Below are 72,089 nucleotides of genomic sequence, written 5' to 3' on the forward strand. Positions count from 1 at the left end.
AAAGATTGTTATTGTTTTGGTGACCAGGATTTATTTATTTTTGCCTCTTTTACTTCTTTTATTACTTGTTACACTTACCCTTCTCACACTTATCCCTTTCATGCCTCTCGCTTCTTTCACACACATCTCTCTCACCCATTTCTCATTCCTCTCACATACACCTCTCTCATCCTTCTCCCACCCTTTTCATACCCCTCTCTCACACCTCTCACAGGAGACACAAGAGTATCAGAACAGCCTGGCCTGGCAGCTCTCCACACCCTCCTGATGCGAGAACACAACCGGGTGGTCAGGGAGCTGAAGCAATTCAACCGTCACTGGTCAGACGAACAACTCTTCCAGAATGGCCGTAGGATCGTGACAGCCATCAACCAACACGTCACCTACAACGAGTGGCTGCCCAGAGTCCTCGGCTGGAATGCCGTAAACCTATACGAACTGAATCTCCTGCCAGAGGGATACTTTGAAGGTGAGTGCTTGATTGATTCTATATAGCTACTTGAGGGGAACCAAATGTGTGCAATTCAGGGTTCCAATATGAGATTGTATGAGTGATTAGATTAAGTTGTGTCTGTAACCTTAACACTAACTGGTCCTTCACACAGGTTACGACGCCTACTGTAACCCCACCGTCCTCAACGAGGTTGGGATCGCCTTCAGATTTGGCCACTCTCTGCTGAAGCCGTCACTGGAGAGGATGGACAGCATCTTCGCCAAGAGGGATCCACCCGTCAAGCTTAGTGAGCACTTCTTCAACCCAGACTTGCTCTACCAGCCCGGCATGATAGACGAGATCATCCGTGGCCTCACCACCGTATCTATGGAGACCCTTGACCAGTTCCTGACAGATGAAGTCACCAACCATCTCTTTGAGGACAAGAAGAAGCCTTTCTCTGGACTTGATCTCGCGGCACTCAACATTCAGAGATCAAGAGACCATGGTATCCAGCCCTACAATGAGTACCGCGCTCTCTGTAACCTTACTAAAGCCAGGAACTTCAATGACTTGCACAGAGAAATCGCCGCCCCTGTGATCGAACGCATGAAGCGCACCTACGACCACGTGGACGACATTGACCTGTTCAGTGGAGGACTGGTGGAAACGCCCTTACATGGTGGCCTGGTAGGTCCCACCTTCGGCTGTATCCTCGGCATCCAGTTCCGTAACCTGAGGATGTGTGATCGCTTCTGGTATGAGAATGTTGATCCACTCATGCGCTTCACTGACCCGCAGTTGACAGAGATCCGCAAAGTTACGTTGGCGAAGCTCCTCTGTGATAACTGTGACAGTGTGGAGTCTGAACAGCGCTCAGCCTTCGACCTTCCCGATCCCTTCCTGTGAGTGTCCGACCTTCTGTGTGTGTTCTTAAAGAGATTTTTTTTTCAGGGTTCACATGTGGCACATTACTGTTCTTGTGTGTGTGTGTGTGTGTGTTCCTATTAGTGTTGTTAAGGGGTTTATTGTACTGTTATTAAAACATTACTGTGTTATTAGGGGTCTTTTCAGGGGTTTAACACTGGCAAGATGATGTTCTTAGTGTGTGTGAGTGTGTGTGTGTGTCTGTCTGTCTGTCTGTCTGTCTGTGTTTGTTTGTTTGTCCGTGTATGCGCAAGATAAACCCTAACCAACACCACCTCTCTCCCTTTCCCCAGGAACCCCCGTGTGGCGTGTCGGGACCTGCCTGGGGTCAACCTGGAGCTGTGGAAGGAGCGAGTGTCATGTGGTGTAGGCCAAACCAACATTGACATAGGGGCAGCTGAGAGAATTTCCCCCTGCGTTATGTGTACCTGCACTAAGGAAGGAGTGAGTAGTTGTGGTAGTTGTTTTAGTAGTAACAGTAGTAGTAGTATTTATTGTTGTATTAGTAATTGTTGTAGTAATGGTATAGTAGTAGTAAGGTGTGGCTTTTGGGGGAGGCTGGAGGTCACATTTAAAACAAAAGTAGTAGTACTGTAGTTTTTGTTGTACACCTGTCTCCACCCTCATCCCTTCACTCATACAGCATTTCTCTCTCTCTCTCTCCCTTATCTAATATTCTCTTTCTCCCCTAGCCGGTGTGTCAGAGCCTGAAGATCGACAACTGCTTCCACCTTGCTCAGTCCTACAGCCCTGAAGCAATCCTCAACGACCATGTGTGTAAAGTACAATGTGCCTTCGCTTTTCGCGCCTTCCCCCAGGTGGCAGCACAGGACTCCAACCAACTGGGCTTCTCTAATAGATAAATGCTCAATTCTCTATATGACTAATCTGAGAAATAAACCACATCAAGTAATACTGCAGAATGATACTTTTAAACTCTTTGAGGAATCATATCAGCTGGAAAATAATACTCTCAAATACTTATGAATCATGTCAACCACTATGTCAGTATTTTGAAACTATTATATATCACTGTCGAATACTCAGAAAACCCCATCAGCTACTCAGATATATATTTTGAATGCTTTTAATTAAACCACCTCAACTACTTACTGTACTACTGCAAAACGTTACTACTATTGAATGACTGTGAAACCACGTCAACCTCTACTCAAATATATTTTCAAATGCTCAGAAAATCACATCAATTGTACTAAAAAATATTCTCGAATTCTCGGACACGTGAAAAAAAAACACTCAAAAATACCATGTCATGAATAATTAGTTTTAAAAATACTCAAGGAAATGCCATGACAGATTAGTTAAAAAATACAGAACTGCACTAGAAAAAATGCTATTAATATAAAATACTCATATTTATCGTGAATATATAGTTTTGTATATTTGAAAATACCATGAACAGTTTAGAATTGTAAATGTTATGGAGTAGTCTAATACTAATAATGGTAATTGTGTATGTATGTCATGGTATCAGTGTTATGGAATAGTCTAATAGACATGGTTGTGTACGTGGTCATGGTATAACTATTTCCTGATGAAAAAAAACCCGTAGTAATTGTTTTTGTCATTCATTCACATCATCTCCAAAAAGACTCCAATTCAATAGTTTCTCCAATGGGTTAGTTAGACTGTAGATATTTACTCCAAGAAGCAAAAATAATATTGAGTTTAGTTTTATCTTTACTCAAGTAGGAGGTTCAAGGAGTATGTCTTTACCTCACTCAAGTAGGAAGGTCAAGGATTATCTTTACCTCACTCAAGTAGGAAGGTCAAGGGTTATCTTTATCTCAAGTAGGAGGGTGAAGGAATAACCTCTTCACACTATCGAGAAGGGAGAGTCACATGGCAGTGATAACGCACACTAAAATGAATGAATTATTACGAAGTTCCTCATGCCAAGCACTTATTAAGAATACACCAATCAGTCAGCAAGAACAACACGCATGGTACAATAAATCGTGTTCCGTATAAAGCCAGTTAAGAGACCGGGGAACTCCTCCAGTAATACTCAAGTTAATCAGACTTAGTGGGGGTTTTGTATTACGTGAAGCATCAGTGGCCCTCTAATGCTGTTGTGACGTGGACGGGGAGATCATGGCAGGGTCTTCCTTCTCCTTTATCTTAGATGTAGTGGGAAATATTTAACTTATTTTTTACCTGTTTTGGGGTCTGTTGTTTTTATTTTATTGTCCTCTTGATCCCGCCCGCATCCATCCACGACGCACGACGCTTCTCCTCTGTTTGGTCATCCTGCACTCACGACACAACACGACAGTCTGCTGGTGTTTGAAGACCTACTATGGTTTCCTCTTGCTTCAGCCAATACGCATGGCGCTTATCCTTTGTCTGTCAGTCGCCTTAAAGAGTCTAGATTCGCACCGCCAGGACTCACGACACTTGCCTTTTATTTCGAAGTCCAGCGGTCCTGTAACATGCATAACGCCTCAAATTTGTTCAGTGATGTCCTACGTTTTCATTGACAAATGACGTTATCTCTTTTGTTCAATTTTCTCTCTTGCGCTTGTAAGACAAAATGACTTCCTCCACATCACAAGAGCCACCCCAAAAATCTTACTTTGCTTACATTTGGTTGCATGATGAAAACACGTCATCAGCTGACAGTCACGTTATGTATAATTGATGAACTTATTTACTTCCACGTACATAACTACGTCATAACTTGTTTCATTAGTTAATCAAATGATAATAATTACTCTCATATATGTAATATTATGTATAATGTTTTGTTCACCATGTAACCACCCTGTATTACTTGCTTTATTAGGGATATATCATGTATAAAATATTTTTTCACTTGTTCATAAACTGTCTCCATTGGTCATTGACTCCCATGTATAAATTCTGTCAACTATTCTCTCCATTGGTTCTTGACTGTATATAAATTATTTTTTACACTTTTCCATTGGTCATTGACTATGTGTATAAAATGTTTACATCCTCGACTGTGTATACAACTACCACAGGAGTAGGCAACACGTAGTACACTGAGTTATGTATAGTGCACCTTGCCTGCTTCACCGACACTACACCCTGGCCGCCTCAACGCTGCTCTTGTTAGCTCTCCCAATCCAGTGTCGCCCCAGTACACTCTTAGACACCATCTCTCAATACCCTGGCACCCCAGTACACCCTCTCCCAGTTCCTTGGTACCTCAGTAAATCCTCAGACATCCTCTCCCAGTACCTTGGTGCCCCATTACACCCTCTCCCACTACCTTGGCACCCCAGTACATACCCCAGTCAGCTATTTCAACCATGTATGGCTTCACTACACTTGTTACCCTAAGTTTATACTGCATGTCGTAGTTTTCCACCATAAATTAATGTTCCCTTCAAATGTCATTTTCCTTACACACACACTCAACTGGGAGAGCTTACAGAGAGTCTATAGAACTGGCGCCCAAAATATCAAGATGTCTCATCAACTGCTGCTTACTGACGTCATTAAATATTTGTCAACAAAGGTATATGTAATTACAGAAGGTCTCCTGCCACCCCCCACATACATACATACACACACACACACACTGCTTGTGGCAGTCCTTCCCTTCCATCTCTGTCTCTCTCTCTATCTGTCTACAGTATCTCTTTGTCGCTGTTTCTAAAATGTGATATGTATTATTTTTATTTTTAATAAAAATACAATTTTAAAATTTTCTTTTTTCCCTTCATTGACAACCTTAATTTAGTATTGGTATTTGTTTTATTGTTGCTGTGTTGCAGGTGTCATGTATTCTTCCTCTGTTGTGTTATCAGACAAATTACATAACAATTTAAAACCAATGGCAAATATTTTAAAGTCTTTGTTCAGCATTGAAATCTTGTGCCCAGTTTTAATCGCCCTTTTCCACAAAGAACCCACAGATGAGAATCATTCCCTCCAGCTGTAGTTTTAATCACTAGAACCTCTTCCCCCCCCTGTGTGGAACCATCAAGGGTAAGGTTAGTAAGCCAGTCCACCTTCGCCTGTGTAATGGGATGTCTTACTCGTGTAGTGGGTATTACTTTATTTTTCCGCCGCCCCTCTCCATCGTGCGCTGCAGTGCAGAGTCCTTCACATTCAAAACTATGGTTGACGACATGATGATCCCCCCATCAACTGAAGATGGTGATTAAGACTCCGGGAAGGAACTATTACTCCCACATATCAGTGTAGATACCTTGAAATATATCACACCAAATGTAGATATGACCCTGATCTGACTGAGGTACCCGTATCCCGTTTGCAGTTGTCCGTCATGTCTGGGTTGTTCTCGCTGGCATCCATTTGGTTACCCTAGTGGCCTTTAACTTGTGGTCAGGCATGTGTCCTGCCCTCCTCTTGTAGGATGGTGCCCATACCCAAGGCTGACTGCCCAGTGAGTGGCAGCTTATCCCTAGTGTATAGAATTTAGAAGGTTTGAGTACCTGTAGGTGACCCCCAAACAATGCTGTTACTGCAAGATCACAGTATTCACTGCCAGATTGACCTGAATGTCCCAATCCTCATTGAACTCACACAATCCCATTGTGAGGTATGCGCCACCAGAGGGACTCTGGCACGAATACTAAATTAAAAGTAGGTGCCTCGGCCAGGGTCAAGACTGCCACACAATAGTTGCCCTCCAGCAGGAGTGTGGGTCACTCACTCTGGCTGTAGAGGAGTGGAGGACTACCTCGCTAGTGTCGACAATACTGAACTCCACCAGTCATACATACATAAATCCCAAGTCACATAGGTGATAAAGGTTCAGTGGAAGGACAACAGGTGGATGGAAGTGAGTAGTAGGAGTAGAAATAGGTGATGTGGCTTAACACAGTATGCCTGATTGTTTTAGGATTGTAGTAACAGACCACCAGCAGCGTGACCGACGCAACAAGACCCACACAGCCGCAGCCCTAGCCCAGAACTTCAGTGGACCCTTCCCAGTAGAAAAGGAAGAAGTAAGTTAGTAGTAGAGTTGTTTGGTGACAGGTGAAGGTACAGTCTTATGTCAGTGACTAGCAATAAACGTACCTTGGATAAACCTCATTGGTTACGATTCTGCCATATGTTGTCGGTTTGTCACGCCTGGTAAATATGCGGAGGAGGGGGGGGAATGACAGCAAACGCCACTGGTCATTTTTATATTTCTCTTTTTCCCTTTTAAGATACGTGTATCTACGTTATCAATGTCTCACAGGTTCATTTTTACTTCCCTGGCTTCGGATATCTTTCTAGATCAACATTCACTTGTTAATATTACTGTACTTGAAATTACGGAATAAAACAAATAATGAAGAGCGCTAGATTAACTCAACGCACCCCATTCCACCAGCCAATCACCTGCATTGATAAGAATCTGCTCTAAGCTCTGATTGTAAAGCTCACGTGAGCGGAGAATAATTAGCCTAATACTGTACTACTACACGTAAGGGCAAGGGGCGATTTAATACAAGTTTAGACGAACCTCACAGGGCATTACTCAGTCAAACGTACATTACTGGAGTTAAGCAGATGGTCAACCCACTAGAGGTTACAGCCACAAGTTAAAGAAGCTATCAGTATACTGACAGTATATCTGTGAGGGCTAACTTCTTAAGCGTAAGAGTTGTGAACGACTATTATAACCTGCCAGAGAATGCTGTAACAGCACAAAGTATGAGCTGGCTCCTTTAAATGAAGGTTTTGATGAATTAAAGTAAAATAATAACTATTAGTTGGAGTGGCAAATTTAGGTCAATTACGTAAAATAAAACATCCTTGTCTGTGTGATTATAAGTAAATATAATTCTGACTGGCGTTCTCACGTGGTCCTGAGTGGTGTGATAAACGTGATAACTTATTATGATAACTATTGTTGTGGTGTTAGTTGCCTCTCTTCTTCCCTATCTGTTCCTTCCCTTCCTATCCTCCTGTTCCCTCTTTCCCTTCTCCTGTTCCATCCTTCCCTTCTCCTCCTGTTCCTTCCTTCCCCTCTTGTTCCTCTCTTCCCTTGCTCTCCTTCTGTTACCTCCTTCCCTCGCTCTCCTGTTCCCTCCCTCACATCATCTTTTCCTGTTCCCTCCCCTCCCTCCTTCCCTTCCCTTCCTCTCCTCATGTTCCCTCCTTCCATTCTTCCTATGCTCTTTCTTCCTTCCTTCCCTTCCTCCCCTGCTGTTCCCTCCCTTCACTTTATCTCTTCCCTCCCTCCCCTCCCCGACCTCCACAACACCACCATCAGGTGTTATTGTCACCTGAGTTGGTGAGTCACGTAAATATCACACCTGATAGTGATTATCAACTCTCCTTATCATTACACCTGCGCTGTGTTCATTATGTGGTCGCATGTGGCTGTTGCTATGTAGGTATATAATAATATCGCTCGTTCATTGCGTAGTTCAGCCGCGAGTCTCCTTGAGTTTTACCCCCTCCCCACAAAAAAAAAGATCATGTTTACAATAATTCCTCTTCATATAATTTTATCTCTACAGTAAATACAATATTGTTCCATTAATGAATCCATTTATGTACGTAGTGTGCTTGTTGTGTAGGTAAGTACTGTACCTTACATCTCGTAGTTAATTATCTTGTTTACCAAATGGGCACCCGCCAGATGTGGCCGTGCCGAGGGAAGGTCAGTGGCCTGTGGCCTCCATTGTTCTTGGTCCCTTTGTCTAAGGCTATTTTGAAGCCCGGTACTGTTCTTGTTTCCACAACTTGGGCTGGTACACCTCTGTGTGAAGAAGTATTTCCTATATTCGTTTTGCATGATAACTTGACGAACCTGTAGTCATGTCCTCTCGTGTAGGTGGTGCGTGACGTCACAAACAAATGGACCTTCAAATGGCCCGAGAGCAAGTTACATATTGTAATAATACGTCCTTATATACATGTACAGTACATGTGCATTTTTACAACCAAACATCTCCTCTAACGAAGACAATATTTGAAATATCATTTTGCAAATGATGTCAAAAGACCTACTGGTATTATTGCAGTTTCACTCCCAATTGGGTTAGAGCTAATTTTGGGGGTGTGGCGATAACTAAAAAATGACTCATTGCCGACGGAAATGAAGGACAAATTCGAATGAATTACACCAAATACCATGTGGAAAACCTAGATTTCTGGTCAAAAAACCAATTAATAGTGAAACTGCAATTTTACCGATCTACTACGTTGTTCAGTACTGTTTCCGTGACCACGTAAACATTACATGCAGTGTTTCGTAAATATTTCATTATACAATACTGTAGTAGATGCGGTACTTATTATTATATAAATACCAAACGCATGATTATTCCTATAAAAGCGAAATACGAGTTGGTAATACAATTTTTAGAACGTAAAAATAGATAGTCCAGACCCATAACTGAAACGGAAAATAAATACTATACTATATACAGTAAATCTAGTTCACAATATACAGAATAATGTACAATTTTGATACATTGAAGTGTTTAAATTTCGAGAGAATTATCAGTTTTCAACAATATAATCAGAGAGATTAGTAGCCATAGATAATGACGTTATATATAAAGGTGAGAACTGAAGCACTCACATTATTGTTACCGTCGTCAGCTGTCATCAGGTGAGAACACTGCATAAAGGTGGGGTCACACTAGCACCTTTTCCGTCATTTTATTGCATCAATTGACCAAAAATTGCAAGTAAAAGTAATTTTCTGAGCGCGCCTGTCACACGTGTAGAGAACTAGCTGCCAGTTGTTCCGCGTTAGTCAATTTATAGTAATCAAAGAAGGTGGCGTTGTATGCCTTCCTCTTCAACTTTTTATTGTATTTATCTTCCCTTGGGTCCCAAAGGCAACGATGAGATATAATAGTGTCTACCGTGTATTCTTCAGACAGGCTTGTCCACACAGGAATAGATAGAGAGCCCGTAAAAAAGTTGAACACAAACACATCAGATTATTTACGAATATCAACATCAATAAAAAAAATACACTTAAGCAGTTTATTAAAAATGCGATACTGTATATTTTTTAAATTTAAATATTGTTATTTTACGTGGCCGATATTCTTATATACCTGTAACTATCATTGTCGTAGAGAGAGATCTTGACTTGGCCACGGAAATTGGCACAAACCGCACAAGCTGTTCAGCCAGGCAACGACGCGTTTCGTCTGAATGGGACGGGCTACAAAAACTGACACTTAGTGGAAAAAACGACGGAAAACGTGCTAGTGTATCGTCGCCTTAACACGTCTACATTGTCGTGTTACAGGCCAAGATGGCTGACCCGGGTGTACAGGCCAGCATCCACAAGAACCTGCACACAACACTGCCCAGGATATACAACTACTATTCCGCCACCCGCTTCAAGAAGGTCAACCTTATCGACCGTCTCTACCCGGACTCCAAGGCTGTAGGTCAGTATGTCTGTCTATGAACGTGTTTTATTTGCCTGTCCCTGTACTTGTCTGTCCTAATTTCTTCAACTTTATTTCTCAGTTTCTCTCGTCCCCTGTGTGTGTCCCTAACCCAGTTCCATGTCCTTCTTGCAGAAATTTCCCACTGGGCGATCCCTGGGGGCGTGGGGGCCTGGCAAGAGTGGACCTTCCAAGAGGTGGTGGCCCAGAACTTCAGCCCTGTAACCGTGGGAGACTCCTCCTTTGGCCCCACATGGACCACACACTGGTTCAAGGTCCACTTCACTGTCCCGGACGAGTGGGCCGGTAGTGAAGTACGTTTTCGGTGGGGGTCCAACTCCGAGGCCGCTGTTTGGAGTAGTGACGGACGGATACTTCAGGTGGGTCTTGGTGCTCGGCTGAAGGTGACTCTAATGTGTGTCTTTCAGGTTGACTCTGGAGTATTTTCTGTTGTTAACTGTACAGTATGTCGATACTATACCTACGTGGGTAATTATTGATGACAAACCCGTCGCCGATTCTTCATAGTTTGGACAAATATGTTAAAGTAGGCTTATTTCTAAATTAAACCCAACCTAATCTTAGTTGATAAACACTAGCGGCAGAAGCGTTGTTAGATCACACCAATCTAACCAAAGAAACCTACTTAATCTTACTTAACTTTCCAGACCCCCCCGGCATATTAAACAGAAAGAACTTACTATGATATGGTGTAATTTTACGTTTTGTGTGGAAGTGAAGGAAGTCCGAGCGGCTCTAAACAAGCATTATGCAGACTGGAGATGACTAAATCAAGCTGGATTGAGCCGCCTTACCGTTTTATCACCGCGAAGACGAAGTAGTGCTACTAGTGCAATCCTAGGGGCTTATTATCTACAAAACTAAGCATATACCCAAGAAATGATTATCATATCCAAACTCATATCCGGGTCAGTCGTCAATATTAACCCCTACGTGTATTATGCCGCAATTAATATAAGAAAATAAGTTGTTAGTTTTCCAGAATATTTTTTATAAGTATTTTATGTCATGGTTGAAATATTTACCAGTGTTACAACGATTTCTATGGAAATGAGAAACTAAGCACTAACACTTTAAAAATGCTGTATTCAGTATAAATAAAGCCATATTAATATATAAATTAAATTAGAATGAATGTTGTACTTATTTATATTTAATAACAAAGCATAAATCAGTTTTGTCAAGCTCTCTAACAAAAAAAAAGTAATATATAGTTTTTGGTTAATAGCAAACACTTCCAGTGCTTAGGATTAAAGAAAATAATATTAAAATGGTACACGATCTAACTTAACGCTCCTCCCCTCCAATGAATACATTACCATGGTGGTACACCTTTCTGGGGATATTACCTGACAACCATAAGTGAGATTACCCGAATTATAGGCTTGGCTTATCCTAATATTATATCTGACGCGGTAAAAATATTATATTGGGATAAAATAGGTTTATAGGCGGTATCGTGTATTTATGTATCAGGTGAAAATATAAGTCAAAACACCTGATCTTCTGGTGATTTAATATTTTCAAACGTATTTAAACGGTCTTTAAAAATTAATAAATATTCAAAATGCTGTAATACCCAAGTGTAAAAAAAATCTGAAAAGGTTTTTGTGATGCCGGAAAAAAATACACAAAATCTAAAAAGAAAATAGAGATATTTTGTTGATTATTTTTTTTTCTGGGAGAGGTGGGTAATGATATGGGGGCTGCCTACCACTGCAATGCAAGATGGACAATGCTACAAAGGCGAAATCCAACAAACTGTGCTATCGGCAGTCCATTGCAGCCTGCACTCCTGCCTTACCACATAAATCAACCCACGATACTATCTGGTTTAAGGTGGTTGTTATGACATTAACACAGTGAGTTGGGGGCGTTACAGGGGTTGTCTACGGGGGATGAGGGATCTCTGAGGACCGACTACACTATCACCAGGAACTATGTGGCTGGGTCATCCCCCTTCACCTACTATATCGAGATGGCCGCCAACAAGCTCCTGGGTGCCTCCCCTGGCGACCTCATAGGTGAGTGAGTGAGAGAAAGAGAGAGAGAGAGAGAGAGAGAGAAGGGCAGTGGGTAGGTGAGAACGAGAGAGAATGTCTGAGGGAATGAAAGTGGTTCAGTGAATGAAAGAGAAGAGAGTGGCAGAGAGAGGGAGTGGGTAAGTGAAAGAGGGAGAGGGTTGAAATGCATTCATATCCAGATAATCGTTTCCATACATTAACCCTTATGTCCCCAGACCACCTCCCTATGTCCACAGTCCCTCCTTGACCACCACCCTATGTCCACAGACCCGCCAGACCCGAACCTGTTCTTCAAGCTAACTCGGGCGGAGGTGGTAAGGTTGGATTCGCAGGTGTACAAGCTGACCCGAGACCTGGAGGTGATCTATCAACTGGCCGATGAGCTGATACCAGACCAGAGAGGCTACCAGGCCATGTACACAGCCAACCAGATGGTCAACTCTATCATCAAGGGTGACGATAGGTGAGCGAGAGAACAAGACCCTTGACTAAACGACGATATAAATCAAACCTCACCAAATGGAAAACTATCCTAGCGAACCTACGTTGTTTTTAATTGGATTACTTTAGGTTTGGTTGACTCGAGTCGTTATGTTTTAAAGATAGAAACAAATTAATTAGTATATTGTTTAGTTATCCAGTTTGTGGCGCAGTACTTCGTTCAACATTGATTGTATTTCTTAGACCGTATCCCCTGTGGTTTGTTTACACTACACAGCGGGGCTAGTGACTTGGCTGACCAGTACTTCGCCAAGGGTAATGGGGGTCGAGCCCACACCTTGGCCACCATCGGTAACTGCCACATAGACTCGGCCTGGCTGTGGCCATTCTCTGAGACCAAGAGGAAAGTGGCCAGGAGCTTCTCGTCTCAGCTCAAGATTATGGAGGACTACCCAGAGCATATCTTTGTGGCCTCCCAGGTGAGAGACAGAGTTAAGCACGTTAGGTTACTTTAATTAAGGCCAAGTTCATTTTTCGTCAAATTTAGATCAAGGTTAAGTTAGGATCATAAAGGCTGTGTTAGTTAAATCAAGTTATTCCAGCTCAGTTCCAGACAAAGTTAATACTGACGACGCCCGCAACCTCCTCCCGCAGGCACAGCAGTGGGCGTGGTGTAAACAGTACTACCCAGAACTGTTCCAGAGAATCAAGACCAAGGTGACGGAGGGTAAGTTCATTCCTGTGGGCGGCACCTGGGTAGAGATGGACGGTAACATCCCCAGCGGTGAGTCCTTCGTCAGGCAGTTCCTCCACGGACAGAAGTTCTACCAGCAAGAGCTTGGGTTTACTTGTAAGGAGTTCTGGCTACCGGATACCTTCGGCTACTCCGCCCAGATCCCTGCGTTGATGAAGGTTAGTGAGGTGTAGTGAGAGAGAGAAAGAAAAAGAGAGTTATAAAAAGAGAGATAAAGAAAAAACAAATCTTTTTATCTTCGCCACTGATCGGCTTATTAGTGGCTTGGGCGGTCAGTCACGTCACCAGTAACTAATGTTGTGTTCCTCATTCTGGATTGGGTCACAGCACGTAGGCTTGGAGAGGTTCCTGACGCAGAAGTTGAGCTGGAACACCGTCAACAAGTTCCCCAACCATAGTTTCGTCTGGGAGGGCATTGATGGCACCACAGTCCTGGCCCACTTCCCGCCCGGTGACTCCTACAGTATGAACGTTAAGTGTGTATCATCTACCACACCCTGTATCTCCCTACCACACCCTGTATCTCCCTACCACACCCTGTATCTCCCTACCACACCCTGTATCTCCCTACCACACCCTGTATCTCCCTACCACACCCTGTATCTCCCTACCACACCCTGTATCTCCCTACCACACCCTGTATATCCCTACCACACCCTATATATCCCTACCACACCCTATATATCCCTACCACACCCTGTATATCCCCACTGTATGTTTACTATGGGATAAATAGGCTTGTGTAAAGATAGATATTTAGTGATCGACTGTGTGCGTGTCCCAGCGTGAAGGAGGAAGAGGAGAGAACCCTATGTGTCCTAAGAGTTAACCATGTCCACTTGTCCAGGGTGAGTGAGGCCTTACACTCCGTCAAGAACCTGGAGGACAAGGGAAGGGCAAGCACCTCCGCCTTCCTCTTCGGCTATGGTGACGGGGGAGGCGGACCCACTCAGGACATGTTAGAGAGAGTTCGGCGCCTCGCAGATACCGACGGATGCCCCAGGTAGGGTTAAGAGAGGTGTGTCTGGCTTATTGAAGAGGGACAGTGGATTTCACGACGAGTTTTTAATTGGTGGTGTGGTATATTCTCTCTCTCTCTCTCTCTCTCTCTGCCACACACAGATCAAACCTCCATCTCTTCCAGGTTAAAGATCATGACTCCAGATCAATTCTTCGGTCGGCTGGAGGCAGATAAACACAACCTCTGTCGGTGGGTGGGTGAGCTGTACCTGGAGCGACACAACGGCACCTACACCACCCAGGCGGACATGAAGAGGCTGTGTCGACTGGCAGAGTTCAAGCTACGTGATGCTGAGTTCCTCCTGTCGCAGGCCATCACCATCCTGGGTCCTGATGGTGCTAAGGACCTTCTGCAGCAGTAAGTGTTAGGGTTAATAGTGTCATGTAATTGTCTTTAATAGTGTTGTAATCTACATACTGTGTTTATATATTCAGCAAAAGTCAAGTTTTTTTTTGTTCTCCATATCAGTTCACACGTTCTCTCTTCTAGTTTATCTATTTATATACTCATTTATCAATCTGCTTCATGTCTTCTATTTTATTTATTTGGCTTCCTTGTAAGTGTGTTTTCATGTGATCACTTAACACATATCTGACACCTTTAGTAACACTGAGGAAGGGGACGAAGCCTTTGAGTGAGTCAGTAAGTCGAGATAGTGAAGCTCTGGGAAGACTGTTTCAACACAAAGCATAAAACTCACTCTGAGGCTTTATGAGGGTTCAGTGACCGGTGTTTGGTACCATGGCAGTAGAGTTTGGGTAAACACTGGGGGGGTTCATACGTATGTTTTCTGAAATAAGTTAGGTTAGGTTAGTTAGGACGCCAGCAGAGAGGGTCTGGTATGTCTTCTGTAAGCTGGGTGAGGAAGAACACCGAACGCTGTTGATAATTTTTGCTAGAGCTAGTATACAGTAAGGTCTGATGGTGTCACAGGAGTCAGGAGGCACTGGAGGAGGCGTGGAAGAAGGTGATGCTCAATCAGTTCCATGACGTCATCCCAGGCTCAGGCATCGAGATCATCTACCCTGAGGCGGAGCGACTATACCAGGAGGCCATCGTCGCCGCCCTCACTGTCTGGAACAACGCCAAGGACGTCGTGTTCGGTGAGGAATTCCTTGGCGGTGTTGTAGGTCTGTCTCAGGCCTTACACAGATTCTATTCAATGAATTATTTTGTCTCATAACTGGTGTCTGTTAGTGTTTTCAGTTAGGTAAGTCTCTCAGTGTACACTTGTTGTCGTTCTAGACTTTAATGTTGTAATTTAGTTTGTCATCCAGCTAAGCCTTAGATCTCTAATTATGAGGACAATTGAACGTATGAATCTATGAGGATGGGGGTGACGGAGTGGTCGTGTCACTCTTGACGTTGATCTGTGTCCTCGTGTTGTAGGTAGCGATGGGGAGAAGACGGAGGTGGCGGTGAACACTCTACAGTGGCCCCGAACTGAGGTGGTCAAGCTGACGGCCGCCCAACACCAGGAAGGAGGAGCAGACCAGAGGGTGAAGGAGGGCCAACAGTACGCCCTTGTCGAGGTGCCGCCCATGGGTAGCGCCCCTGCCAAGCCCGTGACGCCCCCCAACACCGTCACTGTGGGTAAGTGACCCAACCCTCATCCCTCTTGCCATAATAGAGAGTCACTCCAGGCTAAGGTTCCATATGGACACTACTGTACTGCTTATGTCGCAGTCTGATGAACAAGTTATTGGTAGTTTGTGTCAGTTTATGCAATTATATATTAATAGATAAACAGATCAATAAGGGAGATGTGTTGTGTGGTGCAGAGGAGGTGGACGGGGTGTTCGTGGTGGACAACGGTGTGGTGAGGGCGGAGGTCAACGCCTGGGGTCAGGTCATCAGCCTGGTGGTCGCCGGAGACGACAGGGACGTCTTCCGCAGGGCAGACGGCACCCAGCTGGGGGGGAACCAGCTGGTGCTGTACGACGACGAGCCCATCTACTGGGATGCCTGGGACGTGATGGACTACCACCTGGAGACTCCTACAGTACTGAACGTTGAAGGGGTGAGTTGTGACACTGTTACTGGTGAGCGTTACTGTTACTGGCGACACCAATGGAAGAAAACATGAGTAACATGTCGATCGAGTTCTAAAGTAGCCTTAACAGAGGTAAAATGCCATTGGCAAGTGTAAGAAAGTAACACCGGATCACAGCGTTACTAACACACACTAACGTTAGTAGAGTTGTAGTTATTGGTAAATATTCTCGTTAGTGTTATCAGTATCACAAGAAGCAGGTCAATGTATTACGTTAATAACATTATTACTAGGAAATATTAACTTTGGTAGAATATAATAAGATGTTAAAACGTAACTCAATATTAAGTGAAAGTTACCCGAGTGACGCCAACACAACCACGCCCACAGTCTGGGTACTCTGTGACGCCCGTGACGGTGGTGGAGTCAGGCCCTCTGTTGGTAAAACTACGCTGGGGGGTCACCATTAGCGCCTCCTCCACCTTCACCCAGGACATCGAGCTCTCCGCCACCTCCCCCTACCTCACCTGTGCCTCCTCCGTCACCTGGGGCGAGGACAGGAAGTTCCTTAAGGTGCTGTTTGACGCCAATATCCACGCACGTCGGGCAAGCTTTGACGTCCAGTTCGGCCACTTGGAGAGAGCCACCCACATGAACACCTCGTGGGACACTGCCCGATATGAGGTTTGCGGACACAAGTAAGTCTTCCAGTGACACAAGAAAAGTGGGAATCACTGACTGAGTATTAGGCCCCTTCAACTTAATACACCTGATGATTAAACACCCTAACTCTATACCTGGTAGGTTAGGTTAGGTTAAAGTAGTTAATCTTATGATGCATGTATGTGTGTGTATACTGGTTTGTCAATACCTAAACATGACTGTATATACATTTGTGTGTTTGTGCACAGGTGGGCTGACATATCAGAGCCAGACTGGGGAGTGGCAGTGCTCAACGACAGCAAGTATGGGTGGATGGCCAGGGGTCACCAACTCACCCTCTCCCTCCTCCGATCACCCAAGGCTCCTGACGACACCGCTGATATGAAAGACCATGCCTTCAAGTATGCCATCATGCCCCACACAGGTAAGTCAAACACCTCCGCCCCTCATTACACCCACACACCCTACTGCAGTGTATAACATTGAACCTTTGTACTATCTACCATTTAACCTTGAACTAATAACATCTGTACAGAACAGATCTTGGAAGAAATAATGAGGTTCCTCCACCATCAGGTACGCTGCAAGAGGCTGAGGTGGTGCGCAGGGCTTACGAGTTCAACAACCCACTCTCCCTCCTGCAGGTGCCGATAGATAAGTGAGTTGTCTTGAGTCAATCTTTCTGGTACGCGTTGACTGTAATGTTAATTGTTTTTGTAGCGTTTGTTTCACTGAGAAGTTTTGGGACTGTACCATTATACACCTCGACCACTGTAACCCTAACCACTACCTGACTACCAATATTCCAATGCTCCTTCTATGCCATTGTGTCACTACTACTGTGCTCGTCTCCCAGGAGTGAATGGTCAGCCGTCAGCATGAACGGGTCAGGCGCGGTACTCCACACCATCAAGCCAGCAGAAGACGGCTCGGGCGACCTAGTCCTCCGCCTCTACGAATGTAACGCTGCCAAGACCACCGTCACGTGAGTCTTGGGGTCTTATTCTCTCTCTCATGCTATTAACTTTATTCAATATAATTTGTAGAGGTACTTGAGTATTAAATATAAACAGTACTGAATTAAATCATCGGAGTCCAGTGTTTGTATCTGTGTGTTGTGTCCTCCAGGCTCACGTTGTCGTGGGATGTGTCGTCAGTGAAGGTGTGTGACGGGCTGGAGGTGGCCGGGGAGGACCTTCCCTTCACCCAGGCTGACGGCGTGGCCTCTGTCCGTCTCTCCCTCGCCCCTTTCACCATTCACGCCCTTAGGATCTCCCTTTCATAGTGAGGGAGAGCGAGAGAGTCGACCATCAGCAGAGATTGTAGGAACACCTGAAAATTATCAAGACTCAAGTCAATGCCTTACATGTTGAACTTAAGACGTTCCTCGGGATGAATGCATCGGACTCGCCCCATCAATAGCGTAAAACATGGACGAAATCCCACCGCTACAGTAAAACATTAAACAAAATTCCACCGACAGAGTAAAACACTGGGCAAGAATCCCATCTCAAATTGCTATACATTTTTATATATTTTTATGATAAATTCGTAGCAGATATCTATATGACTCGATCTTTTCCTGTGTTAAAGTTTTTTTTTCACATGCAGTATTAATACCGTATCACTTAATAGGAAATATAAACTATTGCGTTACTTTTATTTGGTTACTTTTATCCTCTTCACCACTGATCGCCTCGTTAGCCGCTTGGGCGGTCGGTTACGTCTCTATTACATACTGTACTGTTGGCAAGATCTTACATGCACTGGCTCCTGAATATATCTGAACCTCCTCCAGTGTTGGTCAAGTCTAGTCCTGAAATAGACAGTGCTGCCTATGAGTTTATTACCTGTACCACTGAATGTCAAATCGTCTTCAGTTAAATATTAAGGATTTTGTGGGTGATAAACAAGGAACATTAGCTTGAAATAGCATCAAAAAGCACGAATTAGCAACATAAAGCTTGAATTGGCAACATGGACAACCTTGTCAGTGATTTTCAAAGGTCACAGACTTACGAAGAGCTGTGCAGCAAGTTTTTGTTGTTGTTAGATTTAGCTAATCTGTCAAGTGCTGATATAAGCAAAGCAGCAACCAATTTGGTGGAGGCTTATCCTGAAAAAGGTGAAGTGTCACTCACTGATGAGATGGTTCAACTGTCTGGACTCCTTTGAAATCCAGATATTTTGCCTTGATGAATCTAACAAGGATCATAACCGAGAGCTGTTCATGTTCACTTTCATTCAACCCACGGTAGATAATTTCGTTTATGTGAACATTCTACTCAAAATATATCTTTGCGCTGTGCACAAATTGTGCAGGTGAAAGGTCATTCTCAAAATTGAAACGAATCAAAAACGACCTGAGAAACTCTATCTGCCAAGACAGACTGATCAAGTTGAGCCTATTTTCGATTGAACATGAGCTGTTGAACTTCTTGGACACAAAGTATGATTAGAAATTTAGCCTAGCCAAAGTTAGGAAGACGAACATTTAATTGTGTGTAAAATGTATGTACAATAATGTTTATGAACCTTATTTGTAAATTGTTGCTTTAATACTTTAATGGAAATAAAATCAAATAATTACAAAGTGTAAGAGATGTCATAATTAAAAAATAATAATATTAATAATAAAACTCAACCCTGACCTGAGTCATGGACTAAATTGAGTACCAGCCTGCCAGAGAGACACCCTTTTTTTAGGGGGGGGGCGCTTTCACAGACGATGGCCCCGTCACTGAGGGTGAACGCCAGTAAAGATGAACACCAGTAAGGGTGAACGCCAGTGAAAATAAACGGCAATGAAAATGAACGCTTGTAGATATGAATGCTATTAAGAGCTGGAGCTGGCGGACGCTCGCCCCACAAGGAGTCACAGCTCAAGGTTGATGAAGCCACTAGTCAAGAAAACTGAGAGAGCAAACCTTTTTAGAGTGAGAGTCGTGAACTCTTGGAACAATCTGCCAGAGTGTTGTGACAGCACCGATTGTGAACTGTTTCAGGATCCAGTACTTGCCAACAGTGCGTAACAGAGACGTGACCGATCGCCCAAACGGCTAACGAGCCTGTCAGTGGTGAAGAGGATAAAGGTAAAATAAAAAAATATGAAGTTTGAATTAGCAACAAAGCTCGAATTAGCAATATATACAGTAGCTTAAATTAATCACATATACAGCTTTGAATTAGCTACTCACATTAAGTGGAAATATACGAGAAAAACTTTCTTAATGACACTTTTTGAGAACTGATATTATTAGTACTGACGTGCAGTACTACACATGCTAAATGGTGGAAAGCTCGCTCATTGTGTATAATAAGGAAAACACTTTCACAAGAGGCTTCTCTTATCTACAATGTCAGTAGGTGAAAATGTGTTTACTGCGCAACTAACTGGCGGAAAACACTTTAGTTTGTCCTTAAATTTTAGGACCCGTTATAGAAGATGTTTAGTTATTTGGTAATGGATATAACATAAGTATATTTTATTTTTGTCATAATTATAGTAAGATTACTAAAATTCCAATCTATATGTATTAACGAAATATAATAAAATAAATGTTTACAGTGGACTGTGTCAATATTTTCCAAAGGTGTTTTATCAGCACCATCCCTCCTGAACTCACCAGTAGCCGGGTATAATTTCATAACCAATTCTTTATACTATTGAATAAATATTAAATATAAATAAAAACTTTCCTATCGTATAAATAAATGATACTATGTCTGTAATTATACTAGAAAAGTTAGGAGCATTAATGGTTTAAGTTATACTTGAGACGGATTTAAGGAACAGCTGACTGATCATCATCCTCGAGAGAGTCACGGAACAGCTGATCCTCCAGACAGTGTTTATATGCTCACCATGGTGGAGTGCGTGGTATTAACTCAGCAGGTTAGTGATGGTGTCCTTTGTACAGGTGTAATAGTCAATATACTTGGATGGATTGTTAAATAAAAGGTTCTTTGTGAAGATAAACTATTGTACAGTACACAATTAAGGTAAAGAGTTTCTCAATACAAAAGAGGTACAGTAATACTTTCCTTTGGTTGCGCGCCTTAACCATCAACACGAGGAAATTTAAAAGATTTAATTAGTAGCCAGAGGTGGCCAACATAGGGTAAGGAAGCCAAGGGCCTCTGGTGGATTCACGTTTACCTTGGAATTCTTACATTGGTTCTGATAGTTTTGTCCAGGGCACTTCTGAACCCCAGTACTACCTATGCTGGTAGACGGGTCCATAGGTCTGTCAGCCTCTGTGAAGAAGTATTTTCTAGTTAAAGTGGAGGAGACGATTATCACCAGAAGGAGTTTATAGAATGTTATTTTTGGTAAATTTGCATTGTCAACCGTTCTCTGTTAGAAAGTCAAAAGTATATTTTTCTAGTGTATTTGTGTGTGTTTAGATCGAACATGACCTTCATTTCTGGCGGAAATTAGCTGTTTTTTTCGAATTTTTTTCATTGGACGTTTTCCAAAAATAAAATCATGGCAAAACACACCAAAAAACACTTAAAAACCAAAAACCAAACCTAACCTAACCGAACTGACTCTCACCATATAATGGAATCACCTATTTGTTACCTTATTGGCCTGGTTCTTGTTCGTCGTTGGATTCTGAGGTTCTTACACAACGCCACATATGTTGGTCTTTGCGATATTTACATTCAGTCTTGCTCTTAGTACACTTTACTGAGGTTGGAAGAACACCATGCGATCGAAAAAATGCTATAGTTTCTTCGTTTTTTCCCAAAAAACTCGCAATCAGCTCCATATAATTTAAGTGACACCCATCACAGACTTCCATGGTCGGAATTGAACTTGAATTTCGAAATATGAGAGACCCAAAATAAACCTCTAATTTGATTGGGCCAAATATACTGTGAATTAAACCCAAAATCATTTTAATTGGTTGCATAAACAAAAACGCTTTTGATTGGCTGCGTGACGTGTACGGGAACGCATGTGCGTGATGATTTATGAAGGAGACGCAGGAGACACGCAGTGTTGGAGGAGAGGCAGGTGATAATGGCCGAAGATTAATGGAAGAAAATAGAGAACATTTTGGAAGAGCTATCTCCGTTATTATACATTTCCGCCGGTAATGTAATAGATGAAAATTATCTTATAATTAGACGTCTTATTCGAATATGATAATAGATTAGTGGTAGGAATGAACGGTGTGTAAACGCAATAATACCTTATTTTTTCCAGAGATGATATTTGGATAATGGGGTAATAATGCGGCTTATATTCCTCAAAATGCAGTAAACTTTTTTTTAATTGATGTCTTTTTGAGGTACTGGTGGTCAGTGTTTCAGAGAGTGAAATTGTCAGATAAAACAAGGCAAAATTACTGTACAGTATTGTAACTTCTTGTGAAGAAAAGTTGGTAAACCTGGAGCAGATGATTAACACCAGAATGAGTTGTTCAAATTTGTTAATTTTTTCCACAGATGTTCTTTGGATGATGGTAAGTATTAAAAACGATATCATGATGCACAGAACCTGACCTAACCAACTAAAGAAACCTACCTAACCTTACCTAACTTCCTAATTGCCCAGACCCCCTGCCATAATAAACAGAAAGTACTTACTTTGATATCTGGCACCAAGGAAAGCAACTATCTTGAAGCACCATCGAGTGGGTTGTTTCTTGCACGGAACAAATTGCAGATGACAACACGTGCTGACAATGGCAGATTTTTCTGAGGAATATTTATGGTTAACTATTAATTTCTTCATATATAAAACATGTAGAGACATCATTTTTGGGTCAGTTTGTAGTTTCGACCAACCACCAAATTTTTTATGTACCTCAGAAGGCTAGAATATATTGAAACTTAATACTGTACAGCTAACCTAACCCATGGTGTTATCAAGGTCACAACCAATGTTTTTTGTTCTACCGGTACAATATGTTTACAGAATTAATATCAAAAACTATCTGTTTTTTTAGTTTGTTCATACATTTTTTTTATAATTATGACTAGTCCATAGAGTTATTGTACATTGTAATTTTCATTCAGCTATCTTGTTATAATTATCTATGACAGAACAGCAGTTGGTATGTCCTCATGATAGTCACAATTATTATCTTATACCCTTGTCATAAGCAAGAAACCTTTGACTAAAATGCTGTTTCAATTGTTTTCAGGCATGGCATTGAAGGGATACAATAGAAACTTGCATAAACTGCTGGACAAGTGGCCTGGGAAGCACACGCTGGGCATGTATAGGTTCCTGCCGCTCTTCTTTGTCTTGGGAGCAGCGCTGGAGTTTTCTATGATAAACTGGAAAGTTGGAGAAGTGAATTTCTGTGAGTATCTGAGAGTTAGGGTGAGGCAAATACACTTTGTAACTCTCTACAAAAGCAGTGATGCATTTTTATTTTGAATGGGTATTAGAAGAAAGTAAAAATGCCAACCCCAATAACAAGGTCATTTGTGGTGGCCTATAACTCTATGAAGAAGAGAGGGTTTAATCTAAGTCCTCAAAGGGTTAAATCATTGTTCTCAAATGGTTATATTATTGCCCTCAAAGGGTTAAACCATCTTCCTCAAAGGGATAAATCATCATTAAAGGGTTAAATCATTGTCCTCAAAGGGTTACGGTAAATCATAGTCTTCAAAAAGGTTAAACCATCATCCTCAAAGGGTTAATGAAAGAAATAATTGGGAAATACTATGGAATATCTTAAATAATTAGGATAATATTGCATATGTATAAACTTATATTATGGAGGAAGAGTTAAATACATAGTAGGTAGAGAGAGTAACTGAGGGAGACACTCACATCAAGGGAGTTAAATGGATGCTTAACTTTGGCAGAAACCTCCAGTGCAAACCTGAACTGCCATTAAGTGAATTCAAGAGTTAACGTAAGTTGATAGTGTACTCCCTTAGAAATATGAAGATTAAAGTGACAGCACAATGAAGTACAACTACTGTATAGGATTTTGTCCACAGATCGTACATACAAAAGACGACAAGCCAGGGAACTCGCTCTTCAGGAACTGGAAGAGGAAAAACTATCGGCTTAAGGTTTAATATTATTTATAAGATATTAATAGACACAGACCTCTCCATCATTACAGCAGCAAGACATTGTTCTCGGGAAGAATAATACCCCCAGTTATTTGTTGACATAGATCAAGCAGAAAAAGAAATTTGTAAAATGCCGGCAGGAGTGACGTGGGGTGTTTATCTCCGTTACAGCTGTGTGGCCATGTTGTCAATGATGGCCGGAGCACAAATTGTTCACATTTACTACCACCCGCTGGCAGATTTAGAGGACTTGGTAGAAGCTGAGAAGAGAAAATTAAGTGATAAGGAAAATATTGTCAAGGGTGTTAAAGAAACTTTCCAAAAGTCTTTGAGTGAGGAAAATAAAGTAGAAACATAATTGTATGTTATAGTGTTTGTCGACATACTGTATATACTGTATAGTGTACTGTATAATGTTGTGTCAGAACTAAATATGAAGTACCTGTACCTAATTAAAATGCTGAAAGTGTTTTTGGAGTTTTATTACGTGTGTTAATGTTCAAAGAATTTATGGAGTACTGTATTGGTACAGTACTTTGGTGGTGGGGGGGGGGGTATAGCACATCAACTGTGCAAACCAATCATTCTCTAGGTGTGGTAACTACATCTAGTTTATATACATTATAAAATATGAAATATTTGACTTATTTTATTATACACAGTTAACATGAAAGAGATAAGTAAAACAAATGTTTTAAATTAAAATGTTCATCTGAGTTAACTGGGAATAAAGTAAGGCTGACAGATAAAAGATATTTGTAAATAAGACAGTCGGACAAACTGTGAGGGAAGTAGTATTTGGTGACCTGTCTTTTACAGTTGTATCTCTTGACATCACTTGGTGTTCATTCACCTTTAATTCACTGTCATAAAATGTTTATTAAGAATATCTTACGGTTCTGACACTGGGATGAGCAAAATAGCACAACATTGTTCACTTTTCTGGAAGCTGACCAACACTAGAGCAGGTTCAGGTACATTCAGGAGCCGGTGCATGCCCAGTACTTGCCAACAGTGCGTAACAGAGACGTGATCGATCGCCCAAGCAGCTAACGGGCCGATCAGTGGTGAAGAGGATAAAAGTAAGTAAAGTAGAAAAGGTAACTTGTTACTTTCACGCTTGTGCCGACACCGCTGGACCTGACACGTCCACTGAGGTTGTCAGCATAGTTCAGAAGGTGACAACTGCTCCAGCTAAGAGAAATACAGTACTGTACTCTACAACACCTGAAAGTGGAAAAAAAAGTATAAACAACATTTATGACCTGACTCACACAATGAATCATCCACCATTCCTGTGTATGTGTGTTATCATACCAGCAATTATCCTAATTTTCTTAAGATCGTTGGTAGAGACAATTAAGTGTTCTAATCATGGCATCACTTAGTGGTTTGTTCCTGCTACGATCACAATGAGTTCAATTATATATTCCTTTAATTTTGCTGGAACACCAACAGATAGAGAGGCCATGATCGACTTTTTATGTTCAAGCCTGGCATCAAGACATTGTACAAACACCACTGGCAGTTTCTTTTTAATATTTCTGGTCAGATTTGCTAATGGAAATAAGCTTACATATCAAAATGAAAAAAAAAAGATCGAGTGAGAAACGATACACACTATGTGTTGTCAATAGTTAGAGAAACAATTGAGACCCTGTAATTGTGTGTAAGTGAGGCAGAAAGTCAGGTCAGTAACCTGGGACTTGGTCACAATTTTTGTGATGCCATATGGCAGCAGGGTCTACCATTAGACAACACATTATGCTTCCAATATCTTCCTAGGCGATAGTACCTCCCCGTTTGATAGCTGCTTACTACCTACTACACTTGTAATGAGCCAGGATTCTTACAACACCTGTAATAATGAGCCAGGACTTCTACAACACTTGTAATAATCATTGGAATTCCCACAGGTCATAGCAGTTACGTCAGAGATGTCTTGGTTTTCAAACGTAAGTGGCAGACTCCTCAGACATCAGTTTTTGTTGTTGTTGACTAGCATTCACAAGGCTATAATAGCTCCACTTTGCTCAATTCTGTTGTTTATCTCATCAGTAACAATATGCTTTATCCTTTACTTATAATTATTTCAAAATTAAGATTGATTTTGTACAAGTGAATATAGTATGGGTAAACGGAAATAAATCGTCCTCATACAAATATCAGTAGTAGAAGGGTCTTTGATGTTATAAGAATGTATTGCTGCATTTTAAGGTCTTTAAGTGCATATTCTAGGTTAGTAATTACACTTAGGAGAGATATATAACTCTTGTACTCCAAATAATGTCGGGGACAACAAAGCAATGTTTCCAACTAATAAAACCTAATGTTTATCATACTTTTAGGATATTAATATTAGCTATGGCTATTCTGGGTCTATAAATTAATATTTTACAACAAATAGCAACCTTTCACAACCTGCGTTCCGACTCAATTGTTTTTTAATACAGGGTAATTCAATACTACAGTTGTAAGAGTTGTGCCAGACGTAAGAGTAAACTCCTAATGGCGCCGATAATGTAATCATGGGTGAATCTTTCCTTCTTGTTGACATATCACACACACACAGAACATCATAAACTGCTTATTAAATACCAAATAGTATACTCTGTTCTAAATAATGATAACAATAAATAAGCATTGATTTTATCCTATTTTTTCCTACTAGGTGATGCCTGACTGTTACTCACTTCCAATGTTCAGTTATCCTCCAGAGTTCTTGCATTGTTCATTGAGTTGTTCAGGTCCCACATTCTGTTCTCAAAATCTCCCCAGTAACTCATAATTCAACTGTATTAATAATCGCAGTTTATAAGGCAGTGGTCTGTGGTGTAGGTGGAGGCAGTAGTGACTTTTTTTTATAGTGTACAAGAGTCGCAACGTGGCACATGACTTCAGGCACGAAATTTTAGAACTCAAGAAGGCTTCAGATCCAATATTTCAGGTGCGATATTTTGTTTTCTTTTTAGAAATTAAGAACATGTGGCTTCAGATCCTATATTTAGTGACTAAAGGGGTATTCACCACTTTGTGTTCCTACCGACAGATCAACATCTTTTAACTGGCAGAGTTACGTCGCTCTCATTAAAAAAAAAAAACCGCCAGGTTGATCGCAGTACACAGTGGCAGGTACACAGTGGCAGGTACACGGTGGCAGGTACACAGTGGCAGGTACACGGTGGCAGGTACACAGTGGCAGGTACACGGTGGCAGGTACACAGTGGCAGGTACACGGTGGCAGGTACACAGTGGCAGGTACACGGTGGTAAGTAGGTACAATTTTATCCATATACATTTGGATAATTCTATGAAATACTTGTCGGCCACAATGCCTTCTTGTGAATCGCAAAGTTTTAATTTTATATACTCTATGTATGTATGTACGTCACTACTAAAACACTCTTTTCCCTGTGCACAGATGACTGGTCGGCTGGGAGTGTGCTGCTTTACATTGCTGCATATCTTAGGTAACTCAACCACCTGTGTGTTTCTGTCATTCACTCATAGATTTACTGAGAGTGAGAGAAATAGACAGACAAAGAGACATACAGACAGAGATAGACAGACCGACAGACTTTAAATACTTACAGTAAACAATAATATCTACAACAGTAAATGGAGCGATACCTCAGGAGCGGAAGGAGGAGAGACAACTGCCAACCTCGACGCAAGATAACCTCCTCGGCAACTCTTCCTCTTCCTCCTCCAGTCAAGAAAGTCAGACAGGAAGAGGGACTATTAATATCACAGTCATATCCAGTCGAAGTAGAGTATTCATAGCTGTCGATGGTCGAACGGTATGTATATGTGTCTTGTGATATATTTTGATACATTGTTGCTTAATCCAGTCATCTTCCTTGATTATGACAGTCTGATGTGCCAGTTAGTTTTACAGTTGGGTATAATAATGTAGTGATAGTCAATGAGTGATTTAGTTTGACCCTGGAAAACTCATTACTATCTCCCAGGTAGTGGATGTGAACGACACTGAGCTGATGGAGAAAGCTGGGCTATACTTTGTTCTCTTGAACCAGTACGATGGATCTGTTATAATGAACAAGTGAGACATGCCCCTGAATGTTATATGCTGTTATCCTTACCTTAGTGATGTAATGAACCGGTGACAACACTGTTATTGTTATGTCAGAGGTGTTATAATGAACATGTCTTGTAATTGCAGTGGGACTCTTTCCTTCCTACAGGACTTCACAGTTCACTACACTGGTGTCCATTAACATTCTGAACATTATACAAGGGATTTCAACGCTCTAAATATTGTACAGGATGTTTACTAACGCTCTGAACACTGTACAGGGTGTTCAACTTTCACGAGTACGCGTACAACGTGGGTGTTCCTTCACTCTTCACGTCCCTCTCCAGCGGGAGGATCATGGTGTTGGCTGTCAAGGTAGGGCGCTGTACTGGTGCTGTCTGTGCCTTGCTTTAGTGACTGATCAGACAGGGCCTAGTCACAGACCCCATCCCACCCTAACCCGACCCAACCCAACCCAACTTAACTCAAGCTAATCTAACAACCTAGGTTGAGCTAGATTACGTAGCTTTACGATAAGACGAGGAAGTTCAGAATGTGTATGTAATATGCTATATGTTAACGAAGCTCAAATTCTCTCTCTGTCTCTCTGGCTGTGTTCAAGAGCTTAAATGCACGTGTCTTCTGCTGCCCCCTGCCAGCTGGATGCTGGGCTCAACATGCCTCAAGGAGTACGACAACTGCTACAGGAATTTGGATCACGCTGGGCTCACCATTTACACTTCAGGAGTTACTTAGCCTGGGTTCTCACCTCCCGAGGGCCTACCTTGGGTGAAGGGAACGTCGACCCGTATGAGATAACCACAGAAAATGAAGATGTCGACAACCTGGAGACTTGGACAAATGAGGGAAGGAGAGACGGCCCCGTAAAGGTACAGAGCAACATCTTCGCTTCCCCCGTCTACCTTGAGGTGACAGTACCTCTAGTTATTGAAGGTGAGGGACTGTTTGACGGATTATTTACTAAGGGTTTAAGCCCACATTTTGATTGGTTCGTGAGGTTAACTTTCCCTCGCTACATCGCTTCTGGTGGATTTGTTTGTGTGGCACAGTACATGACTCAGATATATTCACCCTTACGTAAGAATCTTTGAGAATTTGCATCTTGCTGTGATAATAATCCCCCCCCAGCTTATTTAACATTAACCACTCTAATCATCAGGTAAGTGAAATAAACTGAGGTGTTAATCTTCATCTAATCCCCTACTATATACATACGATCTCATGTATTCATCCTAAATGCTAACAATGTTTATACTTCACATACTTCCTCCCTGGCCAGGTGACTGCTGGGGGGAGAGAGAGAGAGCAGTTTTCTGTAGGAGTCACGATGGCTATGGTGATCTATGCCACTGTCAACACCCGGCGCCTCTCACCTACCACCCCCACCAGGTCCCGTTAATCATGTTACTGTATATGTTTATAGATTTTTATTACGAAAAAGTTAATATATTATTTGGTTTTATTAACAGCACACGTACTTTACCTTAAAGGGTTGTTAAATTATGTTAATGACTATTTTACTATACCCACTGATGTTTAACCCTATTTTAACACACTTATTAAGTTTTGATCATATTTTAAAACGATCCAATTACCTCTGATCCTATGCCAAGATTTTCCCAATACCTGTTGAATCCAATAAAAAGTGTACCTAATAAGTTTCGACTCTTTATATATATATATATATATATATATATATATATATATATATATATATATATATATATATATATATATATATATATATTAAAATGTTACTTTAGTTCATCATCATTCTAAACCTACTAAAAGTGTTCTTCATGTGTGTTCTTGTGTTCAGCTGGAGAACACTGTTATCGATAACGTCCCCGTGGTCATAGTAGCCAGCTCCAGACCTCAGGAGCTGTACAGGTAACTTGTTCTTCTGTTTTTCTGTCTGTCTGTCTATCTGTCAACACCTGTAAAATTTCATTAAGTTCAGGTAATTACTGTTTCATTCAGGGACTTGATGAAATTACTGAAATATTGTCATTATTATTTGGATCATCTGTGTGGTAATCTGACAACATTGTGTGGTAAGCTGACAACATTGTGTGGTAAGCTGACAACATTGTGTGGTAAGTTGACAACATTGTGTGGTAAGTTGACAACATTGTGTGGTTGTACAGAGGTGTGGTGCCTTACAGGTGTCTGGTAACAGTGCTACGGCAGGAGGGAGGTGACGTGAGCAGGGTATTGGTACTACTGGACGGTTATAACACCGAGCTGATCGCCCTTCTGCAGCTACTGGGGGTACAGTTAATTGTCCTTCACACTATTACTCTCTAGTACTGTAATAATAATAATAATAATAATAATAATAATAATAATAATAATAATAATAATAATACCACCACCTTTAAAATACTCCAATTACGTTTTGATACATTTAATCCCAATTCTTTTTTAATTATCTAATTACACCACTCACCTGCCTTGGCCATCAGGTGAAGTATCAGGTAAACAACATGGAGGGGCGGACGTTCATCAGTAGGAGTGCTCGTATCTCTCACCACTATCGCTTCTCCCTCCACGCCTTGTTTAACTCCTTCCCCAACGCCTCTAAGGCCATCGTCTTGGAGGAGGACCTGTTAGTGTCACCGGACTTCTTCAGGTAAATGGGATCTTAAGGGCGTTTCTGCCTGAGGTGAGGAAAAGAGAACAAAAAAATAGAGGAAGACGTGAGAGAAAAATGAGAGATATAGAGATGTAGACCGATAAAATAAATAGAGAGAGCTAGAGATAAAGAGAGAATGAGAGAGAGATACATTAATAAATGGAGAGATAACAAATATGATCACTCACCTCACCCTCCTCAGTTACTTCAACCAGACATCGTGGCTGCTGGAGGCTGATCCAAGTATCTTCTGCATCAGCGCCTGGAACGACCTCGGGGCCCTGCACACAGCCACGCACCCCTCCAGGCTGTACAGGGTAGAGACACACGCGGGCTACGGCTGGATGCTCACTAGGGAGCTATTCGACTTCATTTACCCGATCTGGCCCAGCCCTTACAAGGTCCTCTGGAATACATGCTCCTCACACTCTCCGGGTTTGGGTCTATAATTACGTTTCTTGAACACTAAGGAAAGGTTTTAAAGATTGGCCGAATTATTGGGTTAAGTGTCGGGTTCTCTGGTACGCTAAACTAGGTCTCTAGAGCACCAAAATCATTGTAGAGCGAGGTAGAACTAACAGAGGTATGGTTTCCTTGTGTTATTGTTGGTGTAGAGAGATACGAAGTGACAGATGATGTTGGGAATCTGTTGAGTTACCTTATACTAAGACGCTATAAAGAGTGTCTGTGTGTGTGTGTGTGTGTGTGTGTGTGTGTGTATGGTACTACTGTATATACACGACGTTTCTTATAGGCGTTTGATAATATGTCTTGATTTTATTCTACAAACACTGGTACAGGGTCTCTCTCTCTCTCTCTCTCTCTCTCTCTCTCTCTCTCTCTCTCTCTCTCTCTCTCTCTCTCTCTCTCTCTCTCTCTGAGCTGTACACTATCCACTTCCTTCTCCCCCAGAACCATGACTGGGACATATGGTTGCGGAGTCCTAACCTCCGGGCGGGGCGTGAGTGTGTAGTGCCAGACGTGTCCCGGACCTTCCACAACGGCATGATGGGGACCCACATCAAGGGCGTAATGACCCACTCCCACTTCACCGCCCATCCCGTCACCGCTGTTCCCGCCATACCCCTTCACAACGTTCATAGGTGCGTGCTATGACACCCTGCTAGGACAAAAGCCAGTGGGGGTTAATTTACGCTACGATTTCAGGGTTGAACTTGACATTCATTTGTTTATCCCATTACTTTTCCCAGGATGAAGCTAGACGAATACGAGGAGGACCTTTACCACACCTTAGAGGGCGACACTGTGTACTTCCTCAACAGCACCCACCATCCATGTACTGAATCCTACATCCCCAGGAACTTTACGGTGAGAGAGAGAGAGAGAGAGCGAGAAACTGATTTAATTGTGAAATAATGTACTTGAAAACGTGTAATCATAATTCGTTCTATCAGTTAATACGATTTACCATAGCTCCCCCTATTAATTTTTTCTCGTTTTCTGCAATTTATGGCTAAGGGGAAACTATTCCATCTTTGATCACGATGACATACTCCTTTGAGAATATATCTTTTAACCTATTAAGGATGATGACTTAACCCATTAAAGATGTTGGTTTAACCTATTAAGGACGTAGTTATAACTCTTTGAGATCTATAGTTGTTTAACCCTTTGGGGAACTAGAGTCTTAAAGAGTTAAACCATCGTACTCAAAGGATTAAACCATCTCCCTAAACGGGTTAACCCAATCGTACTCAAAGGGTTAAACCGTCGTACTCAAAGGGTTAAACAATCGTACTCAAAAGGTTAAACCATCATACTTAAAGGGTTAAACCATAGTACTCAAAGGGGTAAACGATCGTACTCAAGGGGATCGAATCATCCACTGCACCATCATGTTAATCTTACTACCCCATTGTTAAGTGGTCGTGTTGTCTCTCTCACAGGCTGGTCCAGTCGTCCTCTTCATCTCAATGACCAGCGATAATGACTACCCTACTTGGCTCAAATTTGGTGCTGTAAGTGTGTCTTGTGGAGTGTGTTAAGTGTGTCTTGTGGAGTGTGTTAAGTGTGTCTTGTCTTGTTGATAGTGATAAGTGTGTCTTGTGGAGTGTGTTAAGTGTGTCTTGTCTTGTTGATAGTGATAAGTGTGTCTTGTGGAATGTGTTAAGTGTGTCTTGTGGAATACTTTAACCGTGTATTGTTGATGGTATTCAAGTGTGTGTGTATGTAGTTACCACCATACACAGTACAAGGCACTAATCATACCAGCCACCAGAGCAGTAAGCATTAACAGGTGTTTTTGTCTGTTAGTGTCTGGGAGTATGGAACATAGACATCCGTTCACACCACCGTGGGATGTTCCGCTTCACCTTCTACAACACCGAGCTCTTCATCATCGGTTACCCCTTCAGCGACTACAGGTGATATATATAATTCTCTCTCTCTCTCTTAAATATGTACAAATGTCATCGTTTTTACATGTCAGAAACAGTACAAAAAACTCCCGATAACTTAATGGAATCGACTTCTCAAACAATTGTATAAATATTTAAAAGTCTATACATTGATGGCGACGCAAGACAGACAATGTTGGAAAAGTATAACGAACATGACATCTAATCAATTTGATCTTTATTGAGTTATAAGCCAAACTTCGCTTCACCTCACAGTTATCTGAAGCCATCGTGGGTGCACGTGATAAAGAGACCGACGGAGTGGGAGATGGGTGTCATGGGCATTAGGGTCACCGAGAACAGGTGGAGGTACAGGAGGCCGGAGCTGGAGGTGTTATCGCCATACCTGCTGACGGAGAGGTCGACCCCCAAGCCAGCGTTTACCTTCATGTAGATACAGCCTCATCGTCCTTCAGTTATCGTACTCAGTGGATTAGTTTAAGCCAACTCCTGTATTAATATTTATAGGCAACTCTCTTATTAAGGTAATACTTAGTTTTTTTTATATACGTAGTAATATTATTGAATAAATTGAAATATTAATAAAAGTTAAAGATGGTGTAGAATTTCCTTAAAGTATTCATGTAATGATCTTAACACACAAGATTTTTTAAAATTCTCTGAGGGATCTCTTTTTAACCCTTTGAGGATTTTCTGAACTTGTGGCTTCTTCAACCTAAGCTGTGACTCCTAAAGGGGCGGGCATCCACCTGCTCCAGGTATGAACACTCGACTGAGTAATATGCTATTACTTTAAATTTATTGAGTAAAGTTCAGATACATTCCGACCTTTTTGCACTCTGTCTTGTCCTGCACCGTATTAGTTTCCTATGCAGAGTGAGAGTGAGGCAACACACAGTACTGACATGGTCAGTTGAAATGTTTTACCTGGTCGTTTACTTATATTATATACTTAATTATCCTCTTTGCCCTGGTTAGTTTAATCATCCCAAGCATGGCGGGAAATTATTTTAAGTCTTGGCTACAGAAGTGGATTATAATACAGGGTATTTAGGTTGATTGATACATATATTTTTTATTCAATAATATCTTTATATATACAAGTTTACACTTAATAACCGTGCAATAGACAATACAGGTATATGATGTACTGCACTGTACGTTTGACTGAGTAATGCCCTGTGAGGTTCGTCTAAACTTGTATTAAATCGCCCCTTGCCCTTACGTGTAGTAGTACAGTATTAGACTAATTATTCTCCGCTCACGTGAGCTTTACAATCAGAGCTTAGAGCAGATTCTTGTCAATGCAGGTGATTGGCTGGTGGAATGGGGTGCGTTGAGTTAATCTAGCGCTCTTCATTATTTGTTTTATTCTCCTATTTCAAATACAGTCATATTAACAAGTGAATATTGATATAGAAAGATATCCGAAGCCAGGGAAGTAAAAATGAACCTGTGAGACATTGATAACGTAGATACACGTATCTTAAAAGGGAAAAAGAGAAATATAAAAATGACCAGTGGCGTTTGTTGTCATTCCCCCCTCCTCGCACGCATATTTACATATTTACCAGTCGTGACTCGACCAATCATCAGCGTCCTTAGATTTGGTCCAGTTGCAAGATAGGTGTGAACATAGTACAATGTAGGCGACTGCAGAAGATCAAAATCTACTCTCTCTCTTAAGTGATGGGTGTATGCCACGCCAGTTTGGTGGCTCTCCTTTGGACATTCTCAATCAACTGGCGGTCTGACAACTTCGGGCTTCTATAGATCAGACAAGAAGCATCCTGATAGAATATTGCCACTCCCCTGGAAGGCTGGTTAACATCTGGTGTGGGGGCTACATGTGTGCTTCCACTTCGGTGCTTACTTCTCCCCCACAGTCCAGATGGAGCGGGGAGAGCAGCAAGGTTAGGGGAAAGCAAAGTACAATAGACTGAACCAGGAATATTGCTTTGTCCCAGCAGGATATGGGTCTGGGGACCTTGGCCACCACTACTCAGAAGCTCTAGAATCAGTTGTGTTCCTGACTTATTTAAGCCAATGGAGACTACATACTCTAACATCGAGTAAAAAAGTAAAAGTAAGAGTAAATTGTTTCCAGCCCCTCAGCATAGGATCCAGAGAGAGAATGCTTGCTGCACACAGGGAGGGATCTTGCCCCCTCACCAGAGGAGCTAGTGGGAGACTTCGAATTATGACGCGAATTTAAATAAATATGAAAAAATGCAAAATTATTAATGGAAAGGGAGGTAAGCTTAGAAGAACACGATTTATATTTTTGAACTAAATAGTAGTCTATAGTCTCTTGTCTTTGATGAGGTTGGTTAAGAAAGTAATACAAAAGCTTAACACGGTGATGCAATAAAGACTTATAATATGTAAAACAAGGTTTGATTGGATGAAGTCAGGAGTATGACAAAGGAAGGGTAGCAATGAAGCCGTGGAATATGGCGCCGCTCGGTGAAGCTCAGAACCATGGGAAGTCGGCGAGGCAGTCATGGAATTATGGGGCGTTTACGGGAATGCTTGAATTGTGGAATTTTTGGTGGAACAGTGCTGGAATGCTTGGTGTTCTGTGGGCTGGAGAGGAGGACGAGGAAATTGTACGACGTGGGCTGGGCAGTCGTGGGACGACTGGTATACAGTGATGGAGTTGTTGAAGGCTCCAGTCCTGTAGTCGTGGCTGTGGAGTCCTGGTTGGAACATAAGTCTGGATGAGAAGAGATCTACGTGTGGGAATTGAACGGCTTTCCATTGGTTAAATAGAACCTCTAGAAGTAGGAATACCGCGATCATGTCATTGTACAGGTGGCCGCGTGGGAGAGACGCTTAATTCAATTTGATTGTAAGCGGAATGTCTGTAATGATAGGTTGCCCTGCCGCTGCAAACGAGTATGTAATTAGGAGTTCAAGAAAAAGTGTGCCAATTTTCTGTGAACGATCTTTAATTCGCTTCTCTGAGGCGATGGTGTAGTGGATACCTCCCCTACAAACCCTGTTTGTCGCTGAGTAGCCGACCCCGCGAATTCCCCAGTGTGTGCCTCGTGGTCTAGGTCAACTAGCGCCGCCATACATCACGGAGGTCAACTATTAAGCCACGCCTACCTCCGCTATATAAGACCTGACCTCGTGGTGACCACTCTTTTCTACCTACACCAACCAGCAAGCAACACCACCTCCTCCTCCTCCTGCCTGGCGGTCCTCGCTCCCGCCGGCGAGCATGACGACCCACAAGCTGTCCTCCTCTGAGCACCCTCACCAACCAGCTCTCCTTACTCAACGCTTGTAACCATGCTGCCTTCCCAGCACCAAGCTGCATTGTACATCCAATACAACATGTATACATGGGAGCACATGTGAGTTTCCTTTCTCCATCCCATCCAGAGTGTGAACCAACATCACGTACCCCACAATGGGTCTGATATATATATTTATATATATATATATATATATATATATATATATATATATATATATATATATATATATATATATATATATATATATATATATATATATATTGTATGTGTGTTTGTACCTGTATGTGCAAAATTTCATCCATATGTTTGGTGCTCAACCAACCTCGTTATTATGTAATAGTTCTTTCAAATATCGCACCAACTTATTACATCATAAAGCTTGATGTTAATGCCTTGTGAAATACTATAACTCATATAGTTTATATAAGTAATTTATCCCACTTAAATAATCCGCAGTGGATGTATACACAATATACAAGTTTTATGATTGACTTTTATAATATGATTTAAAAAGATATTCAGGATTTCTTAGTGATCTATAAACGAAAAACCCAAATAAGTTGTGGAAAATAATTATATTGCAGAAGGAGGATCAGAAGAGGATCACGTAATCTGAACCTATTCTTGCCGCCCGTCTCGATCTGCTTCTCTCTTTTTTCATTTCCACTTGTATTATTATTGTTTCCGTCTTGCGTGACGCATCCATGTCAAGCATAACAAGACCTTACCTGAAAAATTCTTCATGAAATACTTATGATTAATATCGCTGTCTGAGCTCACAACCAACGTAGAGAGATGTGAAGACGTGTTGAGGAGTTCTTATTTATGAAATGGCGGATGTGTTATCGACTAGCCTGGATCCCCTGACTACGGGGAGCCCGACCATTACCACTCCTTCACCACCACCACCACCAACAACCACCACTACAACCACCACTACCACCACTGCTCCTGACAACACCACCACCACACAACCACCATTCGAGAAGGATGGCTTCTGCAAGTTGATCTTGTACATGGAGATAGGAGACTCCAGGTGAGGTGTCTGGCTCTCACCACCGTGTATCACAAATTCTCACTTTACCATATTGTACTTGTAGTTACAGAGGTTATAGTGTAGGGGAAGGTCGTTACTTAAGTTCTTGATATGTTTGGATCAAATATTTGTTGATAGTTGTTACTGCACTCTGCACACCTTGTTAAGTAAAGGTGAAATCAAGAAAATTATGCTTCTGATGTCCATATTTTGTTGTTTTGTGTGTACATGGTTGAGACTTTCACATTATTATTACAGTAAACCAACCCTTAGACAACCTTACACGGTTGGTAAAGGTTCAGTGCATCATACGAGTGTAATTTAAGGAATGCTCACTTACTGACCAAGTTACAAGAAGAAAATGTATAATACTTGACGAGAGTGTTCCGGCCAGAGCAGCAACCTGGCCAAATGTATACTGTACTGTTTAGGGGAATGTTTGGTAATGCTATAAAATTGGCACCAAAAAACTAATGGTTTTCAGAATTTATTTACAAAACTTGTATTATTTCTATTTATTTGTATTTAATAGATCTTATTTCAGAACTACATAAAAGTAACTTTGAATTTACTAAGAAAATGCCAAGTACAGTACAGTACAGTACGCTGTGGCCTCTGTGACTTGAGTGGTTCAACAAAATATTTAACAAACTATTACAGAACTGTATCTAATATTATCAGAAGTGAACCACAGAGTATTGACCACTTTATTTATTCTTCAATGGTTCATCTCTTGGAAAATCATAGTTTAGTGATGAATTGTTTTACTTGACAGTAGTGTGTGTGTTTAGTGCAGGGGCGTAGAGGCAGTTGAGCACTTGCCACTGTGAATTAGGTGTATCAAGTTCAATTGATTTCTTTTCCTAGGAAATAACTTCTAAATTTAAGGTACATTAATGAAATTGTTAACACTTAAGATGTCAGACTCATGGAATGGAGCCACTTTAAGGAAATTTTCTATAGAAGGAAACTTGTTGCTTACCTCATGAATAGAGAGAAATGGCTGGAGGAATTGCAGTGTTCCTATTTAGGTTCCTAATGTTTACATCCTCAATATCCTTCTGCACCACTCAGGGAGCTATCAGGGAAGCTGGTATGTATTACTCATGTGTGCATCAGGAGACAAACAATGTTTCATAATAAAATAAACTAACTAGACCTCCCAAACCTAACCTAACTTCCTTGAATTGAAAGGCTTTATTTTGTTATCTATTTTAGGTTATGTGAGGTAGTTTTTTATTATTATTAATAGGAGAAAGGTGAATGTGGAAATCCAAGTGACGCACTTTATTCACTTCTAACAAAAACAATGGAAAACTGAAAGCAGGAAATTTTCAGTTTCTTCACCCATTTCTTTCTATCCATGAGGTAAGAAACAAGTTTTCTCCCACAGAAAATTTTCTTGAAGTGCCTCCTTCCTTTTACACTGATGTCTACAGTATAGTATTACCAATACTTTATGTACTGTATTGAAAGATGCTAATAATATTTTATGTTCTGATATGTGGTATATAATTGATGTTTATTCTATTTATTATTAAAATTATCTAAATATGTATACATGAGATCCTAATTATGAATATCACACAGTACATAGAGGTACAGTCTTTTACACCCTAAAAATGAATTACCAGCTTACTGTTAGTCGTCATTACAGAGTTCGTGTGTGGGACTTATTGCTGCTCCTGCCAACACTTTTATTTCTCATTGGTCTCCTTCTCAAGATAAACAGTGCGAGGCCAGTTGCGTGCCGTGCACAGCCCTATATATGCAACATTTTATGGCCTGGTGAGTGGGCTAGCTTATTTTATATTCATCCTCCCCAGAAATGCTAGAGCAGCTTATTTTATCAGTGTTTCTTGTCTCTATTGTGCAGATAGAACCATGAGGACTACAGTGTTCAGTTGTGGTTAACACATCTTTTACTGTTCACTCTCACAAGACATTATAACCACTACAGAGTCATTTAAAGAATTTGTCACATTTCGTAATGAAGATCTCCATAAATCTCCCAGTGATGTTTCAGAGGTTTGCTGGTAACAAGTTAAAAAGTCTGGAGTCTTGGAGAACAATGTTATACATTCTCCTTTACTTGCACAGTACAGTGCTTATGCCACCTCAGCGTCTCAGTGAATATGTTTATAAATAATATAAGCAAAGTCTGCTAATCTTTCAAAATTTTAATAGTAATGTTTGGTAAAATTTAAAGAATGACGAATTAGTTTTTTCCACTCCTACTAACCCTCTCCCACTCCAGTAGGGTGACTTTAACATACTATATACTGTACATCACAGAGAATGATTTCTATAAAATTTTCCAGATTTGGCTCAACACATTGATATCTGTGGCAAGATGTGTTGTGTCAATGACCGTGTCCAGCTACTCCCTCAGGAGACGTTGCCAACAAGTTACTGTACGTTATTGTACGTTTCTTCCTGCTGGCCACTGAGATGAGCGTGTTTTTTGCTGTCTTTTTTGGTGAGTTTTTTAAGAACTTAATTTGTGGCAAAGTTTTAGTGCGCTTAATGTTACTTGTAGTTTTTCATTGCTAAGGGATATGTTTAGGGTGGGTAATTTCTGATGGTTCATATGTGTATTGTAGTTTTTTATTATTCATGCAGGTCACTTGGACAACAAGACCAGTATCAGGCGGGTGCTTGTTGTAACCTCCATGATCGCCCTGCCATACTCTGTGGTACAAGGAGCTCTGGAGGTGCTCACTCCTGACCATGACTTTGATGTCCCCAGCAAGGACTATGAGCTGTTTGGTCATGGTGGCTCACTTTTCTGGCTCATCTCCTCCATTTTCTTCACACTGGTAAGTTTCTTGTGTTTACAGTACAGTACAGTATATATATTGCCCTGGCTGTTCTTACTTTCTATACAATGTCTATATAAGCAACAATTTATCTTCATGTTTTTATTCTTGTAATTTACTTTCTTGACAAAGTGAAACATATTGTTGGTAGAATTTTATGAAACACGAGAGTATATATATATATATAATTTTTTTTTACATAGTTGTCATACATGAATGCTGAGATAATTATTACAGTACTGTAACAAACTGAATCATTTCTCACTTCATTTTTTTTTCTTCAGATCTACTCATTCATCTTGGTGTTAAGACTTGATTGGTTGAGGAAGCTCTCTTTCTCCTCTGGATGCCGAGTGAGTTGACTGTTGTCTCATTTATGATTTAATTTTTTTTTACTTTGACAGTGGCATTGTTTAATCATAATTTAGAATATTGCAATACCCATTGCAGAGATATATTACAAATCCATTTATTTAATGCTCAGGTTATCTGAAAACCTCAGATAACTGGCATTTTTAATATTATTAAATTTTTTTTATGGTTTATTCTGTTGTAGTACATGATTAAGTCTCTAAATTCCAAGAGATGTCTCCCAGTACTCTGTTGTCTCTCACTGCCTCCCATTCCTGTGTCTCCACCAGTCCATTGTAACTGAATTAATCAAACTATGTTGTCTGGGGAATGCTGTGGGTCTACCCTCTGAAATTTGCTCTGATCCAAAGAGGAAGTGTAGAGTGTTAATTTTACTGCTGAAAGGGAGAGAGGCATTGAGTCATGAACACATCAGTGGAATAGCAATTTTATGATTTAAAAGATTAATGGGAAAAGTTTATAAAGTTTTACATTCAAATGAAACTTCTCTATGATAAATTGGAAGTATATTCAGTGCAGCTGCTTTGGTGTTCACAATTATATATAGTACATGGATAATTATTTGTATGTAGAATCACCACATCTGGTTACTAAACCTAGGAATGTTATGTTAGGTTGTGCTGCTAATTCATTTATGTGTCTCAATCTTTCAGTGAAACGTGCATTCTATGTGTACCTGGGGTTCTTGGCCGTGCTGAACCTGATCCAGAGCATTGGCAGCGGTCTGTATCATGTCCGCATGGCTGCAGGACTCTGCCTCGTCAACGCAACGACCTGGACCTACTTCTCTCTCCTCGCTCCTCTAATCTACTATACTTTTATATCGGAATTCTTTGGGTAAGTATTGGGATTCTTCAGGCAAATTAGGGTTCAAAAAGTAATTATCAGTTATACTTAAAATGATACATCCAGTATATTCCACTGGAAGTTCAGGTAAAAAAATTTTGTGTGTGATTCATATTTGTGTTCTTTGACAGTTATAATCTTATACTCCTCACGTACCATTTGATTAGTACTGTACACTGTGTAAATAAATAAGAAATGAGGGACTTGTGTTTTTCATAATGCAGTTGTAGGAATTTTTAAAACTCCTACATATAATGCCTAGTTCCCACTGTAAAGATGGTCAGCAATAGGAAGGACATCAACGGTAGAACTTGCTTCAAATATGCCATCAGGTGATCAGGTCTAATCCACGCAAGTGTTGAAAATGGCTATGGGTCAGGATGGCTGGAAATAATTAAAAGAAAAAGAATTTGTCCTACATAAAATTGCCTGTTTTACATATATTGATTACATTGCAGTAGAATATAATCTTATCATTACTTATCATTTTTCTCTCCTCTGATACAGACAGAAGAGTCGTGAACAGGTAGAGAATATTGTTTTCTCTTATAAATCAGAAGATGATGATGATACCAGCTCATTGCCCCTTCCAGGCACTGAATTCCCTCAGCAGAATATATATCAGGTATGAAAGCTTTGGGTAATGTGTGTATTTTGCTCTGTGTGCATTATTCCTCAGTAGAATACAGTATAGGTACAGTACAGTAGTCCCATAATATATCAGAATTTCTTTGTGTCTAGAAGTCTATACAGTACAGTACTATTTATTTTTTCACATATTTTGGCATAACCAGAAGTGAGTTCGAACCATCAAATAGTTCTTTAACTTTTTGACAATCCTGAAAATCTATTGTCGGGTACAGTCACGTGAAATTTACAAATAATCGCCACATAAGGGTTAAAAGTTAAAATTTTGAGATGGAGGATAGATTAAGCATGTGTATGTGTACAATAATTCTATTAATTTTTCACCTTATGATTCAGATTAACTTTCATGGATAACATTTTCAACATAGGCTAATGATTTTTCTTTCTTAACAGTCAAACAGTGCTCCTTACAGCAGCTTGTCAGAAGAGGTGGTTGGTGATGGCCAGACCCCAGTTAACCCTCTTTACACCGCTTCCCTCCAGAGTCCAGACTCCATCACTGGTTACTCCATCAACTCCGTCGATGATATTACCATCAATGCATACAACAAACACAGTGAATTGGTAATGATAAGTAAGCATTTGTAGTTACTTAAGTCAGAGGAAGTGTGAGTGTGTGTGATGCTGTTGTTTGTGTTGTTGCGGAAGCACAGAGATGTTGTCGGTATGTGAGGTAATTTATATATATATATATATATATATATATATATATATATATATATATATATATATATATATATATATATATATATATATATATATATATATATATATATATATATATATATATATATATATATATATATATATATATATATATATAACTGTGTACAGAATCCCTCATGTGCATCTCCTTCTCCACACCCACGAATACACACAAGCACATATCTATGCACTCACTCACTCACTCATGGACTCACACAATCACACACACACACACACACACACACACACATGCACACACTGATGTAAGTATCCTTTTGATAATACTGTTTCCTAATATTTTATTTTTCCAGTGGTTGTAATGGTTGGTGTTCCTCTGTCTTCCATCCACAATATTGTTGATGCTGTGAACTTATATACAATGTAATTTTTCTTTCATTTTTTAAGAAACTCCTGATGATATTCCGTGGAGGTCATAGTAGTGGGTGTGAAATTGTGTGGGAATGGTTGGAGGTTAAATGGGTCTAAGTTCTAATAGGCCCTCACCTAACCTAACTGAATCTCACCTAACCTATTCTAATCTAACCTAACCTAGGGTAATGTAAACTAACCCAATCTCACCGCATCTAACTTAACGTAACCTAATCAAATCTTACCTAACGTAACCTAAACTAGCCTAAGCTTACTTAATAATAACTATTAACCTAACCTAATGAAGCCTAACGTAATCTAATTTAACCTAATCCAACCTAGCTTAGTCCAATCTAAGCCTGCAGACCATCATGAAAGAACCCCAGGCCTGTTGGTTAGGTTAGGTTAGGGCAGGACTTATTAACACTGGGACTATTAGATCTAGGATTTATTTGATCAATTTTCCTAGGATATTGGCATATTTGTGAGTTGTTACTTATTATATTGATGATAAATACTGTATATTCTTTCCTGATAAAGTATCCATCATTGCCTTACACAAATATGTCAGCCATGGATGTGAAGGCTTGATAGAATTTTCAGTATAATTTTTTTTCTGTTTGATAAGCTAAGTAATTGGATGAAATTGACTGCCAATTATCAGTTGAGATTAGAAAACTTGTGAAAAATTGTCACACTGCAAAAAGTAAATTATACTTGAGGGACAGGTGGATAATTATTTGTATATAGATAAATGAAAAAGCATTTGTTGTTAAACATGTCTGCTGAGGAATTATACTTTAGGAAGTACACACTAGGTACATTTCTTATCATTTGCTGTGTTGTAAGACTTGACAGTGACTCATGTGTCTGATAACATTACCTTTGACAAGTATTGTTGCCCGTGATGTGAGGATGACTTGTACCCTTTTATGCAGTGCTCACGTTTTTGTTATATAAAACACTTACTGTTTTTAACACGGCACATACAACAGAGCCATGGACTGAGCTTCCTCTTGGAGATACAAATCCATTAGTAACATGTTCACTTTGACTCCCAGTTTACAAAATAATCTTCCTGCAGAAAAAAAACTTGCTTCTTTATATGATCAATAATTCTTAAAGCTAAAGCTTATTTACTCATATTTTTTTTATCTGATTGTAAATGTCAAACTTTAGCGATGCCATTAGCATTAGGAGGCAGCTAGTTAAGCTTCCAGCTGTAGGTTACCTGTTATTGTGCACTGAAGAAACAGTGGCAGGATGTGAATGACATTTTCTTTCCATCTTCCTGTGATAGCCCGTAAAGGCTGACTAAAGAGAGGCAGTGGAATATTAGTAACTTGTCGTTGTGTTTTTAGAAAATGGTAATTGAAATGTTTATGCAGAAGTCAAAACTGATACAATCCAAAACTCAGTTATGTGTGTTGTTTAAACATTGTTGACGTATTCTCAGAGCTTTTGAAATTTTGGACTCCATATGAGGCAGCTTAGATTATTGTGAACAGGTGACATAAGACACTCAGGTGAGGACAGTGGGAGGAGTAAGATTCATCATGATTCACTTTCAGATTTAGATTGTAGATTCAGAAATATAAATATAATAAACTTAGATGTTCAATATAGGACACAGTACTGTAATTTGTTTCTGACTATGAACCATTATGGATGATTTACTGCAAACTGTGTAATATTTTGTCACTGACCCAACTGTTATCTGGTGACTTACGCTCAGACACCCAGCACTGTACAGTACATCAAGAAATAGGTTGGGAGTAAAGATGTAAAAGACAAAGTTCTTAATAGCTTTGAAACACAGGAGTGTGAATATAATATTAAGTATTGATTAAGACCAAATTAAAGTGTGTGTTCAGTCCTTCATCAGTGTCCAGCGCATCTCATAATCATTTCCCTACTTGTAAGTACATATTTAAATGCTAATAGTGTATATTATACCAAGATCAATAAAAAACAACATTATTACAGAAAGGTTTCCCCTGTTATTTAAAATTCCTGGAAATGGTCAGTTTGATAATATGTAAATAAGTCAATATTTGCCAACATTTCCTTAAGCTTTCAAGACTGTTTGTTTAGAAATGTAGACTATGGCTCTAATACACATTGTTGGGTAGATCATGAAGAGATATGTGTTTTCCATATAAAACTAGAAAATTTAACTGCCAGTGTGTTGCCTTGAGGTGTGCCATGACTTCAGACTAGAACAAGTAGTTTGCTCTCCCACTACCTGTCATAGTGTTCTTCAGCAACCAGGTCTTGTCTTGTTATGTACAGACAGGTAGTCACCACCTAACACAAGTTCACACGGGGACTTCCTGTACTGAGTTCCTTCAAACTTAGCATGAAGTTGATATATTTGCCATAGACTAAATATTTTCCTGTTTTGTTTAATGTCTGATCTGATCTAACTGACTTGTGCTCATTTCTACTTAAGATCCCTGGCAATCCACCTCTCTGTATGTTTCTTTAACCTCAGACAGGAAGAATGAGTCATTTCCATTCAGTCTTTGAGGTGAGACATTGTGTCCTCCTTATCCACTTTTATTTTTTAACCAAAAAATTACTGTTTCAATGATCATCAATCCTAATAGCCCTAACGTCACTAACTAGTTAGATTGGGACCTCTTGGGTCTTACTCTTTGTTCTGGATAGGATAAGTTTGAGCCAGCTAGGACTGGAGTCCGTTGTTGTTTCCACCCACGACTACCCTCTTCTTCATTAGGTCCCTCTGCTCTTCCATTCTTGAGTTCATTGGTTTTTTCAGCTGCTCTAACTAGAAGTTATTCAGTGTTGTCTTGTACAGTAAGTTAGATGACCTACTCTCCAGGGGATTGTCACTTTGTAATGTATTTGAATCCCATGTGGCATACAGGAACCCATTTCTTTATAAGGTCTTGTCTCATTTGGGGTCTGTGTCATCAGTGTTGCCTTGGGAGTAGTTCTGAGGTGGAGGGTGTGGAGTCATTCAGGTATTTTTGTGCATTTGGGGGGATTCTGGAGTTAGATTTTGAGTATTAGATTGGTGTTGTGACTTCACATCTGTACTAAAGAAATATTATGCATATACTGTATTGAAAGGTTAAGATCATTGTGATGTTAAGTTACTGAAGTGATTATTGAGATATTTAATAAGATGACAAGTTGACAGCCAGGTAAATTAAAGTTATGGAGCAATTATGATTGAGAAAATATCAGCGCCAGGTATATCGGCACAGACCTGTTGATGATGTCCTAACTGGGGAAGTTAAGAGCTCCACATTATCATTCTAGTCAATCAATGTTAATCACCTTTAGCTGCAATGTTGATCCAAATAAAACTCATTAGTATTATAAAGTTATTATTCTTTATAATAATCGCTGAAGCTTGTAACCAGAACCTGAAGTATGAATTGTAGCTATAATTAGATATTCTGGTATGTCATCCATGGAACTGTTCATGTATATTACACTTTTATTCGGGATGATGGAGTCAGTTAATTCAAATCAGTCTACAGTAGATTGTTATTCACTGAACTGACTGATACAGTTTAGAATAGAAGGATTTTGAAATTAGCTCCAAAGTCATTAGAATTTTCATTTCATAACATTAACCTCAGCTTTAAAACCCTTTGTAATATGGCTGTGTGTAAATACTGTGTTGACTCCAATGATAGTCATCTCTTGACATAACAACACCCTCAGACACATGCTCTCATCTCTTCACAATAACCTCTACAGTACAGTGCTGACATTTTATTCATGCAGTGTTATTGACAGCTGTGCCATGTTGACCTTGGCTAGTGCTGCTCATACTGCCCATTACTGGTACACTCAGCATCATCTCTTGACTTTCTAATTGTGAAACCATTGACTTAATCATAACTTCATACAGTAAATATATACCAGTAGGATAGCTAGACACTCATTGGCTGGCTGCAAAGACTTAAATGGTTCACACATATCCAGTAATAATGGGGAAGACACAGCTCCTCCACTCACATTTAGCAGTTTAACAGTGTCCCTGAATGACTAGTTAGCACATGTGACTGGCCAGTAAACTAAGTGTTGAGGGTATGGGAACACATGAAATTCCTGGGTGTAAGGTACAAGCCCTGGCAGACAGAAAAATCCCACAATGAATAACCTCCCCTGTGCAGTGTTGCTACATGCTCTCTCTACCGACATCTTGAATGGGTTACAGACATCACAGCTAGACATGATTTAGTTACTTAATCTAATGTAACCTAACTTAATCTAATCTAACGTAACCTAACCATACGTATTTTAATCTAACCTAAGCCAACCCAACTTAATCTAATCTAACCCAACCTAACCAAAACTATTTGAACCTAACCTTACCTTCCTATGAATTTTTTTAGTTTTAATGCTCTAGTTATATATCTTCCTGTAAAGTTTGTCTTACCTGTGTCTTACATAACTACAGGTGTATTGTAATGGTGTGGTGTTGTCCGTCCTTTAAAGGGTGTACTGTACCTTCAGTGGTGGACATTGTGTTGTCTCTACATGTACTGTACTGTATAGTATTTGTTATGTGTTGTCTCTACATGTACTGTACAGTATTCGGTAAATTCTCTTACAGTGAACTTTCTTTTTTAATGAAACTACGTATGTAATCATGTCACTTGGCAATAACAGGACTTTTAAGGTGTCTTGATACTGTATATACTGTATATATTCTTATATCTCATCTCCTTTCTTGAGATATAATAAGAAACTGTAATATAATATTGTACTGTTGATGTTAGCTTTTCTCTGTGACTGACTGCATGACACCTAGGAGGTGAAGACTTTATAAAGGAAACAACTTGTAGATGTACAAATGTCAAGACGATAGACCCTCATAAGCACTTACAGTCGAGGCAGTCATGCTGGTCTGTTGATGAGTGAGGGAGGCATCAACTTGTCAGTGCTACATTTAGGGACTTGTAAATATTCAATTTAGTGTTGTACAGTCAACAAAAGGATCTTCACCCCTGGTCTGATAGCCTTTGAAATAATCACTGTGACTGTGGTTGTGTTCATTTGCTAGGGTTGGTATTTCTGACTGTGTGAAACACTGTTTAACAAATATGATATGTCTGTACAGTAAACCCTAATATTCACGGGTTTAACTTTCACAGATTTGATTATTCACTGGTCATTCATGGTTTGTGGTCACATTTTCCTGTAGTTCTTGGCGTTTCCAAAGGACGCTTTATTTACTGTACATGACTTCGCTATTATTGCTCATTTTGGTGACTTTATGTCCTTAGTGATGCCTCCTAAGCAGACAATGAGTGGGGTGACTGGATCAAGTGCAAAGAAGCAGAAGAAAGTAATAACTTTAAGCAAAAGACTGGAGTTGCTTGATCGCCGTGCTTAGGGTGATAGTGCGGCAACTGTGGAACGTCATTATGGTATGAGTCAACCGTGAGCTCAATAATAGAAAATGGGGCAAATATTCATGCAAGTGTTTCTGCAAGTGCCCCAAAAAAGCACCAAAGTAACTTTTCAAACCCATAACACTACCTGGAAAAAAATGGAGCATGACCCCACGTCCACCTAATTCCTTTCCAATATCACCACCATCATCGTCATCATGTTCATCGGTGATTACAGTACAGTATATTACTATGTTTTTACATATATTATATTTACTATGTTTAACTGTGCAATATTACTTATAAAAGGTAGCTCTTCAAGGGTGTGGATCCCCTAACCCCATATTTCCCATAAGGTCTTAAGTTTAACATTTGCGGATTTGATAATCACGGTGTTTGTGAGGACCCTAACCCCCGTGAATGTTGAGGGTTCATGTATAGTTAAACTAGAGAAATTAACAGGAATACATAGACGACCTTAACGAAAAACAGACACTAAAATAATTATACATATACTACCTTGTATTACATAAGAAATGTCTTCCACCAGGAGGAAATGAGTTGCTGTATAAGAATTTCACATACTGTAAATTGCTTTATTATGAGATGAAGTGAAGTTGCTGTAGCTCCTGAGTACTGTACAGTATATTGTACTTATATTTGATATAAGTAAAAATTTTGGACGAAATATAAAACCTCATCTAAGAATTAATATAAAATACCTGCACTACATTTTGTAAACAATACTGTACACTATTTCACATCATTTGCTGTAAAAAATTAAATGTGTTATGAAACAAGCTTACAAAACCCCTTCATTATAACACAAGCTAATAAAGAGGTGCTCACTGTTCTATTCATATCACGTGAAGCACATTGTGCACACTGACATAATTAATCATCTCATAGAAAACAGAAGGTAAAGAGTAAGTGGCAACTCGACATATGGAATGCATTTGTCAGAATTCTTGGTCCAGTTTGTCATATTGTATAACACTGAAAAGGTGCAGATACTGTTTTTGCTGACTGTACAACTGTTATGTTGAACAAACTAGTGTGGCAGTAATTGAGGAGCACAGATCTGAAGTAGGACAAGCACCAGTATGCCTGAAAACACTTTGTATGATGTCTTTCACTAGCACCAATTAAATCTGCACTAACAATGGTACAATCTGCTACTTGAATCACTTCAATATCTTCGCTAGTTCCAAAGTTATGGTAATTTGAATGTTTACAGGCATTAACTGCATTTTTCTCTGTTTTTCATTTTCGGCACTTGTTCTTCAGTTCTGTGAGCCTCAGTTGTTATTGTACAGTATATAAACATAGGTCTTACCACAGTACTTATTTCCATATGGTTACATTTAAAAAATAAATTTGAATATGAATTGCAGTTTATAAGTAACAATTACTGTAACCATTTTTACCTTATATCTTCCGTAGAACAAATGTTGTATTTCCTGCTGAATTCAGTTTAAAGTGAATTGACCTTCGGGCTGTTACAGAAGAGACAGTGAGCACAAGGAATGTATTCACAGTGACTGTTCTTTCGGTCAGCACTCTTACATCAGGATTGTTGCATGTGTCATGTTGTGGCCATGATGAAAAATATGCCAAAGGAATTGGAAAAAGCCTAAATTCATATAATAAATACTAATTAAGAGATGCTGTACTATTGTACAGTATTTACCAAGTTTCTACCACTGAAGGCAGCCTTTAATACTAGTAATAATATCTTGATGGTTGTTGATCTGTGAGACCCTGTATAGAAAGTTATGACTCGTGTAGTGTAGTGTGTACGTGGTCTGCACACCACCATCCAAAGATGATCTTATTGAAGGTAACTATCGTATCATGGGATATTGCCAAATGCTTGTGATGAATTGGTCTACATATCTCCTAGAATTTTCTGTGTCTGGTGTAAGGAGACATGATGCTGTGGTACATGGTAGTCATAACCATGATGAAGTTGAGGGGTGTACAGCCTGTGGTGTGTGTCTACGTGCTTGCATATGTGGATATTTTAACTTGGGAGTAATACAGTACTGTACCGTGTTTGACATTTTCCCACAACATAACACTTCTTGCTGGTATATTATTATTATTTTTATTATTATTATTATTATTATTATTGTGGCTTAATTATTATTATTGTGGCATTATTATTATTATTATTATTATTATTATTATTTGTTTTTACAATATTATAATTATTATTGTTATTGCAGGTATTATTTATTACGGTTTCAGATCCAGGTCATGACTGCTGTATTGTATTCAAGTGTTTTATTGAGACACTTGATAGAGCAACTTTCTCTCTCTTCTCCTATCCTTTATTCTCTCCTCTCATCTTCTCTCCTTTCTTCTTTCCTCTCCTCTCCTCTCCTCTCTTCTCTCCTCTCTTATCTCCTTTCTTCTTTCCTCTTCTCTACTTTCTTCTTTCCTCTTTTCTCCTCTCCTTCTCTCTTCTCTCTCATGCATGTTTGCCAATGCTTAAGTGTGCATGATGTTCTTTTGTTCACACATGTATAATTTTGTTCTTTTTCTTCTTTTCAGGACTAGATGAGGAAGTTCTGTACAATAAAAAAGAACAATAACAAAAGATGCAGCCAAATAAATAAATAAATAAATAAAAAGTATATTTCATCTCTGAGGTTTTGTGACATGTTGGTAGTTACCTTTGTTTTTTGTTTTTTCTTGGAATGATTTTATACGATTCAGTAGTAGCAGGAACGCCCCCCACCCAATAAAACATCAACAACATCATCGCCATGACTAGAGTTACTTACTGAGGTTTTATATATTTTTTAATAATACTTGTGGATAGTTTGGATCTATTTTGATATTTAACCGCAGTTGTGTGTAAACATGTACTACAACTGTACCATATAGCTGAATTTTGTTGCATGACCCAAACCCCCCCCCCCACCCCCCTCCCCCTCCTCTACACTTGTTATCGATTATTAGTTCTGTAATATATTGTACACTCGAGCATATTGTAATATATACACCCCGCCCAACATACTGTAATATATACACTGCATCATATTGTAATATATACTACAGCATAATCCTGAGTATAGACGATGATCCAACTTTGTGAAAATCGAGAATAAAGGCTTGATCATGTTAGTATACAGTATGTGTCTGTGTGTTTATGTATGTATTTGTGTGTATGTGTGAGTGTGTATGTGTGTGTGTGTATGGTGTGTTTGGGTATGGTGTGTGTATATACAGTACAGGTGTTTCCAAGTATACAGTACAGGAGTACAGTATATGTGTTTGTGTGTATGTTATGTTTGTGTATGTGTGTGTATATCAGTGAAGCAATGTACTGTAATGCTGAGAGGATGACATTGATGAGTCTCGTACAGTTCTTAAAACATTCCTGAACATAACAAAAGAGGAAATACTGTACCTGTGCTTTATATCAGATTCTTTTAATAGTTTAATCATGTAGAATCTCAAGTAGAATTATCTCTCTAGAACCAAACATTATTCCCTATACTATTTATTTTTTGTTTCTTTTGCAATGTATGAAAGAAGAGAATTGTTCCAGTCTTTGAAAATTCACATGACCTGGAGATTAGCCCATACTTAATTTACCGTCTCTAACCTAACCCAACCCAACCTTATTTCACCATTGATACTTAGTAAGCTAAGCACAGAGAAGTACCAGTATGCAGAGATGGAAGTATAGTTTAAGGAATGATTGTTTTGCTTGGACTACCAGTACATTAGTTCCAGCTTGCTGACATAGATCTTCATTTGGTTTATGTGGTGTGGCTGAGAACCTTATTGTGTGTTATAAAACCATTGGTAAGATGGGAGTTGTCAGGGAATCTCGAAAGAGTCTTGTAAATATTTTATATACTTTATAGCTGTAATGTTGTTGAATGTAACAGGACTCGTCACCAAAATATATTGTTACCAGCAGCCAGTAGCCCTCACACACATTGAGTTGACCTGAGCTGAGTGTAAATAGCCTTCTTAGGACAGGTTTGGTTAGGTTAGGTCAGTTAGGATTGAGGGGAGATATATATTTAATTGATGGATGATGATTATTGTTAGTGATGTAAGGTTTCGTGGGTGGTGAGAGTCCATATTAACCCGTCAGAGTGTGTGGTGGTTATGAGACACTTCAGTGATGCAGAGTTATGGCATGATGTTCATTGTATATCTTTTATTGGTGAAAATATGTGACTGTCACAAACATACAACAGCACAACACAAAGCTCACAGTGATAGTTTTTGTCTCTTCAACTTCTTTTTTGAGGTTTAATATCATAGAAAAGTATTTGAAAATATTGTCAGACTTTATACATACCAAAATTCTTGCTCCTTTTTTTAAGTCTACAATACTGTACTGTACTTGGTTCATGCCATGGATTAGTTTATCTTGAAGAAATTACTGTAGTTGTAGATATATTTTATGGTTTGTTGTCGCCTAAGATACAGGAATTGATAGCCAGAAATATTTCCTACTACAGTAAAGGTATTTTAGCAGTGTGATGGTGATGATGATGTGTTATTTATGCTACATTCCAACTATGTGTATAGGAGGTATTTAAGGAGCCTGGTTGTGCGATACCAAAGAGGGGCAGACTCGTGCAGACTTTACTCTCTATGTTCTGTACTGTCACATAGTATAACGATGGAAAACTTTTTTTGTATGTTGATAACTGATAATGAAGGACAAAGACCTAAATGCCTGCTGTCTTATTAATTGAGAAGTTTTTATACTGTACTTGTATGATGGGGTTCTGCACTGCCTGATAGCTTATGAACAACACACGGAATCACTTTAGTTTGACATTTTATGTGATTACACATGCCTGTAAATACATACTGTACATGCAACCTCCCCAACACACACACACACACACACACACATGTATGTGCGTGCATCAAGACCCCAGTGGAGAGGCAATTTATTGGATACCAGGTGTTGTGGTCCTCAGCGTTATCAGTGTAGTTGAGTGTACGTACTGTATGTGGTATTCACATGAAACAATAACTGTCCAGTACTGTTCAAGGGATATTAAAGATACAATGTAATAGTTATTTAATGTAATGAAAAATCCAATGTATATTATATTGTAATATTAATTTGTACTCCACAGAACTAAATGAATAAATGACACATTTACACATGAGTGATCATGGTATTGCATGGGTGAGCAGGTGTACAGGCTACCTTATAGTACAGTATTAGTGTGTATGTAGTATTGATAGCTGTGATGACCGAGTAGTCACCACCTGTCGTAAGGGTAATGGGTTTGTGCGAAGGTCACCCCAAGTCCACCAAGCTGTGAATGCATACAGTGTACCTAAATTTACTGTTTGGAAAATTAAAGCAGTCGAGTACAGTACTGGCCACACTGACCTTCTAGTGTATTTTCTTTCTTCAATTTTAAAGGGAGATGTAAAACTCAAGTGTAAATGGTTATTACTGTACCCTGTATAACAATATCTAGCTACAATACAGTATGAATATTTGTACCACAGAAGAGAAGAAATTAAACACGTATCATAACATTATGTGGCCACAACTTTATTCACTTTGGTTAAAGTAAAGTAGTTGAGGGTTCAGAGGATTGGGGGAGGGAGTACTGTAGTAGCCTGGAGGTGCACTGCTCTCCTGGGGCTGGCAACATTGACTTTTTTATGTATAATTTTCATTGACTAGTTCCTGACGTTTTTCAGAGATGTCAGGTGCTACTGTGTATGTGTGTATATGTGTGTGTGTGTGTGTGTGTGCATGCGTGTGCGTGTGTGTGTGTTTACTTATGGTAAATAGTGAAGCGGATGGATATACAGAAGATATAAAAGAGTACCTGTATTTGTGTGGTGTGTGAGGCAGGGATTAGTTACTAATGAACCTGTCCACTTGTTTGGTTGTAGGAACTGTTTTAAAACACTATACTGGACAGGTATATATAAAAAAATGATAATACTTTCCCTGATATTTGAAGTAGGGATAGGTAATTATATTCTTTAGTTCCATTTAACATCTCAAAATGCTATAATATCTTGACACAGAAATTTAAGAGTGGTTACCCAACACTCTGTATCAACTGATGTAGCTTCCTTAATTTATCCTTCCCGGTAACAAACAAACCAAGTAGTGTTTACCTCGAGTTACTCCACACCAAAGAAACCCTGCGTACAATCAAATTCTTCCATCGCATAGGGGGAAAAATTTCGATTTTTTTTGTAATCATATGGTAAACAGAACCATGGTGCATAAAACAGCTTTCAGCAATGGTTGGTTGATTGTTGGTTTACAGTATTTACAATTTCATAAAAAGCATTCTTCATGACTTCCAACCTTTTTTTCAAGGCATGTTAGGTTCCATCTTTGTATATAATGTGGTCATCATGTTACCCCCATTACTTTATCACACATTTAACTGTATGGCAAGTAAATATTTATACAGTTTCTGAACCATTCATTTTACTTGATTTTTATAAACTGTACTGTATACTTGATGCCTTGATATTAAACATCTTCTGAAGTCTTATGCTGTGACGTATTTATATGAGCCGTTATTTTCAATGCTGTTAAAGAATAGATTATGTGTTGCCTGAGCTATTATGCTGTACGTTGCTAAACTTGTAAAATTAATTAGTGAAGTGTCCATTGAACGAGACGTCTTGTGTCCAAGTGTCTTCTGTTATTGGACTTGAGACCCATCATGTTTTTCTCTTTGTCTCTATCATGTTTCCTTCTTTATTTCCATCATTTTGTGTATTTTTCATTTAAACAGACAACCACAGCCTTTAATGGTGAGTACAACCCCATACTCTTCTATATAGTACCTTTCTTTGTGCTCTCACCGTGTAAAAGATTTAACGTGAAGGTGTAAAAGAAAGTGCAGTATATACAAGGGGTTTACTGTGCTTCATCTCTTCACTTCCTCTATTATTTAGCCTTTCAGTACATTTTGTTTCTCATTAACCTATTTTTGGTGTTTATGTTTTGATGTTTGTATTATAAATAATCCAGGAAATTGTGTGCGTAATGGATTTATCAGGACTAGGTAGATTTGACATAACTTTGAGCAGTAGCTGTTACTATCTCCCATGCCAGACTGCCCACGAGCCACGGGTTTCTGTGTCTGGAATTTTTCGAACAAACACAATATTTAAATGAGTAACTTTTGTATTGTCTCAGTTTTATCGAGATGATGTGCTTGATCCAAATTGTTATTCATGAGTAATTTTGTCAAGCGTGGTCAGAATTTTCCTGCATGACCAAACTGACTCATCTTTGCTCTACTTTTTTATACAAGCATATGTGTGATAATCCTTTAGAGAGGCATTTATGAAGCAGTATTCTTATTATTTTTCTGTGAGGTTGTCTTTTGTTTGGTAATTCTTGTTTTTTTTTTCTGATGTATAACCCATATATTTTTACTTGAATATTGATAATGGGTTAAGGAGGCCCCACTCTTAATAGCCCCGGGTGTTTGTATGCCTTGACCTTACCTCACCGTATGACATACTGTACTGTATAATGTTGTATACTCACACACACACACACACATCCTCAAAACTAACTAAGGAACCTGTATAAGTTGTATGTTTAGATTTAGTAAGTTTAAAAGCAATTATAAACATAAATGTAAAAATATGCCAAATTACAGGAAATATAATACAAAACATATATTTTTTTAACAAGGAAAAGTGCAAGGAGAGAGACCACACAAGTTTCTTTGATCAGATTTCTTCAACGAGGAGTTCTCTTCTTCACACTGTAATTTCTTAATCCACCTTTGTGATTATGCTGTACTTAGGAGCCTAGTCATGTACCGACACTTGTCTTCACACCTGCTATCAAAGACATAATACCTTAATGTTTAGTTTAATTTAGTGTTTGTATTGTTTTTAAAATGAGCATTAAAAATAAGTAGAAACCGGCATTACGGCGTATGTGTTTTTTGTGTGTTGCCTCGGCTTATTTCTCAGTTTTGTGTTAAGTGAATCAAGGGGCAGAAAAGCCTAAAAAATAGGAGAATAAATGCTAAATAAGTGTACAAAGTAATAAAGACAAAGACAGCAAGTGGAAAACACTCCACTCAAACACTTGCTCATACACTTGATGTACACAGTATGTAGTGTACTCAGTGGCTCAGGTCTCCCTCAGACATTCACTACACTCATCACAACTCACTGTATTTATGAAGTAGAGTCGTCCGGCATTAAATAATTATGTGATGGTAAATGAAAAGCAAAATACATAAGGTGCATCCCACTAGAACTGTGTTCCTCTCCTCTGTTCACCACTTACAATATAGAGTAATTATTGATCTTGTTGTTAGACATATTAATTTAATTTGTTCAGACCATTATAATGCAGGGTGGCTAGAATCAGTTTTGTTGTATATGTCTGCTTCAACAACTAAGATCTGTAAGCATGTGCCTGTGTTCCAAGTTAGTTTATGCGATATTAATGAGTTAAAAGACTAGCAAATGTAAATATTCCTGCTTAATGGAAACAAGAGTAAATACTGTAGTACTCTCATCTTTTTTGGTAGAGATGGTGGATACAGGAAGGTTGGGTTATGAGTCCCAGCCTTCCAGACTAGGAGGGGGACAAGTCAAGCTCTGTATATTGATGTGTTGTCTCTCCTTCAGCACTGCACGACACAACACTTCAGAAAATAAATTCCATGACATTGTTTCTAAGTCTGATATATATATTTATATATATATATATATATATATATATATATATATATATATATATATATATATATATATATATATATATATATATATATATATATATATATATATATATATATATATATATATAATTTTTTTTTGAGAGTTGGATTGATTCAAATTTTACCCACACTTGGCCAGTTATAGAATCTATAAAATGCTCTCCTATCTCAAGTTTCTGTAATTCTTAAGATACTGTATTGTTGAATACTGTATATTATACTGTATTTCTAAAGTGTTATACTAAAATTTCCATCTGTATATCTGCCTGTCCATTCAGCTACCTATCTCTCTATCTCTTGGTTTATCTGTCTATGTATCCACTTTGTTATATTCCTTACTAAATGGAGTGAAACTTCCACTCACAACTGACCGTGGAAATGTGATAAATATTTCCCCAATTATGATGTAGTTATTTGTGTTATTACCGGTTGTTGTTTGACATATATATTTTGTAGTACAGTAACATAAACTCATGAACTCTGAACCATTTTTCACGCACTCAGAGATCTGTCAGGACCAAAGGCAACCATTTCTCAGTTTCTGTTACGTATAAATGTGGTCGTTTCTCAAGGCGTGTTCAGTTCACTAAACCTCTTCCACAGTAGTGCAAAGTCCATCCTCGTGAGACAGTGCAAAGTCCAACCTTGTGAATAAGCGTGAAGTCCATTTTTTTTTGTGGGTCCTTGTAAAGTCCAGTTTCAAGAGCATTTATGACAGTCCACTTTGTGAGTCCTGGAGCATATGAGCATCATTTTACTGTTAACTTAAAGACTATGACGGTTATCATTACAAAGGAAATAAAAGTCTAACCTTATGTGGAAATTTAATGAGAACGTAACATTTTTGTGATTAAAATATTTGGACTTTTTTTTTTTTTAAGTTTTCCAGGACATGATTTAAAGTGCTCAAAGAATAGAGGACTGATGAGTACATTGTCACTCCAATGTGTGTCGGCCTCCCACTTGGAATGATATAATCAGGGATGTACTGTATACATTACAGTATTTGTTTGGTGACAATTGGTGTCTTTGCCACGAGTAGATGAGCTTTGCAGTAGTTCTGGCGGCTTATACTGTATCACCTTGTGTTTTGGTAGAGGTTTGTCGGGTTGGAGAAACTGTGTAAAGTTATTGTTTACTCTCCTTAACCTGACTCATTCCATAAGTTTATTTTTGTTTCTGCTTTTTTTTTTTGGTCAGTAATCAACATTTTCTGAATCAACATATACCTTGCCAGTGTTCTTATAATGCAGCTTGAAAGGTTATGTATATGTAAACATACAGGTATATATATATAAATTTATATACTATATATATACTGGACAGTATATATATTTGAGTATAAGAAGTGTTGAGAATTGAAACATAAAACTGTTTACAGTTTCAATACATAACCACAATGTGATGTATATATTTATGTATTGTTAAGTACTTTCTATACATTTATTTCTTATTCTTAAAATGAAAAAGCAAATTTAATTAGCTTCATTTAGTACTTGTCTTGTGAAAGACATGTTTTGAAATTATTTATCTGACATGTAGAATAAAAATGCTTTCAAATTTTATTTTCATTTTCCAACAAGTTAAGTCTCGTGTGTGTGTGTGTGTGTGTGTGTGTGTGTGTGCAACATTCACACAAGAACAGTTGACTGGTTTGTAAGAATCACCAAATTTTGCATCTGTATCATTTTATTTTTATCTGCAGAACAGTTTTTGTGAGGAAATTTCTCAGTCAGAAGGTTTTTACTTTGAGAATGTGGTACTACAGGTGGTCCTTGTGTGAGGTTATAAGGAGATTGTACAGGTATGACCAAGGAACATCTAATAAGGAAGCACAATTGACACACACAACTATTATTTTCAGAAATGTCCCAAAATTCTACTATAGTGCCACCTGTTACTGTGTGAGTGTAGTATTCTGATAGATCATAGAGAGAACGAATTGTGTAAAAAAGAAAAAGTCCAATGGCAATCATAGAAAACGATTATTGTTTCACGAGTAACTATTTTTGTCAGTTATTATAAATAATATATATATATATATATATATATATATATATATATATATATATATATATATATATATATATATATATATATATATATATATATATATATAATGTGTGGAGTTGAAAAAGGTGCCGTCTCTTAATACAGCTCGCCCATCAACGGGATTGTCCTAGGATTGTCAGCAGCATCACCCTGCCAGGCAGCAAGAGAAGGGGATGGGGGTCCTGACGACACCCTCCAAAAAACCCGCTAGGAGCTGCCCCTCTTCAGGTTTGGCGGCTCACAATAAAGAGATGAAGAACGAAAGGTAGGTAACTGTTAGAGTTGTTTGGAGAAAGATGAAGCTGAAGTCACTGAGCTGACTCCACCCTCTTCGCCAGGCGACCTCAGCATAATGCTTACAATTTCAAATTACTGTCTAGCGTCTGTTCCTTTTGCAGATAGCAAGAAAAATACCCATGTGGAGCCATTATGCATTCAAATGTCGCGGTCGCCATCCCACCATTGAGGAGATCATCTAAAATACTCACCACAGCACATTTTATTTTGTTGGATCATTTCTTACTATATTTTCATCGCTGAGTTCGGATATGATGTTCATTTATTGGCAAATGCTCAAATGCTTCGATTGGTAGATAATGATGTCCATTTGCTTGCACTAGTTGCTCGACGTTGCCCTTTGTTCATTGTTTACCACTAAAATTACCAGTCGACCAGTGCAAGGGACTTTTCTCACGTCCACAAAAAACGTAAAATGACATCATATCATAGTAAGTTGTTTCTGTTTAATATGCCGGGGGGGTCTAGGGGTTAGGTAAGGTGGCTTTGGTTAGGTTGTTGCGGTCTTCTTAATAACGCTTCGGCCACTTGTGTTTGTCAACTAAGGTTAGGAGCAAGCAAGGTAGAGTGGAGTCTTGGTTAGGAGGGTACAGTATAGTACAAGTGGACTCTCAAAAGATGTTTGCAAATATATAGATTCTATAGGTACATCTCACCCATCTGTCACTTTTCCTTATGGAATTTTTATCGTAAATTACATGTAAGCGAGATGCTTAATTTTTTTGGTTATTTACTGTAAATATTCAGAAGAATCTGCCGATTCACCCTGTGTCGTCTGTTTGGTACTGACCTGCTCGGTCCCTACACGTCCACTAAAACGTCAAATTACGCCAGAACGCTTCCTGTTTAATATGGCAGGCGAATACCCCCACTAGGAAGTTAGGTTAATTATTATTGATTTGCGATGGAAATATATAGAATGAAAGTTAAACTCAGAATAAGATATATCTGTTACGCGTATTATAAAATTTAAAATCGCCAAGAGTCCATTTGTAAAAATTTACCCAAATTATTTATTAATTATCACTTGAAAAATCATGGAAAATTTGAAACTGTACAATGAAACAGGGTAGTGTTTTAACTCCACGGTCATATGACAGTGTAGTACTTGTTTACGTCGCCTACACCACGGAACACCGTGAAATTGTTTCATCATAGTCACACGCACATCTGTACAGTATATTTTTGTATCTAATTATTACTACTCAAATGCGTAGTAACCTTTAATACAAGCAAGCGTTATAATTAATTTAATTTGTGCACCCTGAAAGTCTAGTCCTTGTTATTGTAGCTTGGCACAGTTTAATAAATAAGTGATACCATGTACAGTTTGCACCATCAGATAAGGATTAAAAATCTAAAGCAGTGGTAATAACAACACATGTACGACGCCTAATTCTTTATTCGCAACGCTCCTCAAAAGTGAGATGCTTCCCCGTCTGGAGTACTGTCACCACGTCTGGTCCCCGGGATATACTAGAGACTGTCAGCTCATTGAAAATTTCCAGAGGGGGCCACCAGACTGGTGCCTGTACTACTGCACCTCAGTTACCCAGAGAGATTAGAACACCTGCAGTTGCCCAGCTTATACTACAGGCGGGCAAGAGGTGACTTAATAGAGGTTTATAAACACCTGAAAGGACATTATTCAGTCGAGTGTTATACCTGCAGCTGACGGATGGTTGAAGGAGTTGGTGGTGGGTGGTGATGGAGTAGTGGTAGATGTTAACGTGGATGGTGAGGGGGTGGTAGTTTGAACAGGAGGGAGAAGGGGCAGGAGGGGAGGCTTAGGATACACTAGGGGCAGGTAGGAAGCGTGTCCCAGGTGTGTCAATAGTTAGTTTAATGTCACAGTAAGCGTTCCTCCATCACCCTAGTACATATCAAACGCCACCATATTTATTCTGTTATGATGGCTAGGTGGTGCTGGGAGGTTGGTGGGTGGTGGCATAAGTAGTGGGTGGTGGTGTGGGTATAGTGGGTGGTGTGGTTGTGAGTATTGTGGTGGTGGTGGTTGGATGTAGCAGGTGGTGGGTGATGGATGGGTGGTGGTGTGGTAGTGGTTGATGTTATGCGTGGTGTGTAGTAGGTGGTGGTGCGGTAGGTATGTAGTTGATGTTATGGGTAGTGTGGGTGGATGTTATGTGTGCATGACGTTATGTGTAGTTGATGTTATGGTATGTGTGTGGTGGTGTGGGTGGTAGTGTGGTTGATGTTATGTGTGGCAGTGTGGTTTAGTGTTGTGTTGTTTCAAGAATAACGTTGTTGTCGGAAGCGTCTTAACTTTTCTGAACGCCAGAGGTTATCGTCAACATTTGTCAAGACACACACACACGCGCACACACACACACACACACACACACACACACACACACACACACACACACACACACACACACACACACACACACACACACACACACACACACACACCTTAATAAGACAAATAGGAACAAAACACTCACTTACAGTAAGTCTTCTCACTCGCCAATTACATTACCTCACCTCTTAATCATACTAAAACCTCGTGTTTGTCCACCAAATAAGTCCAAGTTAGGTTGTATCCTGGTTTAGTTTTGTTAGGTTTGGTTTGGTTTAGTTTGGTTTGGTTAGTTTGCTTTCATTGACCATTTCCTTCACCTTCTTCTTCACCACCACTCCTTCACCACCACACTCCTTCACCACCTCCTTCACCACCACTCCTCACCACCTCTCCTTCACCACCTTCTCCTTCACCACCTCTCCTTCACCACCTTCTCCTTCACCACCACTCTCACCTTCACACTCTCTCCCACACCTCTATATCCTTGAATTTTTTCCACATTCATTCTTAAACTGGTGGGGGGGCGTGGTGTGGCTGGTGGTGGAGGGCCTGGTGTGGGCTGTGGTGGAGGGCCTGGTGTGGGCTGGTTGTGGAGGGTCTGGTGTGGCCGGGGTGGAGGGCTGGTGGGCTGGTGGAGGGCCTGGTGGGCTGGTGATGGAGGGCCTGGTGTGGGCTGGTGGTGGAGGATCTGGGTGGGCTGGTGGTGGAGGCCTGGTGTGGACTGGTGGTGGAGGGCCTGGTGGCTGGTGGGGGGGGCGTGGTGTGGGCTGGTGGTGGAGGGCTTGGTGGGCTGGTGGTGGAGGCCTGGGGACTGGTGGTGGAGGGCCTGGTGGCTGGTGGGGGGGCGTGGTGGGCTGGTGGTGGAGGGCTTGGTGGGCTGGTGGTGGAGGGGTCTGGTGTGGGCTGGTGGAGGGTCTGGTGGAGCTGGTGGTGGAGGCCTGGTGTCTGGTGGGGGGTGTGGCTGGTGGTGGAGGGCTGGGGCTGGTGGTGGAGGGTCTGTGGGCTGGTGGTGGAGGGCCTGGTGTGGGACTGGTGGTGGAGGGCCTGGTGTGGGCTGGTGGTGGAGGGCCTGGTGTGGGCTGGTGATGGAGGGCCTGGTGTGGGCTGGTGGTGGAGGGCCTGGTGTGGACTGGTGGTGGAGGGCCTGGTGTGGACTGGTGGTGGAGGGCCTGGTGGCTGGTGGTGCAGGGGCCTGGTGGGCTTGGTGGGGGGGCCTGGGGCTGGTGGTGGGGGCCTGGTGTGGGCTGGTGGTGGAGGGCCTGGTGTGGATTGAGGAACATATTTGGCGCGCTACAGCTCAATATATTAAGGTAGTTTGACTGAAAGACGTAAACACTTAACAATAATTACTACTAACTTATGGGTGAGGGGGGAGGGGCCTGTTCTTACACTGATTTTAAGCTGTTTTGTTATTCCCTTATGTCACGCTGTTGTCTTACTCCCTTACGTCACGCTGATGTGTCAAGCTGTGTCACTCTCGGTCATTGGGGCTTAAGTTGGGTCGCTGTGGATTGCCCTAGGTCACATTTGGACACCGTAGATCACTTTTGGTTTACCTTAGGTTACTGTAGGTCACCTTAGGTCACTGAAGTCATTGTAGGTCATCTGTTCTGAAGGTCACTTTAAGTTATTGTAGGTCATCTTAGGTTACTGAAGGTCACTTTAAGTCATTGTAGGTCACCTTAGGTTACTGAAGGTCACTTTAAGTCATTGTAGGTCACCTTAGGTTACTGAAGGTCATTGTAGGTCACCTTAGGTCACTGTGGGTCACCTTAGGTCACAGGAGGGGGGCAGGTGGTGTGAGGAGCAGTAGACGACTCACTGTTCAATGCTGCCTCAATATCTCAAAGAGGTGCTGCACGCGAGTCTTTTAAATGTCAGGGGGTAATATTTCTTTGTCTTTCTACCTATACTGTACCTGCATCTCCCATCCTCTCCCTCTCCCTTGAAAGTCACCTGCCCTCCCCCCTCCCTCCCTCCTCCCCTTCCCTCCCCCCTCCTCCTCTCCCTTCCTTGAAAATAAACTGCCTCTCACACCCAGCACACAGTAACCCTTAACACCACATCCAGCCCACAGTACCCCATAACACCACATCCAGCCCACAGTACCCCCCAACACCACATCCAGCCCATAGTACCCCCAACACCACACCCAGCCCACAGTACCCCCCCAACACCACACCCAGCCCACAGTACCCCCAACACCACACACCAGCCCACAGTACCCCCCACCACACCCAGCCCACAGCAATTCCCCCACACCCGTTCCAAATTATCTACATTGGCTCATTTTAGTCTCTACAAAGTTGCTGAATGTGATCACCTATTCTAAACTTGGGCAGTGGGTGAAGGACATCATAGGGAAAGTTGTAATTTAAATCTTGTACTTAAAGAGTCTCTGCATGACCCCAGGGTAATTATTCCCTCCTTGTTGTCTTCAGTTTATTGTCTCCTTTGTATATTGGTTAGTTTCACTTCCTCGATTCCTTCTCCCTTCCTCCATCTATTTATCTCTGTCTCCCTTTCCTCCCTTACCCTTCAACCCCCTCTCTCTCACTCTGCCCTATCCTGCCCATCCTTTATACACCCCCACCTCACCAACACACCTCCCTCGAGTCTCTCTTCCCCTTCCATCTATCCCTCCCTCTCCCTCCATCTATCCCTCCTCTCTCCCTCCATCTATCCCTCCCTCTCTCCCTCCATCTATTCCCCCCTCTTCCACTCCATCCCTCCCTCTCCCCTCCATCTATCCTCCCTCTCCCCTCCATCTATCCCTCCCTCTCTCCCTCCATCTCTCCCTCCCTCTCTCCTTCCATCTATCCCTCCCTCTCCCCTCCATCTATCCTCCCTCTCTCCCCTCCATCTATCCCTCCCTCTCCCTCCATCTATCCCTCCCTCTCTCCTCCATCTATCCCTCCCTCTCTCCCTCCATCTATCCCTCCCTCCCCTCCCCTCCATCTATCCCTCCCTCTCCCTCCATCTATCCCTCCCTCTCTTTCTCCACTCCTCCATCCCCTCCCTCTCTCCCTCCTCCATCTATCTCCCTCCCTCTCCCTCCATCTATCCCTCCCTCTCTCCCCTCCATCTATCCCTCCATCTATCCCTCCCTCTCCCTCCATCTATCCCTCTCTCTCCCTCCATCTATCCCTCCCCTCTCTCCCTCCATCTATCCCTCTCTCCTCCATCTATCCCTCCCTCTCTCTCTCCCTCCATCTATCCCTCCCTCTCTCCCCTCCATCTGTCCCTCCCTCTCTCCCTCCATCTATCCCTCCCTCTCTCCCTCCATCTATCCCTCCCTCTCTCCCCCTCCATCTATCCCTCCCTCTCTCCCTCCATCTATCCCTCCCTCTCTCCCTCCATCTATCCCTCCTCCCTCCTCTCCCCTCCATCTATCCCTCCCTCTCCTCACTCCAACAACCTCTTCCTTTTCACTCTGTCTTTTCTTCTTCTTTTTCCTTCTTGTTTTCTTATACTCTTCCCCATTCTCCTCCTTCCCTCTCTCTCTCTGTCTCGACTACTACTACTACTACTACTACTACTACTACTACTACTACTACTACTACTACTACTACTACAAGAATGACTTAACACAATATATTTATTCTCTCTGACAGGTATATGAACTTCGCTGATTGGCTGCTTTAGACGCCCCGTGTCAGGTGAGTAAATCATGTGTCATTAAGTGTTTTTTGTGTGTCATACGAGTGTCAGGTGTCAGATAAGTGGGAAAGACTTCGTGTCAATTAGTGTTGGTATATCAGATGTCATTTAAGTATCAAGTGTCATATGAGCTGTCACGTGTCATGTCAACGTCCCAGGTGTTATTTCCGTGTCTCAAAGTTTGGGGATGAATGAATTTTTTTGTGTCAGGTGTCAGTTGAGATTATACCGTGGTTGGAAAATATTCGTGGGGAAATCTAACCTAACCTAACCTAACCTAACCTAACCTAACCACCTGTGGGTGGGTGGGTGGGAGGGTAGAGGTGTAGGTGTAGTGCCGCTGGGAGACATCTCTGGTCTCTTGTTATCTCTTCCACCTGCCTCCTCCTCCTCCTCCTCCTCCTCCTCCTCCTTTCTCCTCCTCCTCCTCCTCCTTCTCCTCCTCCTCAAAAAAAAGCCCTTGGCATCCGGACCTATTATAAGGAGATAAGATAAGATAATAACACAACATCTTAAGTATTAACCTCAAGATTCTCCCTCCACCCCACCCTCCTTCCCCTCCCTCTCCTCCCTCCCGTCCTCTCTCCCTCCGTCCTCTTCTCCCGTCCCTCTCCCTCCCTCAAGATTATTTCACATTCACATTAACCCTCTTAACGCTAACCCAACCAAACCCTAACGTCCTAACCTAACCCTAACTAATGGGAGGGGGGGTAGAGTACTATATTGTTCAGGTAAGGAGAGAGAGGAGAGGAGGGGGCATGTGATGGTGGGTCGCGAGATGATTGATTGAATGAACGTCAGCAAGATACAGTAACAATAATCGTAAACATCGTCCTGGAGAGGGAGAGGTGAGGAGGGGTGAAGGAGGGGAGGGGAGATAGGGGAGGTAAGAGAGCTGCTGTGAACAAGGATATAGTATTCGTTCTTCATGTGACTTATTTTTTTATCGTCATTGGACCAGATAATAGTCTAGTGATGTAACCGACCAAAGAAAGGAGAGACAGAAGAATTTTAATGCTTCTCTTTCACTCTATCAGATAACATTTTTTTTTTTTTTTTTGGTTTTTCCGACACAGTCAACGGTACTACGCAGTTTGGCAGTGAAGGTGGGGTGGTGGTGGGGGTTGGGACAGGAAGAGGAGGATAGGAAGGAAGGATGGGAGGAAAAGACATGTGGGTAGAGGGGAAGTTCTTTAAGGTAATGTGTGTGTATACATTTATCTGAGATAACTTGAGGTATATAATATATTGATTAACGAAACACCAGGTGAATAATGTATGTATGTATGACGTCAATAATACTAATGTCAGTGATTAAGGGATACTGACATCGACGGTGACATCAATTGATTTTTTGCCTACAACCACTCACACATCACCCACCACCCACTCCACCCATCACCACCCTACCCACTACCCATCAACCACCCACACCCCACTACTACCCATCAACCACCACACCCCTACCACACCCATCAACCACCCACCACCCCTACCCTACCCATCAACCACCCACCACCCATCACCATCAACCACCCACAACCACACATCACCACCTACGACCACACATCACCACCTACAGCCACCCACAACCACCCACCATCACGTGTAATGACACCCTCTCAGAAAAACTCTAGGTGTTGCAGGGTTCCCACACCACCTCATTAGCCTAACACAAGCGGCAGTGTACCTGAGGGAGGATTTCCCCCCCCTGACACCCCTGCCCCATCCTGCACCCCCTGCCCCCCCTGACACCCCTCTGCCCCCTGACACCCCTCCTCCCCCCCTCCTGACACCCCTCCTCCCCCTCCTGACACCCCTCTCTTCTGATACCCCTCCTTCCCCATGCCCCTTCCCCCTGACACCTCCCTCTGACACACCCGACCCAAAGTTACTCACTCTTAAAGTAGTGTGATGATCTGAACACCTGTGGCTTACCTGTGATGATCTGAACACCTGTGGCTACCTGTGATGATCTGAACACCTGTGGCTACCTGTGATGGTCTGAACACCATTACCTGTGATTGTCTGAACCTGTGGCTTACCTGTGATGATCTGGAACACCTGTGGCTATCTGTGATGATCTGAACACCTGTGGCTACCTGTGATGGTCCTGAACACCTGTGGCTTACCTGTGATGATCCTACAACACCTGTGGCTTACCTGTGATGGTCTACAACCTGGCACCTGTGATGGTCTGAACACCTGTGACCTGTGATGGTCTGAACACGCCTCCTTCTCCTCTCCTCCTCCTCCTCCTCCTCCTCCTCCTCTTCTTTCTCATCTTCTTCCTCCTCCCGTTTTCTTCCTCATTTTCTCCTCTCTTCCTTTTCTTCAGATATCTAATCGACTCCAAACATTAGTAGGTTTTGGAACACACACACACACACACACACACACACACACACACACACACACACACACACACACACACACCTTAGTATCAGTCATAAGTGATCAAGGAAGATCGCTTTGAGCCCGACATCTTATTACGTCTTTGTTTACTGCAACATACCTGGCGTTCTCACCTGTCATTAACACCTGTCATTCTCACCTGTTATTCTCACCTGTTATTAAACACCTGTCATTCTCACCTATCTTTAACTCTCTGTCATTCCCACCTGTTATTAAACACCTTTCATAAACCACCTGTCATTAAATACCAGTCATCCTCACCTGTCATTAAATACCTGTCATTCTTATCTGTCATTAAACACCTGTCATTAACCACCTGTCATTAAACACTTGACATCCACACTTAACTTCCTCTCTACCTCCCTCGCATGACGTCATTAGCCATCTGGGACAAAAACTCGGGCTCTTCTGTTCCGGGATGTTTATGTTTGTGGTCTCTTTCTCCTCAAGGTGGGAAAAACAGTCGGTTATTTTGAATTACACCTGGATACACACACGCACACATACATACATACATACATACATACATACATACATACATACATATATACATACATACATATATACAGACGATCCGCATTGATAAATCTAGGTTATTGTTAATGTGGTTCGTATCTGGTAAAAATTCGGTTCAGTTCGTGATTACTTTATCAACATGTATTACGTCATAACACAGAGATCCCACGGTTGTTAGATGAATAAACACAACGAGAGATAAACGAGAGCGATGTGTTTTATCTTCTTCTGTAGTGTTAAGAGTCGTGTGGTTCCGTTCGTGGCAATTTCTGAACACCAAACATCATGATGGTCGTGGTAATTTAGCAACACCAAACATCATGATAGTCGTGGTAATTTAGCAACACCAGACATGATTCTGGTCGTGGTATTTGAACAAGGTATTATTATGTCATTCAGGCAGCCAGCACAAGCGTTTATTAAACATGAGAGATAGAGAGAGAGAGAGGCGGCAGATCAGATGTGACCCCAAAACCTTTACCTGTATCTGATTGCCTGTCGGGCGTCATTGTGATAACACGGGGGGGGATGCTGAGGGGGGGGATGCTGAGGGGAAGGGGGATGTTGAGGGGAGGGGGATTTCGAAGGGGGGAAAGGCTGTAGTGTTCTTGGTGTCTTCATGGTAAACACACAACACATAGGAGGAACATACCTTACGTTTTATACTTAGTGGCCGCCCACTAGAGGTGGCCACGCCCAGGGAAGGAGGCCAGTGGTCTATGTAGGATCCTTCCATTGTTCTTGATAATCTTCCCAAGGCCTATTTTGAAGCTCAGTCCTGTTCTTTATACCACAGCTTGAGATGCTGTACCGTTCCATAGGTCTACCAGCCTCTGTGTGAAGAAGTATTTTCTTATGTTCGTTCTGTATGATAATCTGAGCTTGTAGTTATGTCCCTCGTGTTGGTGGTGCGTGGCGTCACAACAAATGGTCCGGGTTCAGTGAGATCTGCCCCATTGTGTCTTGTCTGAAGGGTTGTTAGTCCTATGGCCCTCAGTCTACTTGGATAATCTAGATGACATAGTTCAGGAATCATCTTAGTCTCTCTGTGTTGCTCCTTTCTAGGGATGTTGGATCGTTCTGGAGGCAGGGTTTTCATGCCTGTATACAGTAATCCAGACTGGGATGTACCACGTGAGATCTGTACAGTTGAAGGAGCATTTTCCTGTCTTTGTATTCGAAGGTAAGATTTATAATTGCCAAATCTCGGTTGGCTTTCCTCATTGCTGTCCCCACTTGTTGCTCAGCCTTCAGTGACCGATCTATCACTACGCCAAGATCTTTCTTAACAACAGTATCCAGGAAAGTGTTATTAACAGAATAGTTGTGATTAGGGTTGTTCCATCCTATGTGTGGGGTCTTGCATTTCGTAATGTTAAAGAGCTTTTGTCTGTGTGGAGACCATTTGAACAACTGATGCAGGTCTTGTCATTGTTGTGGCATCATCTTGACTTGCCACAAATATCTTTTACGTGGGTGTGAACATAATGGTCGGTGGTCCCTCGCATGAAACGAGTCTGTTATCTTCTTAAACACTGACACACACATGCCGCTGGGAGGGAGTCTATATTAACCTGTTATCTTGTTATCTCTGGGAAGCCCCATCTCTGCCCCTTAAGATAACATTACTCATGTCCCCACTTGTTATCTGTTAGCGTGAGGACCTGTCTAGTGGCTGCCAGAAAAGGTTGTACTGCTATAAAAAGAAGGTTTTTTTTTTATCTTTTGTTGTGAAAAAGGAAAGTAATATCTCAACCTTACGTGACTATTCTAATGGACAGCTCCTCCTCCTCCTGTACCTCCTTCATCGTACACGGAGATATTTCTGAGAGCAAACACCCCCTCTCCCCTGTCACGCCTCCTGCCGGATATTTGGCTTCCTGGATTTCCTCAACGCCTTACAATATCAAACTTGGGGAGGTAATGAGACGAAGGGGGAGGTGAGAAGGCAGTGTATTTCTCCCCAAATTTCTCCCCAAACATCAATAACACCCCCATCTTCTTCTTATCCCTCCCTCTCCTCCCCTTTTCCTTCAGCCTCCCTTTCCATCTCTCCCATCCTTTTCTTCCTCTAGTCCCCACCGCCTCAGGGTTGTAGAGGAACACTATTGTCTCTACACAATATCTCTCACACTGTAAACTGATCGAGATGAAATTGTGTGTGGGGGATAACGTGTATGTGTGTGTGGGGGGGAGGATAACGTGTATGTGTGTGGGGGAAAGATAGGGTAGAAATATAAGGATTGAAAAGTTAGAGGAGGAGGGAGTGATAAGGAATAACCTAACCCAACCTAAACTAACCCAACCTAACCTAACCTAACCTAACCTATTTACGAGTGTCTTGGTGCTCATAGATCATATTCCGCCGACCTTGCTGGCGGATGCTGGTCTAGGGAGAGTGTCTATTGCCGGATGTAAGATCGGGGAGGGGTTGGTAATGCATTTTCTGTGTGTGTGGGTGTGTTTTGTGTGTGGGTGTGATGGTGGTGTGGGGGTGTGGGATGGTGGTGTGGGGTGTGGGGAGGGTAGTGTGTGTATGTGGGGGTGGAGTGGGTAGGGTGTGTACTGGGGTGTGTGTGTGTGTGTGTGTGTGTGTGTGTGTGTGTGTGTGTGTGTGTGTGTGTGTGTGTGTGTGTGTGTGTGTGTGTGTGTGTGTGTGTGTGTGTGTGTGTGTGTGTGTGTGTGTGTGTGAAAGGGTGGATGTGTCTGGGAGTGTACGTCTGTGTATGTGTGTGTTTATATATTTAGATTGTGTGTATGTGTTCAGGTATGTGTGTGTGTGTGTGTGTGTGTGTGTGTTTATATATGTGTATGAACTTAAGACATAGTAGACAAGAGTAAATAAACGCCTGGGAGAGTTGAGATTCACAGGTAAGTGTCACAATAATTTCTTTCATATATTAGTAAAAAAAAAAACTTACCTGATCTCGTGTTGTTATTGACTTTCACTACCTGTAATTAAGGATGCATCCTCTCTCTGTGACTAATCATTGACAACGAGTGAACAACACCTTTATGTCTCCGTTGCAAAGGTCAGAGGTCACAGTTGCAAAGGTCAGAGGTCACAGTTGCAAAGGTCAGAGGTCACAGTTGCAAAGATCAGAGGTCACATTTGCAAAGGTCAGAGCTCACAGTTGCAAAGGTCAGAGGTTTGTTGAAGGTCAGAGTCACAGTTGAATGTCAAAGGTCATAGTTGAAGGTCAGAGGTCACTGCTATTAGAGATAAATTCTTATTTCTACGATTTCGGTGGAGGTCGATGGAGGTTACTGGAGGTCACTGGAGGTCGGTGGAGGTATCTAGAGAACATCGGAGGTTACTAGAGGTTACTTGATATCACTGGAGGCCAAAGAGCAGTGTATCACCATAAATTACTCAGAGATTGAGATGTGGTGTCAGGGGGTAGGTGGTGTCAGGGATAGGTGGTGTCAGGGGGTAGGTGGTGTCAGGGATAGGTAGTGTAGGAAAATAGGGGGGTAGTATGAGGGGCAGTATTAGGTCGTGGTGTCAGGAGGTAGGTGGTATTAGGGGGTGTTGTCAGGAGGTAGGTGGTGTCAGGGGGAAAGAAGGTGTAGGTGGGCGGGTGCCGGAGAAATAGTTTCAATTAATGAAATGTTTTGTCAAGGATCAGAGTTAAGAACGTACTCTCTCTCTCTCTCTCTCTCTCTCTCTCACACAGTACCACAGACCCTAGTACCACACCCAGCAATTACTAGACCCTAGTACTAATAGACCCCAGTACTAATTAGACCTCAGTACTATAGACCCCAGAATTAATAGACCCCAGTACTAATAGACCCCAGTACTAATAAGACCCCAGTACTAATAGACCCCAGTACTAATAGACCCCAGTACTAATAGACCCCAATACTAATAGACCCCAGTACTAAT

At 40.9% G+C, this 72,089-nt stretch overlaps 4 protein-coding genes across 8 annotated transcripts in view; all 4 read left to right on the top strand.

The window, feature by feature from the left end:
• Positions 1-5,054, top strand: part of LOC121876775 — a 74,904-nt gene extending 69,850 nt beyond the window's left edge. For all 4 annotated transcript variants that reach the window (XM_042382157.1, XM_042382158.1, XM_042382160.1 and 1 more), the window contains 4 exons: positions 215-469; positions 606-1,338; positions 1,654-1,804; positions 2,053-5,054. In XM_042382157.1, coding sequence (XP_042238091.1) covers positions 215-469; positions 606-1,338; positions 1,654-1,804; positions 2,053-2,223 — 1,310 coding nt within the window. In that variant the 3' untranslated portion in view covers positions 2,224-5,054. The remainder of the gene's footprint in view (positions 1-214; positions 470-605; positions 1,339-1,653; positions 1,805-2,052) is intronic.
• A 3,854-nt stretch (positions 5,055-8,908) lies between these two features.
• Positions 8,909-18,308, top strand: LOC121876786 (alpha-mannosidase 2C1-like). 2 transcript variants are annotated; one of them, XM_042382178.1, is made up of 18 exons: positions 8,909-8,933; positions 9,588-9,732; positions 9,868-10,112; positions 11,636-11,777; positions 12,045-12,240; positions 12,496-12,697; positions 12,873-13,130; positions 13,300-13,448; positions 13,820-13,975; positions 14,117-14,350; positions 14,927-15,096; positions 15,383-15,586; positions 15,775-16,013; positions 16,377-16,684; positions 16,898-17,073; positions 17,226-17,307; positions 17,506-17,634; positions 17,778-18,308. In XM_042382178.1, the coding sequence occupies exons 2-18, from the start codon at positions 9,594-9,596 to the stop codon at positions 17,932-17,934; spliced, it is 3,186 nt and encodes a 1,061-aa protein (XP_042238112.1). In that variant the 5' UTR covers positions 8,909-8,933; positions 9,588-9,593; the 3' UTR covers positions 17,935-18,308. The 2 variants fall into 2 exon arrangements, with proteins under 2 accessions (XP_042238112.1, XP_042238114.1); XM_042382180.1 differs by having other exon boundaries at positions 8,930-8,952.
• Positions 18,309-26,417: 8,109 nt separating this feature from the next.
• On the top strand, positions 26,418-33,364 carry LOC121876875 (protein O-linked-mannose beta-1,2-N-acetylglucosaminyltransferase 1-like). The gene is made up of 16 exons (XM_042382398.1): positions 26,418-26,643; positions 27,118-27,166; positions 27,312-27,496; positions 27,668-27,759; positions 28,014-28,107; positions 28,392-28,686; positions 29,033-29,142; positions 29,573-29,643; positions 29,919-30,024; positions 30,219-30,385; positions 30,591-30,789; positions 31,301-31,491; positions 31,600-31,717; positions 32,296-32,367; positions 32,663-32,772; positions 33,022-33,364. The coding sequence occupies exons 2-16, from the start codon at positions 27,118-27,120 to the stop codon at positions 33,197-33,199; spliced, it is 2,037 nt and encodes a 678-aa protein (XP_042238332.1). The 5' UTR covers positions 26,418-26,643; the 3' UTR covers positions 33,200-33,364.
• Positions 33,365-36,724: 3,360 nt separating this feature from the next.
• LOC121876750 (transmembrane protein adipocyte-associated 1 homolog) lies at positions 36,725-58,497 on the top strand. Its single transcript, XM_042382121.1, has 10 exons — positions 36,725-37,068; positions 38,726-38,856; positions 39,390-39,521; positions 39,691-39,887; positions 40,172-40,240; positions 40,444-40,534; positions 40,913-41,096; positions 41,613-41,730; positions 42,147-42,327; positions 50,762-58,497. The coding sequence occupies exons 1-10, from the start codon at positions 36,863-36,865 to the stop codon at positions 50,800-50,802; spliced, it is 1,350 nt and encodes a 449-aa protein (XP_042238055.1). The 5' UTR covers positions 36,725-36,862; the 3' UTR covers positions 50,803-58,497.
• The last annotated feature ends 13,592 nt before the right edge of the window (positions 58,498-72,089 follow it).

Source organism: Homarus americanus, unplaced genomic scaffold, assembly GCF_018991925.1.
Source record: "Homarus americanus isolate GMGI-L3 unplaced genomic scaffold, GMGI_Hamer_2.0 scaffold50281, whole genome shotgun sequence".
In the NCBI taxonomy this organism is placed as follows: domain Eukaryota; kingdom Metazoa; phylum Arthropoda; class Malacostraca; order Decapoda; family Nephropidae; genus Homarus; species Homarus americanus.

What these genes read in the sequence shown, in the direction of transcription:
- LOC121876786 (XM_042382178.1), top strand. Translation starts at nt 9,594, where the DNA reads ATGGCTGACCCGGGTGTACAGGCCAGCATCCACAAGAACCTGCACACA. An exon ending in ATCATCAAGGGTGACGATAG is followed by an intron (nt 12,241 to 12,495) that starts GTGAGCGAGAGA and finishes TACACTACACAG; the next exon opens with CGGGGCTAGTGACTTGGCTG. An exon ending in TATGAGGTTTGCGGACACAA is followed by an intron (nt 16,685 to 16,897) that starts GTAAGTCTTCCA and finishes GTTTGTGCACAG; the next exon opens with GTGGGCTGACATATCAGAGC.
- LOC121876875 (XM_042382398.1), top strand. Translation starts at nt 27,118, where the DNA reads ATGACTGGTCGGCTGGGAGTGTGCTGCTTTACATTGCTGCATATCTTA. An exon ending in TCTGGCCCAGCCCTTACAAG is followed by an intron (nt 30,790 to 31,300) that starts GTCCTCTGGAAT and finishes CTTCTCCCCCAG; the next exon opens with AACCATGACTGGGACATATG. An exon ending in ACATCCCCAGGAACTTTACG is followed by an intron (nt 31,718 to 32,295) that starts GTGAGAGAGAGA and finishes TCTCTCTCACAG; the next exon opens with GCTGGTCCAGTCGTCCTCTT.
- LOC121876750 (XM_042382121.1), top strand. Translation starts at nt 36,863, where the DNA reads ATGGCGGATGTGTTATCGACTAGCCTGGATCCCCTGACTACGGGGAGC. An exon ending in CTTTCTCCTCTGGATGCCGA is followed by an intron (nt 40,241 to 40,443) that starts GTGAGTTGACTG and finishes ATTCTGTTGTAG; the next exon opens with TACATGATTAAGTCTCTAAA. An exon ending in CTCAGCAGAATATATATCAG is followed by an intron (nt 41,731 to 42,146) that starts GTATGAAAGCTT and finishes CTTTCTTAACAG; the next exon opens with TCAAACAGTGCTCCTTACAG.